The 72,089-nt window shown below is 39.1% G+C and overlaps 1 protein-coding gene across 1 annotated transcript; it reads right to left on the reverse strand.

Annotated features, from left to right (window-relative positions):
- Positions 1 to 375: 375 nt before the first annotated feature.
- On the reverse strand, positions 376 to 29,052 carry WDR36 (WD repeat domain 36). The gene is made up of 23 exons (XM_068177514.1): positions 28,849 to 29,052; positions 27,607 to 27,634; positions 24,671 to 24,771; positions 24,059 to 24,176; positions 23,028 to 23,160; positions 22,061 to 22,115; positions 21,365 to 21,497; positions 20,229 to 20,404; positions 19,609 to 19,729; positions 18,129 to 18,194; positions 17,108 to 17,191; positions 15,533 to 15,687; positions 14,338 to 14,452; positions 12,951 to 13,116; positions 12,558 to 12,666; positions 11,702 to 11,781; positions 7,945 to 8,052; positions 6,456 to 6,553; positions 5,185 to 5,327; positions 4,720 to 4,836; positions 4,409 to 4,490; positions 2,073 to 2,260; positions 376 to 713 (listed from the first exon to the last, which is right to left on the reverse strand). The coding sequence occupies exons 1-23, from the start codon at positions 28,993 to 28,995 to the stop codon at positions 564 to 566; spliced, it is 2,673 nt and encodes an 890-aa protein (XP_068033615.1). The 5' UTR covers positions 28,996 to 29,052; the 3' UTR covers positions 376 to 563.
- Positions 29,053 to 72,089: the final 43,037 nt, after the last annotated feature.

The following is a 72,089-nucleotide window of genomic DNA, read 5'->3' on the forward strand; positions in this document are numbered from 1 at the left end:
TCATTTCTTCATTGCGATTTTATGTAGCCATAGAATCAGAGAATCACTGAATGGCTTGGGTTGGAAGGAACTTTAAAGATCATCTACTTTCAACCCTCTGCCATGGGTAGGGGCACCTTCCACAAGGCCAGGCTGCTCAGGGCTTTGAATCTAAATGTCTGTCCATTGACAGCACAGACCAACACAACAAATGCTTTAGCTGCATGTAGTAATTTTTTCTCCAACTGAAGTGAACAAAAATAGGCAGTTATGCATGTTCTAAAATAGTCTGCCATATGTAGATGTATAAAATACAGCACCAGAAGAAATATTGGAATAGGATGGTGGAATCGCCATCCCTGGAAGTATTCAAAAAAATGAGCAGTCTGGCACTTAGTGATATGGCTTAGTGGACAGGGTAGTATCCAGCAGAACGCTGGATTTGATGGTCTTGGAGGTCTTTTCCAACCTTAATGATTCTATGATTCCAAGACCCAGTATGATTTTTGGAATCCAGTATTTTTGGTAATAAATTGTACTATTCCTCTGAGGGAAATCTTAGGCAGACTAAACCCTGAAGTATTTTACAGCAAAGCACTTTTCATGTATGTTAAAACACACAGACTCTGATTGAAGAGAGCCCGCAAGTGAATCCAAGTTTCTTCAAGGTGCATTGACAATTTGGCTAATTCTTCCAAGAGTTTTGGCTCCGATGAGAGAATCTTAAGATGTAACTGAAAATGAAAACAAGCAGTTAGTGAAACAAATACAGATTAAAAAATTAAGACTGTTTCCCCCATTAAATTCCAATGCTTTACTTTCAGGAAATGTCCCAAATAGGGAAAGGACTCTTTTCCTTCAAGTAACTTCCTCTATTTACTGCCTCCCTTTTGCTAGTCTTTACATGCCATTTTTCATGTATTAGATGGGATAAGGCAGCAAAGCATCTTAAATATGCTGTATTTTTACTAGATCATCTGCTGGCAAGGCTGCTGAAACTATTCTCATCACACACTCCCCTAGAGGGCAACTTTCTTCACTTTCTGACCTGCATTACAAATTCCTTTTTAGGCTAGAAAGGTTAGACAGATGTGCTATGGTCAGTCAGGATTATTATTTTAATTATCCATGTTGCACACATCAAGAATGATGCCAGCACACACTATAGAGACAGAGATGGACAAGGTCTCCTTAGGCGACAAACAGCAACATTGTTAAAACAGAAAGAAGAGAAACCCTCTGAACTTGCAGCAATTATTGCCACTTAATGGATGGAATATTTATTTTCCAGGCTACAATTTAAATCTAGGAGTCTTGATATTGAGCTTTAGTCTGAAAGACAGTAGGTTCAGTCTGGATACTAGACAAAATTCTTTACTGTGAATGTGAGGCACTGGAACAGGTTACCCAGAGAAGCTGTGGATGCCCTGGTATTACATGTGTCTGAACGTTTATAACAATGTTTTCCAAGTAAACTGTTATTAATTGCTTTCACATTAATTTATAAATCAGAGTAATTTAAGCACTTGTACATCTGAAGGGTTTAAATCTTCTGCAGAACCATTTTGTCTCTAAGAGTAACTTAGTAAAGTAATATCAACTTACACACACCCTGGAATCATTTCATTAGCTCTGTGATACTCAACAGGTAACACAAGAATAGCAGCCCACTGACATGGAAAGTGGGTCAGGCTTGCAAAGTCTTGTGATAAATCCAAGAAAATGTCTAATTTATTTCCCAACCATTGTGTATTAAATTGTTTGCTTATTTAAGAAATAGCATACCTTAGTTTAACAATTAACAACCACTAAGAAGTTAGGAATGTTAAGAAAAAAAAAGCCAATTCTAAGTAAGGAATATGAGAAAAAAACCTGTCTGGCAGGCGCCTCTTCACAACATCTTTTGTTTTGCAAGTTCTTCTTGACGGTCACCAAATGAGTTGTCAAATGATTCAATACATTCAGTTAGACATTTTAAAACCATTCTCAACCAAAATCACTTCAGATAATTTGAGTAGACAATTTATACCTTTTTACTGTATAACTGCTATTTTAAATAGGACTAACATAAATTTTATAAGAAAATTTTTTACCTTTAAAAATAGAGCCAGGTACGCCTGAGCGAGTTCAAAGTTGTACTTCTTGCTCAGCATCATCCCAATCATTCTCAGAAAGCTCAGCATCACCTCCACTGAGCCCCCACCTTCAGGGGCCAAACTCCGTAGTTCTACCTCGATATTAGATGGTCCCAAGCTTTTCAGTAAGTCAAGTGGAGCTTTATCTGTGTTAGAACATTGGGGGACATATTATCAGTAACATCTGCAAAACAGAATCTAACTGATCCTTCACAAGACAAGGCTTATTCTAAAATTCTTAAGCAGTGATTATGAATTTCAAGTTTTTACTGTTTCCTTACTTTTTTGTTTTCAAAAAAATGTCTTCCTGTCTTTAATTTACTGTCCCACCACATACTAAAAATACAGATGCACTTTATTTGTAATTGAAAAATACAAGTAACATCTTTGTATTTTTTTCAATTTTTTCCCTCTTCTGTCTTAGTTAAACAAAATTGCTAATCGACCACATAACACTTTCATTTCACATCTCTTGGCAAAAGGATGTACATACTTGAGATTTTGAGCCATTAACTGTGAATATACTCTGAAAGATGGAGAGCATTAATTTTACTAGGCATCTTTACTCTAGATGACATTAAGCAAAACTAGAAATCTTCTGATGCATCTAGCAAAATTATTACTTTTGTTAAGTGAATGCCTGGAGGGTGCTAGGGGAAAATCTTCTTCATAGCAGAAATTAATGCAATTTATAAACTTTCTTCCTCTTCATAATTGTTCCTTCTCAGGACTTCTACCATCCTACCTGATCATCAATAAGGATTCCATCTATTTGCTTTAAAAAGGAAGCAGAAAAAATATCTTTGGTTGCACAATGGAACTGATGGTTATAGTATTTTTAAAATGTATGTGATTGATATTTCTTTTGCTAAGACCAACTTCATGGTAACTAATGGTATTAGGCATTGGTTAATATTCCTCAGGTGGTATAAATCAATATTTGAATCTTAAAAAAACCACTAGCTAGTTTTGAACATAACTGATTTTAACAGTAATAAACAGATGCATTAAGTATCTTTTTTTATGACATTAAACAAACAAAGCATGGAACATGTTGTGAAGTTGATACACAAAGAACATGGAAAAGGTTGCAGCTCAATCTGTGTTCCACAGTCCTGACCTGAGGTGTGAATCCCTGTTTCCACCCCAACAGTAAACCAGGATAGTTTCCAGCAGGATTCTTTTTACTTGCACGGTTAAGTCACGTTTAGAAGAGATGGCTGTAATCTAGCCAGCAAAGAGCCATGGCAAAGAGCCATGCTCCCCACCAGCAGCTTGCCCAGCCAGGATCATGAGGCTCCCTGGATCGTGGCTGTGGCACAGACCCTGGGGCACACCTGCCTGACAGTAGAGGTGGCCTGAGGCATGTCCACATGCTCAAGTACATCAGAGTGCATTTGTTCCCTGGTGGAGCCAGCTCCACAAGGTTTTTAAACATTCACCTCTTCTGAGTGGCTCTGAGGCACTTCAACAGAACACTGTCAATCGAAATACTAAAAGTAAGGCATAAGAACACACCTTGTTTGTGACAGATAATGAAGTTCTGTACAAAAAACGTTTTAAGTGCCCTTGAGTAAGCTGGTCATTTCAAGAGAGTTTAAGCAGGGGTAGAATTCCCAACAGAACTGCTTTTTGGACAAGATACTGTCCATTTACATTTGCAAGTCAGCTATATTAGCAGTCATTTAAAAAAACCTGAGTTTCAATGATTCTGTAGCATCACAAGACAAACATGAAAAACATCTGGTGCATTCCACAGTTTAAGTGATTAAATTTCAAAATAAACTAAATGTTCAAAGAAATCACCTTATTTTTGTATCATTTATTCCTAAGCTTTAAATTACAGGGCAATGAATTAACACTATAAGTTCACTGACTGCCTGGTGATGTAGCCCTTGAAAGGAGAACTTGCTAGGCACATTATGCTTTTCGTGTTTCAGTGAATCACCAGACTATTCCTTACCAAATCGGTCTCTTCCTTCTTTTCTTTCCCTAGAAATAATGCATAGCACTTTTTCTGAGTGATATCGTCACAGTTTTCAAAAATGCTTAATGATGTTAGGAACCCAGTTTTCTTTTAGGGTTTTAGCCACAATTGGGTTCCATGCTGCAGACAAGCTGTAGTACCAATGGATCTTTGATCTGGCTGTGTATTAAGTAATTTTCTTTGCCTTTTATACTGTACTATGTATATTTTTTTCATCACTTCTGTTACAATTCTGACATTAGAAATCACATATGTATCAAAATAAAAGCAGCATCAACATTTTTAGTGAAATATTTCATTAACTTACATTCACTGGTGCTCAGGGCTTCTTCAAGATGAATGTAGAAATCAGATTTCTGCGCCAGTATTCCAAGGTTTACCACCTTTGACTAGACCACAAAAGCATAGCAGTGTGTCCACAAATATGCAAACACATTTTTACAACACAATTACATTATTTTTCTACTGAGAGAATAAGACTTTGAGAAATAAAGCAATAATACAGTGAGTTAAAACTGGTTCTTTAAAGTCTAGTGATTTAACCCAACATGAAAAAGCATTTGAGATTTCTTTTAAAATACTCAATAAAAACACAATTACATCAATTCTTGTTTTTACCTGGGTATCATTTTCCTCCTCTGGTGGAATGTATCGGGGTATAAGACCAGGAAGTGTTGGGATGAAGAAAGGTGCTGACTTTGAAACTTTCGGTGGCTCTCTTGGTTTATTTTTTTTCTGTTAATTAGATATTTGAATAAAAATCATTATCATCATAGTAAGAGCATATGGGAATATTTTGTCTTTCAAGAGTTTAGTTTTTAAAATACTGTGAAAACTCTAAAGACTAACTGAAAAGTAAATATACAAGTAAAATCTTTTACCACTAATTATGAAGTTACTATTCAGCAGAAAAACAGCCCCTCTCCCAAATCCCAGGGACTGAGAAAAGCACCACATAGACTTCTAATGCAAAATCTTGAAAAATATCTGAAAAGCAGGATCAAGTTTCCTGAATAGGTAATGCATTTTGTAGAAATAGGGCAAATATATGGATGTATGCTATTTTTTGCACAGTTTCAGTACCTTGATAATATCAAGGTTGAGGAGATTTTTCCACCTTGATTCCGGTAATAAGGAAAGGGTCACCAGCTGCTCTCCCAGTTGCTCAGGTGAGACATACTCTATCATTTCATCACATGGCTCTTCATCTCCTGACACATCCACATCTTGTAGAAACAGATATCTTTTATGAACATTCATACTCCACATCAGTTTTTTAAAAAAACAAGCCCAACACTTTTATTTTTTTGCAGTTTTTGAATAACAAACGCATAATAGTTATAGACATAGGTGCTAACATAATGAGCTAAAAATCTACAGAAACAATCTGTATTAACCTTATGAAACATTAAATAATTTTAAAATATTATAGCTAAGATGTAGAATTTAATAAACAGATTTTAATAACTGACAAGATTTGTCCACTTTAATTGAAGTTATATAAAAGCAGTTTACAAATTTATTAAAGAAAACAAAATTTTGACAGTAATCCATCTCTCCTCCTGAAAAAAATATATACACAGTAATTGTAGTTCTACATTATTAAGCTGTGAAATCCTTGCATTTAGATCCTTGCTCCATATTCACTACCTCATTACAACCTCTTCATAGGTATGACTGAAGTGGCACATAAAAATGAAGAAAATCTCAACATTAAAGCACACAACATCCCACAAGAAAAGTTATATCATCAGTCACTAGATTTTCTCTTTATCTCCTGTGTGGTCTTGACAAAACATGTCTAGTTTCCTTTCTTTTTGTAAAATATTACTTGGCTAAAACAATGAATCTAATAGACAAGCCTGAAACAACAAAGGAATGTAACCCATTAAGAGCCCTTAGCATCTAAACAGAAACTTTGCATTTGCTGAAGACACAAAGTGGATTAAAGCTTTCAGCTGGAATCAGGACAAAAACATTCAAAGTTCTGGGATGAAATCCCATCTCTCTAATTTAAGTATGTAAAGCAAGTATGTGCTTGCTAAAGCAGTCATCACCATGAGGCATGTTCTATTGGCCAACAGGTGTGCTTCTCCTCCAAATGGAGATGCAAACGTAGGCACTCCAAACTTGGGCAGACAGGATCTCCATCTAGAGGACTTCTGATGCAAAATCACTTCTATTAATTTAGCAAAAAATTCCACTTAGGCCTTTCTTTCACTGGGCACAGGCACATGCCAGGTCATCTGAACCGGATTCGCTTGCCAGCAAGAAAATCACAATGAACCTGTGGCATACAAGCAGGGGAACAAACTGCAAGGGAAAAATAAAATACACTTTCATCTGAGGATTACCTTGCATGGGGCAGGTGCTGGGGAGTGTCACCAAAGATGGTTCATAATCTGCAGGAAGGGGCCGTAATGACACAAGTGAATACAAAGAACGGTTTGACCTGAAAAAATAAGACAGGCATTTTAAAAGGCACCTCCAGATGAATAGGAACAAGTACTTCAGACATAATTTACACTGCAGTCTAATACTGCTGCAGCATGGCAATTCACCAGGCTCTATTCAGGATTAGCTCTCTTCATCTACCAGATAAGCAGGAAATGAAGTGTGACAATAGACTCACCTGAACATCTGAAATACAAATGTTATGTTCAAGCATTATTGACAAGAACATAACAATAATACGCTGCAGGACCTCAATGTTCTTCTTGAAGTGAGGGGCCCAGAACTAAACACAGAATTTGAAGTGTGACTTCACCAGTGCCCAGGAGAGGGGCAATAACTGCCCTGGTCCTGATGGGCAAAAGGAATATTTACCTGTGCTCCACAACCCTCAGTATCAAGCATTTATTTCCAATGTGTAATCTAAATCTATCTTCTTCAGTTTGAAGCCATTACCCCTTTTCCCATCACTCCATGCCTTTGTCCAAAGCCCCTCCCCAGTTCTCCTGGAGCTCCCTTAGGCACTGGAAAGGGCTCTAAGGTCTCCCGAGAGCCTTCTCCAGGCTAAACACATTATGCACAACATATTATGCAAATATAAATGATTCATCCTGCTTTCACAGGATTTTAGGGTAATAATCTTAGCAAATTTTCTTCATGTGCTTGTTTGAAACATGCACAAAAATAATTCTGGTAAATTGCTTCTTTTGTCAATATAAACTAGAGCTCAGTAAAAACATCTGCTGTTATTCACAAGGAAGCACTTTTACTTAACTACAGGAAGGCCTAACAACTGAACACTCCTCAGACAAAACTACGGTCAACGTATATAACTTGGAATAAAAAGTCAACTAAATGGAAAAAAGACCCAAGCCATTTTAATAGTGTGTTACTTCAGAACTGGACCTGAACAGTCATTTGCTTTAAAGCTGTATCAGAGGAAACTGAATGAAATCACATTTTACTTCTGTGCTCATTTATCACTAATAAAGAGAAATAAACACAACTTTCATATGCTGCTTAGAAGTCTCAGACAACAGTACAGCAGGACAAGAAAAGCAATTCAGAAAGAAGCACTATTTGAACAAAGACATTTCAAAGCAGTGGGGGAAATGGAGTTGAGAAAAACTTTACAAATGGCATAACAGGAACTCTTAAGAGTAAGAAACATTTAGGAAAGAGATCATTTAAACAATCTGAATATGTAATTTAACTGTGGAAATTTCATGACTTAGGAATTAGAGCAATACAGAACACCTGTCCTAATTAGAACCAGAGAACACAAAACACTGGAGATGATACTTCACAGGGTAATTCTCAATTTGCAATAAAGGTGATTAAAAGAACTCTGTCCCATCCTAAATTCTGAGTAGAAACAGATTACATACTCACCACAAATAAATTCCAAGATCATCCACATGTGCTGAAGCCAGAAAATCTCCTGTAGGGGACATAGTAAGGCTCACAGCTGCAGAGTCTACCAAAAAACAATCTATGAGACTATGGAGAAAAAAAAAAAACAGAAATTATCAGCAAGAAAAGCTTGTTTATCTGCACACATCTGAATTACAGCTGAATGCAAACAGGCCACTAGAAGTATGGGCACAAACCAGGGTAGTAGAAAAATCCAAATATATTATATAAACGAAGCAAGTGAACAGCACTGTGCAACAAACCCCTTGTCTCTACAAAATGCTCTAAATCAGATAAAGCTGGCACCTCCTTAGACATATGCACCCTGGAGAATATGTGATGAAGCATTCAACTCCTTATGCCTAACACAAACCTTTTACTGGCCATAAATTCTGTATTTCCATTTAGCCCTAGCTGCTCAAACTGACAATTACTGCTCTCAGCATACTTCATGTACACCTGGTTAATACTAGCACATAATGTTTCTAAAGTAAAATATGAATTGTACAATGTGAAGTTTGATTATCTGCAACAGTTTTAGCATTACCATATCTTCAGCCTGATAAACCATTATTTGATAATTTTTTTCATGATTGCAGAAAATTGAAAAAATACCATGTCAAAACAAAGTTAAAATACAACTATAATAACATTATAGTAACATGTTATTATGCAACTATTTAAACAATGAGACATTTAAGTTCTACATGATGCAGTCTCTAGCAGACTTCCACTAAAGCTCAGGTTGCCAGCATTGCTTGTCTCTTGCTGAAATACAAATTTCAGTTACTTCAAATTTTAAGTTAAAGTTTAATTTGACAACTAGTTCACCAAGAGAAACAAAAAGAACAAATGAATAGTGTGAATACTTTGTTCTTGTTTACAGCTCTACAGCCCTGTTCTGTTCACTAACCATAGAAAAAATATTGATGTAACACTGAAGTTTAAAACATAAAATTTTGTGGGTGTGTATTTTCTTAGCTACTGAGCACTCCTGCAATAGTTTGAGAGAGCATGTCAAAAATAAAAGCCTTTTTCCTCTGGAGTGTTTTACTCCCTATGCATGTTCTTAAACAGATGCTGCAAATCTCAGGTAAGAAAAAAATAATTAATCACTTTCAATATAACTTATATCAGATACATTTTGTACACAGTGTACAATGGCAAGAAAAATTTACCCTAGATACTTTCTCTTAGTTTCAAATCCATCTTTTTATGGATTTAAGGACAATCCTTACCTGTAACTGAGAAATTCTGTTCAATAAATCAACCACAAAGAGCTCCAAAACAAATTTAACAAAAATTAAGTTTTTCTACTTGCTGAACTTATATCATGATTAAAATTACAGTCTTGAGGGAAGAAGGGATCAATCTAGTACAGGAAATAAGACACATTTGTGTTTTTTACTCAAGCTAAATGAATCCTGCCTTGGAGCTGAAGGCATCTACCTTTACGCTTCCTGCCTAACTGCAAAACTGTGCCAATGGAAAGTATAATGTTGAGCTTACATTTAACAGGTCTCTTATGCTGTTTTTTCTCAAGTGCCTCATCCATGAACACTCAGCTCATACCCCTGATTCCTCAATTTGTCTATGCAAGCTGCACAGCATAAAGAAATATATGCATAATGCCTGGGCTTCTGCTTGTAACTTTCTTTACACAAAGTCATAATTTTTTCCCAGTTTTAAAAAAGCCCTATGTTAAAAACACGCACTAGGAACTCCTGCATTGCATTACATATGGACAGTTAAACACCACTCCCAAGTAGAAACAGGTGTCCAGTTAATAGATGTTAGACTATTTATGAAAGTCAGTTGGTAATTTTTGTCATGTTGGATTCTAGAAACATGTTCTCCACCTTTTTATAGGAACAATATCAAAGCTGAGGCTTCGGAACATGCAGTTCCAAACTGTGTTCCAAACAAACAGTTCCAAACACACAGAGATGTTTTCTCTGTTTATCAGCCACAGAGGTAAAACAAGCATCAAGCCTTTTATTAAAAGCTGTTCCTCCTTTTCAGTACACTCCTCTGCCTATAGTTATGGGAAAACCTTGCCTTTACGTACTGGAAGACTAATTTAACCTAATTACATTTAAAACCAGGATTTGTCATTTACCTGCCTAGATTTCAGCTTGACCCAAATTTCAGAGACAGGAGAGAAAATATTTAATTTTTTTACATGTAAAAGAAAACAACTGTCAGACTGCTTTTAAATACATTATAAATAGATTCTTATTGTAAAGTATTATGTTATTGAAGAAATGAAAAACATAAGAAACTGATATTAGTTAATGCTGCAATTTTTTGTAGGCATATTACTTTGCAAGAGAAAGAGTGTTAAAAAAGATGAAGACCAGAGTGCTAATTTCCTTCCCATCTGTACAGGATAGATGACACTTAATATCCACCCTGTCCTGTTTTAGACTAGGGGCTCTCATCACACAACAACAGGCCAATTGTTTGTTAAGATGCAATGCACTTCTGGTAGTAAAATGAGAACTTTTACAGCATACAAAATTATTTACCAAACCATGTCAACAAAAATAATCAACCAAAATGAAACCTTTCAGTTCCAGGCACAAGCACCAGAGCTGCGTATTGCACAGCACTACCTTAAATTAAAAAAAAAAAAAAAAAAAAAAATCTATCTGATGCACTGCTGAAAGAATGCACTGGCAGAACGCAAAGTTACTTCTCAGCCTTTTTTTTTCCTGGGCTCCTGAACTTCCTTGTGTGTACTTGCCTACTTCTCAGCCAAACTTTATGCTGGGAGAAGACTACTCATCATGGATCACAAGAGAGTATTTTTGGCAGTTGCAAGTACAAACAAATGAAAAGTGTAACTGATGCAAAGCTGTGCTGTGTTGTTAAAATGAAAGTAAGTGAAAACAGGCTTCTCTTTACAAAACCAACTGAAGTACTGCATCCAACTCTTGGGCCCCCAGCACAAGACACATGAAGTTAGAGCAGCTCCAGGAAAATGACTTAAGGCCTGGAACACATTTCCTGTGAGGAAAATAAGAGAGCTGTGGTGTTCTCCGCCCTGGAGAACAGAACGCTCTGGGGGAGACAACCTTATGGCCTTTCAATACTTAAAGACAGCTTAGAAGAAAGACTCAGAGAGACTTTTTAACAGAGCCTGTGGTGACAGAACAAGGGGCAGCAGCTTTGAACTGAAAGACCATAGGTTTAGATCAGATAAAATGCAGAATTTTCTTATGATGAGGGTGGTTGACGCATTGGAACAGGCTGCATAAACAAGTAGTGCATGGCCCAGCCCTGGAGGTGTTCAAGGCCAAGCTGGGGCTCTGAGTAACCTGATGAGAAAGGTTGCTTTCCACATAAAGACAGCTTGACTAGATCTTTGCTTCCAACTCCAACCACTCTTTGATCCTGTGAAAACTTCAGCATATCACAGTGCAATTCACCTTAAACAATCTCTTGCCCTTTAGATTTCAGTGCTGCTTCCAGACAAAGAACAAATTCACACTCATTCACTCATTCATGGAAACTCCAGGTGCCATCAACAGATTTGAGGACAGTGTTATTCTGTAGACCCAGAAAAAGACATGCATTTATAGCACTAGACACAATTAAAATAGGGGGCAGAGTTTTTATATAATGTGCAATTTTGACTGTCACATCTGGTGACAGATAATCAAGCCAGAAAGCTTTCTGCCATTTATCAGAAAAGGGATTATTTCTTCTGCTGTATGTTTTTAAATTGACTCACCAGCCAGAGGGAAGGTCCCAAGTCTTAATGGAACAGTCCATTGATGAAGTTATCAGCCAACGACCATCAGGACTGAAAGTCTACAATAAAATAGTCAATTTAATGATACAACCAATAGGCCAGTCCCCACAAGAGGCCCTGCCAAGATCAGACTGCTCCCTAAAACCTCGGTGAAATGGTATGGCCATAAACCAAAACTGACATTAACACTACTGGAAGTGAAGAAAGAACAAAATCAGAAGCTTTTTAAGAACAAGCTTAAGCATAAAACACAAGATGTATCTCACTGTTAGTCAAAGCACTTCAGTCCTCACTTTTATGTTCATGTTGGAAACCTATTTCTAAGCCTAAAGTTGAGTAAGTCAGGTAAATACTATTTTAGTAGCATATATAAATAAATTTGAAGCTAAAAACTATTTCAATGAACACTACAATGAACTATTACATAAGATGTAAATAAGGAATTATCAATGTGCTGCATAATCTCAGATCTGTTTTCAGTTTGCTCATCTTTTTTATAAACACATCTGAGATTTCTGCACCATTTTGCTCCTCAATGCAGTCTTCATTATTCCCAGTGCTTTGTTTTGTTTGACTCTCAAATCAGATTGTTGTTATAGTTAAAAGTTATACTTAAATCACAAAGCACATTCAAAAATAGATGGCAATTTGACCAATTTACATTTCCAAACTAATGTGGCTAAAAGTGCTGTGGAGCTGAACTACAGATTTATTGTTCACAGAGTGAACATTATACCCGATGATTTAATTAATACATGCAGAGAAAGCCACCATCTGTAAAATCTGTTAGGTATCTGTGTATGGCACTTGTTACAGGAAATGAGTTAACAATTACCATGTCATTAATCTGTCCATGGTGTCCTGAGAATGTCCTGACAATCCTCCTGGTTTCTATATCCAAAACACTAAGAGTGAAGTCATCAAAGGCAATTCCCAGAATACCACTGCCAAGAAACATCAACACACATGAGAGGGAATACTCAAGAGACAAAAAAAAAAAAAAAAAAAATCCTAACATTGCTCCAGGTATCTTTTAGCCTAAAAATAACAAGTCTTATATTCCTTCAGTCTAATAAAATGTCCTGCCATCCTCTGTCTATTAGTCAGTTGTATTTCAAAGTATTAGAAGTATAAATTCTAATATATTCTAATTAAGAATTCTGGTTGCCATTCTAGAAAAGTGTGTTCACCAAAACAATGTACACATGAATGAACTTCAGTTTCTTACCTGTCTCTGTGAAGCAGAATTCCACTTGGGGAAGAAGAAAGTTCAGTGGAATAAACCAGATCTTTCATTTTGAATTTCCAAAATTTAATTAATCCTTCACTACCAGCTGTGATTACCAGTTGGTTCAATCCATCCACTGCTACCCCTCTAATGGCCCCTTCATGTGCTGCAAATCACGAGAAAATAGAATATTATTTCAGAATTTAAACTTAGCACAGAAATCAGCTGAATGCCAAACACTATTTTGTTTATCTTTGCCTGACTACAATGAATGATCAGCAAGTATATGACAATATGAAAGACACTTGACGAGATGCTCCAGCATTTTAAGTTTTTTTTATCTCTACAGAAACCAAATTGATTTCAAGTAAACACCTAGAATATAAGTAAGAAGTGCAATTGAAGCAGAGTGTTAGATCTTATTTCTGCTTTCAGTTTGGGGAAATTTTTGTGATTGTGAGATTTGAGGGACTTTTTGAATCACTTAAGGAATGCCTCCAAGAGGACCTACCACTCCAGACAAAATTTACAACTTCAGGCACAAAGTCTGGGAGTTTTCCAAAGCTACTTCACACTGCAGTGTAAAGACAAGACATACCTCCTCTGGTTTTGGATCAATTTTATTTCTTAATCTATACCTAGGGCTACTGGCCAGTAAGCAAAATTAGAAAGTTCTTCCCATTACCAACCAATGATCTTATAAACAGACCACTTCATGTTTGCTGAGCTAGATGGCTTTTATAAATCCAGTAAGTCTTAAGGGCTCAGCAGGACTCTTTCCTTGTTTCTACAACAAAAAAATTCAGATCATGAGTGCCAAAAAAACACGTATGAGAGTATATGAAATATACATAAAATACATATGTATGAAATATATATCTATGCAACTCTAAAAAGAAATGTCAGGGCACTGTCACATTACGTCCTAAATTTGCAGCTGGAATAACATCCATAACATCATATGCAAAGAGCTGGACTTGTTCAGGACTTCAATTTTCCTTTCATTTCTAAGCAGGGGGCACAAAACAGATGGGAAAATTTATCTAGGAGATGGAACCCGATAAAACAAGAAGCCAAATACTGGAAAAGTGACTATCTCAAAAAGAGTGGAGGCCAGAGCATCTCATTTAAGTGCTAATCATTGTGGTAATTGGCAATTTTGTTTTAAATAAAACCGAGGATATGCTAACATCAGATCTGTTAAAGTTATCAAGGATCCTGTCCCTCAAGTCAGGTTTCTGACTGCAAGATAAGACAGGGCAGCATAATTAGAAAAACAGAAATTCATCCCAAATTCAACTCAGAATCTACACTAAATTTCCACGATGACAGAACACAAGGTGACTGGTGTTAAGTGCCAGTATTTAGGAAGTTTAGGAGCTCTTACCTGTTTCTTTGCCATAACGCCCTCTGTGAATGCCAGACTGCATGTTATACACATCTACCTGTCCAGTTGACATCCCAATTACAGCAAAGTTACCACACGAGGTAATGTCAACTGCCTTTCAAGGGAATTAAAAAAAAATCAATCAACAACACAAAGCACCTATAAAAACCATTCTTTAGATGTCTGTCAATGAGCACAGTTGTTAGAAGATACACATAGCATATCGAGAATACAAAACACTAAAATGTTTCTTGAGGAAACCTGCACAGAACAAACAAATTACATCTTAAGAAAGCAGAGGGAGAAGCTCTCAGAATGAACAAAGTGTCAACATGTAATAAATATGGCAATGCATGGTTGTGAAAGATAGTGAAATCCTAGCTTAGTGATTCATCAGAAGCAATAGGTAGTAACATCAGCACTGTAAATTAAATAATAAAGATTGCCAAAAATTTAGTCCTTAAGACAAACTATAAGTGTGGCAACTGCATGCCTCTTTCAATGCCTATGTAACCAATACTTGCCCAAATTAGGGTGAGGTCACACAGAGTTTAAATAGGAAGAAACAAAGAAACAGTGGTCTAGATGTCTTTGGAAAGATACAGTCCAAAGAATCCAGTAGTCAAAATAAAACTAGATATTTACAATTCAATTTATCTAACACCTAACTACTAAACATAATGTCAAAAAACCAAGACACAGGAGTTGCATGAACCCCCAGCTAATGAGGTGTGCCACAGTAATTCCTCCTTTAAAAAGCTGGTAAACCTCAGCAAACATTTGTATCCCCATCACTGTGTGTTTGACACAATGTCATTGTATCCAGCTCAAGTTGTAAAGGATTTTTGAGGTAATATCACTCTTAATACTTGGAAATACATTTCTCTGTATGGCCAAAAAAAGCCCAGAATCTTCAGCAATCTGCATTCTCAGAATAAGTTAATTAGCACAGGCATCCAGACAACTCTTACATTGCTGTGGCAGACTAAAGGTAAACACCAACCACCTCTCTGAACCAGAAAGTTAGTGCACTGGCTGTTTAGGGAAAAAAACCAGCTTTTCATAAGACCATAAGCATTACAAACCAGTTCACTGGACACAGTGCTTTTTCATTCTAAGCATTATTTCTGTAGCAACAGGAATCAAAAGAGCATACAGTGTGAAGCTGAAGAAATCTTATCCTAAGTAAACTTACTGTTGCATATATGTCAATAGGTTTGTGTTTGCTAAATTCTTCTGGCCTCAGTTTGTGAGCTCCCATGGAGGTTTTCTGGTAGTTCCAGGTTGTACAGGTTATATATCCCTGATGGCAGGCAACAATACCATCCCAGTCACTCTGATGTGCCACTTCTGCAAGGTAACATAGAGTAATTACAGTAGAAACAGTAATTCTAAAGTCAAACTTCAGCTGTCCTGATATTTTAAAGTACCTTTAGACAGAACAATTCGTATTTAGTGTTCTTGTTGCACACTCAAAAGACTAGCACTCAGAAATACCACTGGGCAAGCAGCTGTACATGTGTAGTGCAAATAAAATGTTAACAACAAAACCTCAAGCATTGTTTCATACGTTACACTTTGTGTCATTGCATATTTTAAGCTCTGCAGTTTGAAATGCACATTTCAATGTAAATGTTTTAAACTGGCTTAAATTATTTAAACTGCTCAATCTGTACACATTTCCAGCTGAGTGTCTTTAACTTTTTCTTCAGCTGTTGAAGCAGCAGAAGCTACCAGATAAAGTCAGGTTAAAGAGCTAAATCTGCTTCACATAGCAAAATACTCCTTCTGCATTTCCAGGAAAATTGTTTACCAAAAGGTCAGTATCCAAACTTTGTGTCAAACATGTTATATGGAGATCTAAATAATGAGCATGTTTGATTTTTTTTTTCTGGAAATTTAAAAAAATTCAGCACTTGAAACTAGGTATTTCTAGAACTTCAAAGATTAAAACAAGATACAAACTGGTTCACTTAACTGAACAAAAAGAAGAAAGAAACAACTCTAAAATGTACTTAAATAAGTGGAGGTTTTAAGTCTTCAAACATAGGCAGCTCTAATATTAATTTTAAATATAAATATTAAAAATATACACACATACTTGCAAGAGTATACAGACAGTCTGTATCACAGAAGTCAAATGGCTCCACAAAATTGTAAATCCAGGTCTTTCAACACAGGAAACAATAAAACATCCTCAGAAGAGAAAATAGCTACACTTTCAACAAAAGAGATTTCAAGTCTGAAGAGGAGGTCATTATTCAAAGAAGCACCATTTTGATGAAGGAAAATAATAATTCTGCCTAAAGAATTTAGATTCATTATTTGCATGGTGAATTACAAATGAATGGATTACTTGAAATTCAGCTTCAAAAAATGACTCAAATAAGTGTACTGAGCACTCAAAATCAACTGTAAGTGTAACTAAGACTTCCTTAGCTGACAAAGATCATCCTCCACCTAGCTGCTGGTTCTGCAGCCTGGAATAATATGTACATCTGTAGATTTTGGTTCTCATGCAGGAGATTTTCAAGCCAAGAGCCAAATAAGGATATTTTAACAAAAAATGCTCTTTTTGAAATATTGGAACAGTTTACCAAGTCAAATGCAATTTTTAACCGTCATTCAGTAGCTCATGAAAGGCCACAGGACAATCTAGATATAGCATGTGCTTCCAAAACAACAGTGTTTTTAGGGTTAAAAAATGAAATTAATACATAAAGATAATATATTCACATTTAGTTTGTAACCTATGTCAAAGGCCACTCACCTGAAGCAAAGGCTGTAATTGGTGGAAGTGCCATCGTGTCCAGCTTAAGGCCTTTCTTTTTTGATTTCTTTTTATTAATTGAACCTTAAAAATAGACATGAAGGGTCTCAGTCTCATTGCCAGAATTGAGAATAATGGTTCAAAAGGGACTGTTAACAAAATGCAAAGCTTCTTTTAAATTTAGAAACATTTGGCTGAAATATACACATCCCCGTTCCCCAGGTTTGTAGAGCTAGGAACACTAATAGTCTCTGTTGAAATGTGTGCAATGCTGAGCAAATCACCAGCCTTTTACATTCACAGCTGTGAATTCACTACTCAAACTACTTGTTCCAGGATCTTGTGCTGAAATTCTGAGGCAAAATTCCCCCATCACAGCTAAAAACATGGTCCTATAGAAATGACTATATAAAGCAATAAATAGCACCCAGACCTTTCAGCAACCAAAGAATCTTGAATTTCAATTTTATGCCCAAATTAATTTTTATGCATCTTTTCAAACAGGTCCAAATACATATATAACAACATGGACAGATACTTAAAACTAAGAATTATTTTAGTCTTTCTGATCCTTGCTCTCCCAAACAAAAGTGTTCCTTAACCATGGCATGATGTGCAAGATGTGTTTAAGTGAAACTCTACACTGAATCAAAGGAACTCAAGCCAAGAAATATGAATTAGCTAATAATTTAGTCAATTGAACAGAATGGAAATAGTGTAAAATGTTGCAATTACATATGCTGAAATGTCAGCTACTGTTTTACACATTTTTAATACAAAAATCATGCACAGTTTTTCCCACAGTAAAGTAACATACACTGCCTGGATCAGAAATCTCTTTTTTAAAGTATAATCAAATATGAGAGTACACTTACTGCAGGAAGGACTGAGTTTGCAGAATAACTGAGGTGATTAGCTTTTATAGAACAGATGAAGTGAAAATAAGGCCTGTCTAATGTTTACATAAATGTTTTTTGGGCCTTCTTTTCACCAGTGTTTATACTTTGACTGAAATACTTACCACGTCCTAAACTTTTATTGAACTTTTCATGTATTGTTGAAAAAGATTGCAATGTTCCATCTTGACCTAAGAAAGTATTAGCACAGAGCAGTGAAGGGCAAAAATCAATTTTACTCATAAGCTATTTGATCAAGAAAAGTAAAAGGTAAGCAATAAGCATTTTCAAAAACTGTAATGAAGTATTTATGAAAAATTCTGGCCCAAGAATAAATACAGATACACTCCAAGTAGCAGAACTAATAGAGCCTAATTTTCTAGGGCCTACACCCCATTCCAACAACTCTGCCCCAAACATTATAAGAATGACCGCTCTTCACAGACATCTTTTCCATGTTCAATTCCTCTGACCCTGTAATGTCTGTGACATTAATGAAATTTTATGAAGTTAATTTGAGGGGATGCCTCTTCTATGGAAACCAGTAGCCCATGAAAGGCAACCCTAATTCACTTCTGCTGCACAAAGTTTTACCACTGTTTCAGAAAGGAGTGTAGAATGTTAGTCTCTCTGCACTGCAGATACATCAGATCTCAAAGGTTGAGATCCTTTTCATTGTAAAGGTTGTGTTTGTGCTCTCTCCACTGCAAAAGCAAATATGAAGATTTGTTAAGCAACACTTGATTGAGACTGTGGTTTGTTTGGTGTGAGCTGAAATACAGACAATAACTCATTACATGAATGCAAGTCACTAGTTGGATGACCAGAAAGATTTTAGTACAGGTAGTGTAAATATTTCAAAAGTAGCCAATACAGACAATTAATTAGTTAGGAGTAATTAGAGACTAAGTGGCAAGTCTCTATCACCCTATCACCTAAGTGGTCTGGGGTAAAACATGGTCTGTTCTAGCACTTCACTCTACTAAGAAGTCTTTTTAAATATGTTAGTTTCTAAGGAAGAGTAGTCACTTATGCAATTTTTACACTTTTACATTAGTATCTCAATAAAAAGCAATCTTGAAAATATGTATTACAGACACACGTAAGCTGTAATATATTACAACAGTGCAAGCCACAAAGCTTGACCAAACCAGTGGAAAAAGCAGTTACTAAAAATTAGTTACTACATGCATTATGTTGCTTATTTTTTCCCTGCCACAACCAAATTTTTTGAGTTGTTACAGGTTTCATTCTGACCAGCTAATACTTGCTCAGAAGATAACAAAACCATTTTTATTAATCAAATATATAAATATGGATGATAAGAGCAGCTCCTTTGCTATTCTGCTTTCAAGTACTCTTCAGCTTGCTGATATGTTACTCTAGGGAAACATGAGTTTTCTACTAGAGTAGGAAAACTCTAGTCAAACGCTTTGTTACAGTAATAAATTACACTACTTATGTTAACTACTTACTATGTTTGATAAACACATTATACAACACTTGAAATATAATCTAGTGTATTACTAAAACAAAGACACTTAGCTCTGCACGTTTTCTTTATCACAGCAAGAAATCAGACTGAAGAAGAATGGCGATTCATACCTGCACTAAGAATTTGCTCTCCATTTTGCCCATGATATCTGATTTTTGTTGGTGGTGCGCTATGTCCCATTCGGCTTCTCAATATGCGACCTGTACCACCAGGCCCATCAAAAATCCAAACCTGTACCCCAAAATAAGCAGAAAAAAACTGGCTAATAAACACTGCCTTGTCAACAATTGTACCTCTTGTCAGCAGAACATGTTTATCTGGGAGCTGGTGCAGCCAACTTCACACACTGGCTTTCAGCCTTAACCCTAACTAAAACTTTGGAAGTTTCAATCACATCACATTACTTGTTTCCTGCTGTTCATTCTGCCCTTCCACCAAAGCCTAGTGGCATCAAAGGACATGAAGCATGAGGGACTTTATCCACAGCAACTGTTTATGATCCAAAACATTATCAAAATGGATCAAGATTTAAGAGAATAGTGGGATATAAAGTGTGGTTCTGGAAAAGTGGATCCATAGCTTTGTTCTTCAAGGGTACTACAAAGCAGTAAATGAAGCAATGACAACAAAGCAGCAAATCTTTAAACTACAGCTCACTACAGTCCAACTGACACCAGTAATTTGAGTTTTGTTGTAGTGGTTTTAGAGACCAGCAGCGATTGTAACTCACCCGTAGAGCATTATCAGCACCATTAGTTATAAGAAGTGGCTCTCCAGGGATAAATGTCATGCCAGCTATTGCTGTGGAATGGGCATCTTGCATCTGACACATCAGTTTCTTCTCTTCTAGATCCCACAAAGCAATGTGTCCAACTGGGCTACCAGCTGCCATTACTGGGTGTCCATCTGCTCAAAAAAAAAAAAAAAAAAAAGATCAGAAGGTTTGCTTATTGACATTCAGCTCATCCCTACTGTCTTGTCACATCTTAAAACTGATGCTAGAAATTACTATAACCACAAGGAAAAAGAAATCTCAAGTTGATGCTAGAAATAATGTAGATTTTAACAGAAACATTGTAGTATGTCTATCAGAAAAGAAACAAAACTCACTGATTAAAAAAATACAACTTCTTCATATCAGAGAACAATAAACTCTCTAAATACAGCAATCAGAGCTAGAGATTTTGCCTGAAAACACAATACATACTGACACAAAAAGACTCTTTTTCTACTTCTCACAAGTCTTTCCACCATTTTCTGCAGTAGCATTCCTCCTCAACATGATCTGCACTCAATCTATATTCTGTTAAGATTTGCAAGATTATTCGAATGAGAGATTAGATTCAGTATCAACAGCTCTGTGGGCAGGATCAGCATTAAAGTAACTAGCTTTAACAATTAGGACATGTTTGTTAGACAAGAAAAAGCTATGAATACAAGTTAAGATTTCCCTGTAACATCCATTCAGTATTCACCTAACTATTAACACTCTAACATTGTCTGGTAGGGGAAAGACACTGCTGAGCAGTAGGTATGGACACTAAAGCAGGACATACTGATTACAATACCTCTGACAATTGTGTACTGTGTTAGCTCTTGGCACACTGTAAACAAACTTTTCTTTTCAAGTATACTGCATGTCACTTTCTGTGCAATAAGAACACAAGAAAATGCTATAAAACAGCTAGCATAACGAAAACACATGATCTCACTTATTACTACCTTTTCTAGATTACCTTCAGCCTTTGAAAAGTGACACTCTCAGCACAAATTTGATTCTGAAATGTTTTATGACAAACTGTTTTCCTCAGTTTCATTAGTGTTAGTGCTTTCATATATATTTTTACTAAAAACACTAGGACTTACCAGTACGAAAAGATATTGCTGTGATGGGACCCCAGTCCTGTTGAAATTTCATCAGAGTTTCATCAAACTTAATATTATGTACAATGATATGACCAGATACAAGGCCGACAGCAACAACATCCACTGCTGGAGCCTGCAAGAAATGAAAAAATTCTGTTTCCAGAAGCTGGGAATCCTTTGAAAAACAGATCACTTTCAGTGTGCAGCAGCTCTGGAAGACCATCATACACCCTGGCACACTCCCCCACATATTTACAAGTTTTACCCTTGACAACGCTGACCATTTTCACAGCTGTCATCAATGCTATGGATGAGTTTTAACTCACTTTTGTATCTAAAAATCTTTTACTGATCAACAAAATCTACATTTTATCAAACTCTGAAGTAAAACAAATTTAGCAAAAAACTGCAAGTGTCACGAAGCTTCATGATATGCATGCATCTTGAAAATTCTGTGACTTCATAACATCATTCAGTGAAGACTAAGGATGTGATGAACACAAAACAGGTAAGATGCTAAATGCAACAGCACTAGGAATAGAGGAAGAGCAGATAAAAAACCTTCATTCAAGAGAGGATTACTACAATTACCTGGGAGAATGCACGCCATTTTTACTGATGTCATTTTAAACAGTATTGTGCCTGCTGTTCTTGACCAGCTACATATGAAAATAAAAGATAACAAAAAATACTAACTTGTTCAAGAGTTGTGACTGCTAAGCCCCATCCTGGAAATGAGTAAAGGAGTTTGCTGTAAAACAAGCATAAAAAACTCATAAATCAATTAACCCTTGGTGATTTTCCATGACACAATGGTTGCTATATGTGTACTCATACAGGAAAGAACATCAGCTTTCTGTTCTTATAAGTCAGATAAAAGGCAAAAAAACCCCTGTGATACTAAGAAGTAAGGTTAGAAATAAAACTTATGGCTAAATTTTATTGAAAAAGCAGTGCTGTGTATTAATACCACAACAGTGACATAACTACATGCCATGAACATATGAAACAAAAGAAATATCTGTGATATCATGGCAAGCTGAGTTAGGAGAATGAAACACTGATTTATGCAAGCTGACTTAACATGTATTTGCAGTATGAACATTAACATGCAGTGAAGCTCACTGTACCTGTAACTTTCATGATTTAGGAAAGCAGCTGCTCATGGTAGGAATGAAATACTGACATTACGGATGATGATCTACTGGGACGTGCTCAGAGGCAACTGCATGTCTATGCATCTCTTACCTGAGACTAAGGCTCAAATGCTAGTAATTACCTTCACTCTGCCTGCCAGCACTTCCTTGGACCCACAACAACCAAAAAAGTCAAGTTTGGAAGATGGGAGGCAGGAGGCCTGAACATGTTTTTACTATTATTTCAATAGCTTTCATGTGAAAGCTATATGATTCCAAGAAATTAAAAAAAAAAAAAAAAAAAAAAAAAGAAATCCTGAACAACCCCTGACATTTTGCAAGGAGATTACTCTTACAACACACAACCTGAAAGGCATCAACATTCAGGAAGCAGCAGCATTCCTTGTTCCTGGAAATATATCAACTGAAAAACTGTGCCAATACTCAGTAAAAGATTCCATACTCAACAGTATCATTTGTTGCCTATCAAACTACTTGAAGCATAGCCAAAGTAGCAAGAATCTTACTTGGATCTTATATTCCATAGCTGCAAGGTTCCTTGTTCACTCCCAAGGAGAATTTTATTCAGATAGGTGCTGGGATGCAGAAGTGCAGAAACTGCAAATGTGGCTTTATCAAAATCTATCTGAAGATATTCTTCTGCAAAAACAGCAAGAAACAGTGTTAGTGTAGCTACCCCTACAAATCTGCAGGCTTGCCATCCCTTTGCAAATGTAAAAGCAGGATAGAGGTTTAACTCTCAAATCCTGCAACTGTTTTTTCTTACATTAAAGGATTAGCTAATGTGTAACAGAAGAGGCTAAACTTCTTTACAATGGAAACATCTGTTGGCTTGAAGGTGTATTTTTTCCCTGTAAGTCTATCCAATAGAACAATACTGGCAATACCGTACCTTTATCTGATTTATATCTTTCTGTGGGATTCCTGCTCCTGCCTGAGCAAAACACCTCATCTGATCAGCATGCATTTTGTTTGTTATAGCAACTCCAAATCTCTAAAGCCTGGTTACAGACACTTTTGACAACCAGCACGCAGAGAATAGCACTGGCCACACCAATGAATGCTTTCTAAAGAAAAATGTTTGGGGCACTGAAGCATAATTTCACAAAGCACTTGACAACGGCATGAGAAGATGCTGAGACACACAAAAAGATTATTCATTAGAATTTAATCGTACCCATTCTGGTAGATATCAAGGAATTACAAAAATTAGAAATAATGCCAAAGCTGCTCTATCACAGCCTTTACGAGAAAATGGAACACTAAAATGTAATTTTCACATAATCATTCTCCCTTTTCCATCTACACGGAATCTGGAATCTTACTGGGCCTCTGCACATGGTACAGTGTCCATCCATGAAACATTACTGCAGGATTAGGACTTCAGATCACTAAGTTGCACAATCATTTAAGAATTTTCTTTTTTAAGAATAAACTACTTCTGAACATGTGCATTTAAAAAAAAACCTTCTTCTTAAATTACTGAATGTCTAACAGTGCTATCTTATCAAGCAGCAACAAAAATAAAATCTCTCACCTTCTGACTGTATATTCCAAACAATAAGAACATTATCAACATCCACAGAGATGACATGATCACCAAAAGGCTGTAGAAGGTGTATCCTTGCCTTGTGGCCTTCATAGGTATGAACCACCTATAATTTCAAAATAGAAATGCTTCTAATAAGCTGTTAAGGTAGAATATCACATTAACACAATACCTGAGGACAGCTAACAGATGTCAGCAACAAGTTCAAATAAAATTCATGCAAAGGCCACACAACTTGAAATGCAAGAGAGATAATTATATCTGATATTTAAAACTGTTTGCAAAAAATATGCTACCTAAGTATTTTTAATTATTTATTTTCAATTAATTTAGTTTACGTGAATTGATGATTTTTTAAAATCTTGAAATCGCTACTTAATTATTCGAATTAATATGCAAAACACAGTTAAGCATTATGGAATTTCCTTTTACATTCTTCCAGTTTAAGCTTTTCACTCCTCATTTTACAGCTTGTTTCCCTAAAACTGAAGATACCAAACAGCTACAAAAATAGGCATTCATAGAAAATTAACTGCCTTGATACCACAGACACTACACAACTGTTTTGTACTACTGAGTAATAAGTAAGTTAATAGAAACCTCTTTGTTCCTGGCAAAAGCATGGAGAATGTTGTCATATGAAGCAAATATCAGCATGCGATCTGCTGCTAAACAGGTGATGTCTTGTGGCAAAGTGTTACCTGTTGATCAAACAAAAGAAAAGTTAAATGAATTTCAGGTTCCTAGCAAGAGAGAAAACTTGACAGTGTATTTCTTTGGCATGGTGACCCACAAAGAAAGACCTCTGTTCGAACATCATGTTGAATTTTAGAGAAATGCACATATTTCAGAAGAATGCAAATATTACTACAAAACATTACACCAGTAACACCATAAGTAACATAAGATTGGTAGAACATAAGGTGGTTATTTTGAAAAAAACACTTAATAATAAATTAGTGAACTACCTCTATAAGTAAAGGGACACGTTAGCTTTGTGAGGGCTGAAAACACAGATGATAAATCAAAGTCTCAGCATTAGTAATGCTTATTAGGTTAAGTAATTCTGCAGGCCTGGAAGTTAGTGACCCACTCCTGCACCTATCTCTTGTTCACACTGAGAATTTAATGCTCTAAAAATACATCTCATTCCCCACCTCATGACTAGTTCAGGAGTATCTAATATCAGGCTATTTACTTTACTAGCCCAAAAGGTAAAAGAATCAAAGTTCCAGACCACACTGAGAAATTGCTGATGGGGTCCCAAATAGAAGAAAAATGAAAAAAAAAATACTATAGGGAACAATACTCTCAATCCAAGGAAATGTAAAATCATAAATTACTAAAGCACTTTATGCTTCTGCAGAGAAACACCAGGTCAAAAATCACTGTGGGAGTGCACCTATGACACAAATTAGCATGGTCACACAGCAGGCTTTCCCACAAAGGTTTTTCGTACTGTGAATTGTTAGCAGGCACAAAGAAAACTGCACCACCCTCTACTGTACTGCAGCACAACTTCATAAGGAAGAACTAAAGTATGAACATAAAAGAAGGTTGCACTCTATGAGGTTTAATTTGTTTGAACATATCTTCCCACAGCACCTCTGAAGTGACTTAGCCTTACAACCAGGTTACAGACATCTGGTACTCCACAGGCACTGTCTGCAAGGCTGCTTAGACTAAGACAGTTTTAGGCAGACCCAAATTAAAAAGAAAAGTTCAGAGCATCAACCACATAACATCAACAAACCAACAGCAACATAAAAAGAGCGGTATAGTATTCATTTGTTTCAATCACAGTTTTGTATGTAAACAATTTCTCAAAACGTTTAGATGATTACATATGTAAGCAGATGCATCCCACCATAGACCAGAATATGCAATGTTTTTATGATTTTGCAAGATGAAAACTAAGTTCATGTGTTTACAGCTTTAAAAATGCATACCTGATAAACTAAATCTAGTCCTGGTTGTGTGACATTTATTCTCAAATTAACAGATGCTCTATTAATAGAAAATACTTTATATATGACATCTCTGTAAAAATTTTGTTTTTACAAAACAGAAGTAGACAGAAGTAAAGCCCCTACTTTTCAAGACAGAGTGCATCCCTCTGAATCATGTAAGTATCAAGTGAAAGGGACCTTTAGAAATCAACTGGTTCAACATGCCACCAGCTCCTCAAAAAGTTTATCACCAGTACTAGACTAGGTTAGGTGCAGCTGTGCCCAGCTGTATCTTGAACACTTCGGAAGAATGAGTTCTCCTCAAGGTCTACACTGTACCACAGTTACCCCTTCAGGACGTTTTTCCTACTCTCTACTATGACCCTCTCAGGCTGCAATCTGTGGGAGTCGCCCCTTGCTGCTCTGTCTACCACTACCACCATCAGCACAAATCCAGCCCTACCATCCTACTGCCCTTCAGGTATCCTCTGGGCCATCCTGAATCTTGCCCTACTTAGCACTAAGCCGATCCAGTTATTTCAATGTCTCTTTTCATACTGCTTGCTGTAGGCCCCGACATTCTCCTGCTCCTCAGCATGCCTCCTGCAGGAGAAAGAGGAGCTGTGGAAGCGACAGAACCACACTAACAGGGTTCTGCAGTCTGGGCATGGCCCCACCAGCATGAGGTGCAGGGGAAGGACAGCTTTGCCTGATCTGCTGGATGGAGGCTTGATACACAGCCTGCCTTACTCACAGTTACTGTGTTTTTGGTCAACATTCAGCCTGGCCCCAGCACAGCCCCAGCTTCTCCCCAGCAGGATGCCATGAGGAGTTAGTTCCCAGCTTGCTCTGTCCCAGGTGCAGCAGGGTTCTGCACTTGTCCTCACTGGACTTGGCAAGGTTCCTGTGGGCCCAGGCTTTGTGTTTTGTGTGACAGCTCCCTGGACCAAAACTCTGCCATTCTGGGTGTTAGCTACACCTCCTAAAACAGAATCCTCTGCAAGCCTATCCTAGGGGTGCCTGCTGCCTCATCACCCAGGCTACTGGGGATGGTGTTGAAGAATGTGGGCCCTGCTGCTGACACCCAGAGTTCTCTACCACCAAAGGTCAATTGAATATCAAGCCATCAATTCATATCCTTTGTATGCACCAGTACAGTCAACTCCTAACACTCCCTGAAGGCATCCACATTTATTTTCTCCATGTAGTTATTTTCCTCCTAAAACACTCTTCTAATAATCACAAAAACAACAAAAAAGGATTCTAAAATTAATTCAATAAATTAATAATTGAGCTTTATTCACTGTGCAATCCTTATGGCCTAGAGGTGTTTTGGAAGAACAAGATGGTAAGAACAGAAGGTTCAAAAGGTATGTCTCTAAGAAAACTGAATTTCAGTTTCAACAGCATTCTTATTTCCAAACTGGTATTTTAGATTTCTGAGATTCCTTTTAATATATTTCAGTGTAAATATTAGTAAGCATAATTTATTTTCTTGTTTTTTTTACTTGAAAATGAAGTGCAGATGTTGGACATGTTTAATAACCCCCACAAAATAAGAGGAATGAACAATTTATGAGTACTTACTCACAGCAACAATACCAAGCTTCTTCACCTGCAATGAAAATGTTAAAAAGGCATTTTTAGTGATCGGTTGGAACGAATTAGGTATAAACAAATTAAAAAGTCTAGGAATTAACCTAGATCCGACAATGAATTTGATACTTCAAAAACCAGGAAGATTATTCATCCCAGTTTAGAACAGTCTACTGAAAAACACACAGACAGTAGATCAAAAGGAATGGGACAATGCATTTGCCAAAATAGTACTCACCAATAGTAAGTTGTGCTTCCTGATGTATTTTACCCTAATGCGCAGGAAACCAAGGACATGTTAAGACACCCTGAGGAGCTTGGGTACCTTTGTTTCCACATAACCTCTGCTTCTACCTTACTTTCACTACAACCACCCTTTATCTCTGTTCACAGAGATTTTGCTTTAGTTGCAAACATCTAAGCATCTCTGCCCAGTGATGATCACTACTCCACTTCAAAGGCTGTGAAGAAGACTGACAGGAGTGAACGCTAAAAGGCGCCACAGAAGCACAGGAAGATCCCTGATGTCTGCACTCTGGTGCACACTGTACTCAGCTCAATGTTTCCTTACACAGTGAAAATGCTTTGACTGAGCCCAGGGAAGCCACGGAGTCTCCCTCTTTCGAGGCATTCCAAGCCCACCTAGACACGTTCCTCTGTAACCTGCTCTAGGTGACCCTGCCTTGGCGGGGGGGGTGGTGGGGGCGTGGCGGTCTGGGTGATCTCCAGAAGTCCTTTCCAACTTTAAGGGGCTTATGATTCCACACTGCAAAAATCGAGTTCTTTCATCTTGCTGAACTCATCTATGCTTATCCGTTTTCATACAGGAGTTTTAATAGGATCTGACTGCCCTCCGCCCCTAAAATGTAAACCTCAAATGCTAAACCAGAGCGGGTGAGCATTAATTTATCTTGTAATGAAGGAAAAGCTTCAGTACCTGGGCGCTACCGACGGATGGGTTGTGCCGCATCGGCTAGCGCTGCTCACATGGCTGAACAAGCTCATTCCCGGCTCGTTCAGCCGGCAGCTTCCCTCTTTCTTTCCCTCCCTCCCCGTCATCGGCGGCTGCAGAGGAGCGGCACCGGGACGCCGCAGCCCCGCACACGCTCCCGCATCATGACGGCGAGGGCGGAAGAGGCGGATCTCCCTGCACGGCCCCGGCCTCCCCACGGCGGGTGGGAGCGGGAAGGAGGCCAGGAAAAAGGAGCAGGGACCGGGACGCCGCGTACTCACATTGTAGGTGTGGACGCTGCGCCCGACAGCGGCGGCCAGGTAGAATTCGCGGTGGCGGCCGTGATAGCGCAGGACGTGCGGGACGTGCCCGCTGAAACGGCCGAGCACCCGGAACGCGGCGAAAAGTCCCGCGCCCTCCCGCGCCATGGCTCCGCACGTGTCCGTGTCCGTGTCCGCATCCGCCCGCCCTCCCGCAGGAAGCGCCCGCCCGCCCGCTTCCGCCGCCCCGCCCCGCCCCGCCGTGCGCCGCCGAGAGCGGCCCCGCGCCCGCCCCGCGCCCGCTGGCCCCGCGCTGCTGACCGGCGGCGCCGCTCCGCACGGCGCGCGTGGGTGCGGTGCCGCCGGGGCGCGCAGGGGAGCGTCAGCCGCGAGCTCTGCCACAAACACTCCAGCAGGCGCGACTGCGCGATTTTTTTTTCCTTTTATTCTTCATTTTTGTATCCCCTTTTATTCTTCATTTCGTTATCCCCTTTACCCTCGCAAAGCACCAGGTCCGGCTGCGGATGGCCCCTCCGCAGAGGCGGCAGCGGAGCGCGAGGTGAGCCCACCTCCGATGGCACATCCCACGAGACACCCGCATCAGGAGCCTCTGAATTTCCCGAGGTGTCTGTTTTTAGTTTTTGTGGTAGTGGTAGTAATGTTTGTTTTGTATGTGGGTTTTGGGTTTTTTTTTAATAAATTATAGATATTAATAAAAAACAACCCGCAGGATGACTGCGTTTCTATGACTGCACGGCGGACAATGCAAGTGAAGTCCGGCGGAGGACGCAAAATTCAAAGCCTCGCCACCCCCAGGCCACCTATCCTAAGTTATTGTAGCTTCTCCACACCGCCACCAGCTCCTGGGATTTGCTTTTGTCGCACGGGACCGGGCTTGACGTCCCGGCGGCGCCCCCGGCGCTGTCTCCGGGGCTGCCCCACTGCGCTGTCCCAGTACCCTCCTGTGACGCGCAGAAGCCGGGGCAGTGGTGCTTCAGAACGGACCGAGTGACGCGCCACAGCTCCGGCCGCTCCCCGCATCCCCGCGCCCGCTCCAGGAGGCATTCCAGCAGTCGGCCCGCTCTCTCCGCCCGCCTGGAGTCCTGCGAGCAGACGGCCGATTCACGATCCTTAACTCCTTTTCCCTTCAGCGCCTTCCCACGCATCCCTAAAAAGAGGCTGCCCATCCACCACTCCAAAGATATAATAAAGCTCCTCATCCTTGCCCCCTTCTGCCCGCTTTCCTCTCCTCCTTTCTTTTCCCGTCCTCCCCTCCTCCTCCTCCTCCTTCTTTTCCCCCTTACCTTTCCTCCATTCCCTTATACCCCTTTCTCCCTTTCTTGCCCCCCTCTTCCCTTTTTTTCTTTTTCTTTTTTTTTTTTTTTTTTTTTGGAAAGGGGATGCCACCTAGCCGCCGGGAAGGGCGCGCTCCGGGGCGAACCTCGGACAGCTGCTTGCCCGCCGGCTCGGAGGGCGCGTCCTCGCAGGTGTGAAAATCGAGTTGTAGCTCCTGGAAGGAAACAACAACAGGGGATGCGTGTTAAAGCCTCGTCCCACGGGGTCGCCTTCGCCGGCTGCCAGCCTGCCTCGGGAACCCTGTTATCGGCATCCCTTCTGTCTCGGCGCCCCGCCCCGTCGGGGCCTCGCAGGGTGTGGGCGGCTGCGGGAGTCGGGCGGCGGCCGTGCGGGACGGCCGTGCGGGGCGGCCGCTGCTGGGCTGCGCTGGGCAGCTCCAGGCTGTGATGCCCGAGCCAGCGGCAGGGCTGCTTGCCCCGGAAAACACTGCCTGGTCTTTGAGCTAAGGGCCGGCTGTGTGTGTGAACCCTCCGCGTAGCTTCTAAACCACTTATCACCTTTGCAACCGTGACACCATCTTCAGCGTCGGTGAAGCATTATACAAGCGACTTTAAGTCCTACGGGTCTGCAAGGCGCTGGGAAGGGTCGGGTAGAGCTCTGGCAGCGGCTGCTCGGGCTCCTGCTCTCCGTCCCTGCCAGTCCCAGCTTCAGCGAAGCACATTTTAGGAAGGTCGCCGTAGGAGAGCTGGACATAACTTCAAGGTCCTGTTTCACAGGTACCGGTTTACTAAACTAGCCAACTCCCGGCTTGCTAACCGAGATTTTCAGAAAGTAGCTGCCAGTGGTCTAGGGTAAAAACGTGAAGGCAGTGCCATCCCGACAGTTTCCCTCCGATGACACCAGAGAAAGCACCAACCTCTTGTGTAAAGGTTGTGTCTGCATCCAAAACGTTTAGTAGATCCTCTTGTATCTTGCCGTGGTTACAGAGGCTGAAATTGTAGGTGGACCCCCGTGGTAAGAAGGCGATCTGAAGAAAGATGATCAAGCTACAAAGGACTGTGTGAGGAAAAAGCCAAAGGTTAATTATCCTGCATCACTACGTGACCCGACAAGGCACGAAAGACAGCTGAAGAGAGGGATGCTCGTGCTTCAGAAGCACTAGAGAAACTGGTTGGTTACCGTTGTGTTTATTCATGGTGTCTTTACACGTTGTTTTTCTCGTCCTGGGCTTCAGATCGTTGCTGGCTTCATATATGTACCTGTACGCCTACGGAAATAAAGGTTTCCAATTCCATAACCGGGGCTCATTTGGACGTCTCTTGCACCTCTTTCCAGAACTGTAAATAATTATTACTCAGTCTTGAAGTTGTGTCACTGATTCGAAAATAAAACCGGAATAACGAATAATAATCAAAGGCATCATCCAAGCCCCAAACAAAACAAAAGAAAACACAAAAGCTTTGAAACAGACAATCTTGCTTGAAACAAGTGTGAGTAGCCCTCCCCATAAACACGTCGGGTGCAACTTCAGCGGGAACTGTTGCAGTAAAACCCGATTTTCTCTTGAAGGCGACAAAAAATGCTTCGGGGCATCTGCCGAGGGTCTGCCCGGGGGTGGGCATGCATACCCTCCACACTGAGGTTGCAGGGACATCTCCAGTGCATCATTTTAACACGCTAATGCGGGAGTAACTGGAGCATAGTGGTCGTTCCTCCATCCCCGTCTACAGTTGCGGGGTTTTTTTCTCTCGAAGGTGAACGTTTTATCTAACAGACCCCTTTCCCCGGAGGAGCCCCTTGGCTTGCTTAGGCTGCAGGGAGTGCAGGCGAGGAGCAGCTACTCGGCCGTGGGGACAGCCTAGCTTACAGGGCAGTCGGCTGCCCCGGACCCTGGGGACCGGGACGCGGGGGACATCGCAGAACGGGCTGCCCCGGGCACTGGGTATCGGGATGTTCAGGACGACAAAAGATAGGCTGCCCTGGGCACAGGGTATCGGTATGAGAGGGACGTCGGGGGCCAGTCTGCTGCGGGCACTGGCGACCAGGGTGCCGGGGGTGCCAGGCCAAAGGAGGCATGGCCCCGCTCCCTCCCTCACTCCCCGGAGCCTTTCTCCGACCAGCACCGACACCTCTGCCACATTCGGCACCAGCTGTCCCCTGGCCCTGCTGAAGTGTTTCATGGAAAGTGCCCCGGGAGCCTCTGAGGAAGCCCCGGCCGGGGGCGTGCTCGTTTTCGGGGAATGCTCCCGGCGGCATGAGTCATGAGGGAAGCCCTGGAAGGCTGCTGCGGGAAAACGCGCCTCGCTGGCCTGCTGAGCTGGGGACCAGCCAGAGCAGCTTAGTCATCAGTGGGTGCCTGTCCGCTTGAGTGGTTCCCGCCCTGCTCTCCTCTTGAATCTCTCCCTTTCCTCTGTTTCCTTCTCGTCCTGCATCTCGCAGCCCTGGGCGGGAGACGAGAGGCTGCCGCAGCACCCTGGTCTCCACTGAGAACCCCCGGTCTCTGTTTCAAAGCGTGGCCGCAGTCCTGTGACTGTAGGTGTCTGGTTTTGCATGTGTGCATACATCTAATTCTAGTCATAACTGTCGTTTCAAAATCCTTGCTTTAATAGCTATTGCACTAATGGAGATGTGCCTGCAAAGCTGTGCTCGGGTAGCCCTCGAGAGCGCTTGAAAGGGTGCTTACCTGCTTTGCTCTCACAGTGTTGCCAAACAAATTCCAGTTTCCTAAAGGATGTCTTGTTCTCATATTCTAGAAGGGGTTTCTTAACTTGCTAAGTCATGTGCTTTAGTCTTTCTCCAAAGATTTTTGTTTGAAGTTGCTAATGGGAAGTTATTAAGTTGATAAAAAGATGAATCTGTTCAATAGCTTTGTGTTTCTCTGCGTAATTGGAGGTGCACCATAGCACAATGGTCACCTTAGGTGAGTTTTATTGTACACCAGAGAACCAGTATCATAACCAATGAACACATATTTGTGCCGTGAATTCAGTGTAATACTAATCTAAGGTCCAGGAACATGCTATTTTTCACTTTTCATTGTTCATTTGTCTTTGCTGAGCAGCACACAAACCCCTGTGAACAGCTAAATAAAGGTGTTCATTTACCCCTACCAAACAGGACATACTAAACTTGTGTGTAGATAAAGGGAACAATGATATTTTAATGCAAATAACAACAGGTTGAAATTATTTTCCATCACTGGTAGCATGCACATGCTTTTATTTCTGTGTCTCCAAAGATATAACAAAGTGTAAAAGACACTGCCAATATACTCAGATAAGCAAATTTTTAAAAATGTGATTTTTAAAGGGAGCAGAAATACATGTGGGTGTAAAACACAATTTGGCATTGAAAACATGTTTGTAAGTAAGTTCAAATGAAAGTCTGTTAGGAAAAAGGGAATAAGCTCCTTCTTTAACCACTTTTTTTTTTTTTTTTTTGGTATGGAAAATTCCTTTGAATAAATAGTATCTTTCAAAAACTTTGCTAATATCTCCATTTGCATGCAGCACTAACCTCCAAAACGTCAAATTATGATGAATATGTGTTCAAGTTTGTTTTCTATTTTAAATTCTTCAGAGAGAAAAGTTCAAATACTGACATATATACCAAAGAGGCAGGGGGCAAAAGAGAACTTTAGAAAAATCTGTTCATTTTTATAACTATAGCAATTCAAAACTTTTACTTGCTTCAGCAAAGGGTGCTGCAGCCTCACTTGTGACAGCAGCTTTTGACTGGAGCAATTGACCAAATCCAAGGGATTTGGAAGCAGTTTCCATTAAGAAAAATAAGTGACAAGAGGCATTTTTCTGATGGATCTTTATACTTACAATACAACTACTTTCTTCCTTAATCCCTGTTTTCTGGTTGAATTGAAGACCTCACATTTGTGGTGGTGCTTGAGCAATGGGAAGATGAGATTGAGAAACAGCAGTTGCTATTTTGCTGCAGGTCGAGATGGTATCTGTGGGTGGGACTGCTTCCAGCACTCATGAGAAGAAGAAGAAAGACAACATGAAGTCATTGACTTTAGTAGACATTTATAATCAATATTTTTATATTTATGGTATTGTATTATAATTTATTATTTTGGCTCGTCTTTGCTGAGGCAATTTTGACTCTTACATCTTCGTACATGTAGCTGGAAAGCAAACCTTTTGCTTCTTTTATTTTTCATAAACATGGGTAATATATTCTTTCCTAAAACCTCTCACCACTACAGAAATGCCATTATATCCAGGATGATTAACATATTTATACTTTGCATATTTAGGATTTGGAAATTTTTAAAATTCAGCACCCAACCAGCTAATCAAAGAATTCCCTGCCTTTTGCAGCTTGGAGATGTGAATGCTACCATCAAGAAACCTCAGCAAACATAAAAGTTATGTTAGAGATAACTTTCGTGCACAGATCATGGGGACAAAAGCTCAAAGACCTCATACTTTTTCATAAATTTTTGTTAAAATAATTTTATTTCAGAAAATGATGCAAATATCTTTCCTTTGAAGCATAATACTTTCCAACACAATGGAAATTATAAGTGGTGCCCGCAAATTTTTTCCACATTCCTATAAAATACTTGAAGCCCACTCCTCCTGGTCACAGACACACAAGACTGGCTGGCTGTCCCTTAGGAGCTTACCATCTTGGAAACAAGCAGCAGGTGAATGCTGGTGATGACCTCTGCATGCCACTTGGAAAAGGTGTGTATATCCCCACCAGGAGCACCTGAGGGTAGCTGGTAGCTGGCAATGAACAAAACAGCACTAAGAGGGTCTAGCAGCTCTTGCCTTTGGTACTCCTCAGCTTCCACCAGCGATCAAAAGACATGTTGGCAAAACACAGGAGTATGTGTTACTGGATAAAAACCTAACCATTTTCATCTAATATGGTTGTAGTGCATGATGGTATTTATTTGGGTAGCAGCTGTCTAGACCACCAGCACATCTGCAGGACTTGGGCATGTGAGTTCTGAGGTGAACACAGAATACTTTTCTCACAATCCTCCCCACACTGGTGGCTTCTACACGGGTGCATAAAAACCTCCTAAGTTTGAATATCCAGGTTGCCTAAGTCCCACAGTATCAACTGCTGACACACACTCTCTTGTAAAAGCTTCATAGCCACATTTTTCTCAGTACTATTTGTTTCTAGCATTAATTTCCTGTCTCTTTAGGAAATTGAGCACCCATCCAAAAGAGAAGTTTCAGCACCAGGAGTCAAACCAATGGCCGCCTTGCTCTGGCCATGCTCTCTGGGGGCCAAGCTCTTAGCTGAGATCCTTTCCAACCAGGCTGACCAATCATGACAGTGGGGAGCTGTTATTCTATGTGCACATCAGTTGCTAAAAGGTATAAAATGCATGTTACCTAGAGGTGTCACAGTGATTCATTGCCAGAAAGAGCTTCAAAGACTCATCACTCTTGTGGTTAACATTAGGGCCCTTGAGGAATTGTAATCCGTGAGTTAAACAGACTTGTCTCTGCTATTCTCTGTTCCCATGTCATCTTCTTTTTATCTGTCCAAGCATCTTCTACCACCACATTGCCAATGTCAGCCTCTGAGTCTTTTACCCTTCTATTCTTATCCAGTCCCAATAATTTCCCAAGTCCATTATTAAATGCTTATTTTTAAATTTTTACCCTTCTTGGGTAGAGAAGACTTTACCTGCCTTCAAACTCTTCCCTTGCTTTTTCTCACTCCTCATCTTTTGAAATCCCATGAGAAGTTATTAAAAAAAAATATTAGTTGCATCTATTCTGGTTCACAAATCCTAAAGTATCAGAATTGTAACCATGTTGTGGTTCTGGGTATTCCTGGCTCATCTGAGCTAAGGCTGTTCAGATATTTTAGTCTTGTGTGATCATAACTTATTAACACGTTTAACTTTCTTTGAATTGTGTCTTGCATTTCCTGAGTTAAGGAAAAGGTGTTACAACAGTGCTGCCACTATTTTTATCCTTTTTTTCATTAGTACTCCAATATAACTCCAGCATTCTTCTCTCTCAAAATTAATATACTTACATTGAAACTTATTGTTCTATGCTTTGAAATGTAGTATTTAAGGATAAATTGAAAGGAGCATTTGGAAGTACTTTGGTCATGTCCACTGTGTAAAATCTGAACTAAAGGAAGTCATCACTTCAAACTTTAAACAACTCTCAACACACTGCTGAAGTAGAATGAACTTTGCATTAGAATTAGATATCCACTGGCTGTTGTTGCAACTGGATATGCTTGACTGTATAAGAAACACTTTTTAAACCACTAAAGCAGGGTGAGGAAGCTCAACACAATAATTTTTTCCTTCAGATCCTTGCTTTGAAGCCACCACTTTTAGTAAGGGAGGTCAAGAATTTTCTGGCTAGAAAAAAAAAGAGGAAAAACCAGTTTCCTAAGTTTGAAATATTTTGCCAAATATATGAAGTTTGTCTCATCCAATAATTATTTCAGCAGAAATCCAATTGAACTATTGATGTGTTTTGTCAAGGGAAATACCCTGAGGCACTTACTAAACAAGGTGAATTAAAAATTCTGAGTTCTTGAGAAAGTCAATCTCCATGTTATTGAAAGAAGTGAAACTGAAAGGACATCCTTACCTTGATCAACCACAGGATCCACAACTTCTGAAGAAGTGGAACAATTTTATATATATATATATATATATATATATATATATATATGTATGTATGTATAAAAATGTTGATTGCTTAATAACATTTCATTTTTCTGATAAGCAACTGATAAATTTTAAAAATCAACAAATAGCCTGTCCTTTCTCCTCTGCTCTTCTATGCACTTAGTTGCTTACTTTGACTTTGAGCAATGGTAACTTTGTAAAATGCTTCTGAACATTTCACTTGCATGCTTTTTAACAGGAATATAAGACTAATGCTGCTATGACTTTGACATTATCAATGTAATGAAAGGGCAGTGAAAAGCAAAATAGAAATTTGTATTTTTTTTGTCACAGGTATTAGTAAAATAAGTACATTATTTAACAGTCATGTGGTTGAATGAAAGGATTAGATCTTACCAATACTGAGATATCACATTCACTAAGGAGAGCAACCTAACCTTAATATTACAAACAACTTGCTACCAAATAGTTTCTTATCTTGCCATTATCTTGTTTCTTATCTTCTAATTGAAGCACAGTGTTGACAAACTTGTGCCTTTGTGCTGTTTCAGTAAAAATTTGAAGCGAATCTAGACAATAATGGAAGGTTTAGATAAAAATGGGATTAAGCTGCTGTATTTCAAGGGTTGCAAAACAATCACAATTAAGCTTCTTCAAAATTACCAGATCCATTTCACCTTATCCAACTACAATATGTTTTATAATTTGTTAGAGGAATAGGGAAGTTAGCTGTGTTTTCTCTCTCTCTACTCTCAAAAAGAGCAATATGCCAGAAATCTTCTGTATGTAAATAATGCTGAACTGTATTTTGCCAAGAAAGTCTGCCAAGTAGAGTAAGACATAAATGTAGTGCAGCCCCAGGGACAGCAAATGGAAATTCCTGGTAACTGGAACAAAGAGGATGTCCAACTTTCACTATACTCATGATTTAAAGTATAGTCACTCAGAACTGCAATTCTCAATGCTGCTGCTCAGCTATTGCATATCCCAGCAATATTCACTCCCTACAGGAAGTCTTCTACCCAGATGTCTTCTTTAATAGCATACCAAATAATTTTAGTATCAAACAATGTCTTGGCTTGGAAGAGACCTTAAAGATCATCTGGTTTCAAACTCTCTGCCATGGACAGGGACACCTTCCACCAGACCAGGATGCTCCAAGCCCCTTCCAATCTGGCTTTGAACACTTCCAGTGATGGAGCATCCACAACTTCTCTGTGCAACCTGTGCCAGGGCCTCACCACCCTCACAGTAAAGAATTTCTAATATCTAATCTAAATCTACCTTCTTTCAGTTTGAATACATTCGCCCCATCCTGTCACTTCATGCTCTTGTAAAAAGTCCCTCTCCATCCTTCTTGTGGAGTCACTTCAGGGACTGGAAGGGACCTCAAAGCTTTCTCTTCCCCAGGCTGAACAATCCCCATTCTCTCAGCCTTTCCTCATAGCAGAGGTGCTCCATCCCTCTGATCACCTTGGTGCCTCCTCTGGACTCTCTCCAACAGCTCCATGTCCTTCCTGTGCTGGGACCCCAGAGCTGGAGGCAGCCCTGCAGGTGGGGTCTCACCAGAGTGGAGCAGAGGGGCAGAATCCCCTCTCTTCCCTGCTTCCCACAGGGCTCTGGATGCAGCCAGGAGACACTTGGCTCTCTGGGCTGGGAGTGCCCATGGCTGGCTCATGTCCAGCTCTCACCCACAGCACCCCCAAGTCCTTCTGGGCAGGGCTGCTCTCAATCTGTTCATCCCCAGCCTGGGTTTGCACCAGGGATTGCCCCGACCCAGGTGCAGCAGAAGCACTTGGCCTTGTTAAACCTCAGGAGATTCCCATGGGCCACTGCTTGAGTTTCTTCTGATGGCATCCTGTCCTTCAGGAGTGTCAGCTGCACTCTCACCTTGGTGTCAGCTGCAGATTTGCTGTATGCACTCAATCCTTTAATCTGTGTCATTAATGAAGTTATTAAATAGCACCATTCCCAAAAGGGACCCCTAAAGGAGCCATCTCATGGTCTTGGATTTGCATCATTGTAAATGACCAATGGTCTGAAGACAAGAGAAGGGGAAGGCTACAGGCCAGGGAAGCTACAGCCCATGGCATCCCCTTACACATCACCACTTTGATCAACCCTAGCTGTGAGCCAGGAAAAGTTGTAGGAATATCTGCACTGAAAGCACTGGCGTTGACTCTTTGGTACTGCATTTGTGGCTTTCTTCTTGCCATCCCAACAGCAGAGACAGGCAGGCTGCCTGTCCTGCACACAGAGAGGACAGCAGCCTGTCCCACTCACTCTAGAGCCCAGACTAGCAATGCAAGGAGCTGCTGCCTCCCTTCCATAAGTGGCAACTCTTTTTAGCATCACTCCTGGTGGGAATGGGGCCTGGGAATGGAGATTTTGCATCTTGCCAGAACTGCCCTCCATCCTGCTGGTAATTTTTGCACTAGCTGACCTGATGTGTACTTCAAGATAAAACTATCCCAAAAGCTACTTGGGTACCCCATTGGATAAGGCAACCTGTAGAATGAGTGAGGCTAAGAAAGCTGGAATTCAGGTAAAATGTGCATATCCATTTCACCTTATTCACATATTATACTATGACTGTTGGGAGTTACATGACCTTCCAAGACCTGGGCACACACCACATCCCTGTATAGTCCCTGCCTGCAGGCCCTGAGCTATATCCTGTGCCCCAGCCTAACTACAGGCACACACCTGCTCTCTTAGCCCTGCTGCCACTCCTGCCTGCTCTCTCCAGAAGTCTGCTTCCAGATAACCCAAATGCTTCCCAGTTCTCTGTCTTTAACTTTCCTCTTGCATGCTCAAGCCTAGCATATCCACTAGTATCCACCCAGCCAGTCTGGGTGAAGGACAGAAAGTAGGGAATGCTGTGTCTTTTGCACCCATTCCCAGCAGGAGGCACCAGTCCAGACCTGCTGCTGGTGTTGGTTGGTTGCAGTCATATCTTGACTGGAAGGAAACATTTCCCACTAGTTCTGTATGATGAGGAAATGTAGTACATAGAAGAGGCATCAACACAGAGTGTGAACCCAAGACAAGTTTATTTTAGCAAAGGGTTGAGCTCAGGGAATGAAGAACTCAGGTCTGTGACTAGTCTTGATAGCTGCAAGGTGGACATGTTTGACTTTCAAAGTGAAGCAAAGGGGGGTGGAGAGGAAAATGAGACTTTGGATTTAGATCTGTGCTTAAGCAGTGCTAGGGAGGATGTTCTCCAACACAGAGAGGCAGAAACCTTATCCCCGGGGACCCACATGAAGCACAGGCAGGAGCCACGTGCCAGCGTGGTGCTGACTGGCTGCACACAGCCTGACAGGTGGCAACATAACAAAAACATACCAGTGAATAAACCTCTAATGTCATAGCAAGACACTCAAAAATTTAGCAAAAGAGGGGGAGGTCATAGGGAGAAGAAATTAAAATCATGGGGAATGTGTTCTTCCCCCAGCAGGTGAGATGAGGGATGCCTTATTTGGAATTGTCCTTGGACAGCAAGGTTATGACCTGCAGGGGATTAAAAGCTAAATATTTGTTCAGCTGTAGCTGCTCTGTATCCACTGAAAGGCAGTGGGAACTTAGATGAAACTTGGAACCAGTCCCTGCTGCAAATGTAAGTGGGGTCTAGTAGGTTAAACTAAACTGGGATTTCGTAGCCTAGATGACCAGGTTCACACGAGGCTGTGACTGGAAAATGCCTTCACACTCACATAAGTGTGTCTCCCTTTAATATCTCTTGATGAAAATTCTGAGCACCTGGAGGTAACTCACTTTGGCATTTTGGTGTTATGACTGTGTGTTGCAAACTAATGTCTTAACCATGCTTTTGAGGACTGCTGCATAAAGAATTTAAAAGCCCTCTGGCACTGATGTTTATGTAAAACCAGATACTACAGTGGCTTATGTATTGAGAGGTTGCTAATTCATTTCCTAGTTTTTGGGTCTTGATTCACTGAGTGTTATGGAGTGTGAAAGAAATAAAAGCTGTTGCTTTCAGCATTGTTTTAATGGAAGAGACACACACTGATTTTCTAACTCTGGCAAGAAGACAGAGAAGCAGCAGGGCCATGATTTGTGAAACAGAGACCCTGCTGCCTGAGACTCCACAGTAAGCAAGTTCTTCACATATGGTGTGCCAGTTTTCAGTATATGCCACACAAGCATTCACACAAAAATAGCTTGATCATTGATTTACTGAGAGCAGGTCTTTTGCTTTTTCAGTTCAAAATACTATTTTCCTTAGTTTTGTTTTATTTTGTGTTTTTGTTAAAAAAGCTGGTAAAAATGAAAAATAAAAAAGGAAAAATAAATTTTAAAAAAACTGTAAAAGAAATATCATAGAAACTTAAATTCATGATGATCCCGTTCTATTCTATATGCACACATATAGCTCCAAATAGAGAGCTACTGACAAACTGGCAAAAATATTTGCAACTATGGTCTTTGGAAAGATTAATGCAAAGTTTAGCATCATGTTGTATAGGGTGAAATAACTGAAATTCATAAATGGAAATACAGCACATAAATTTAATAATATTACTTAAAAGCAAGAGAAATTAGAAATGTTAACAAATATTGTTCAGAAAGCAACATATTTTGCTGAGAAGAATAGACTGTAGGGTATAAACATAAGTACACAATGATATATATATATAATTTTGAGAAAAACTCCTAAAAACTAGGAGATATAAGGGAGTTTAGATGTAACAACATTTTCAGAGAAATACTTGTTTTAAAAGGTTAAAATTTATTTGAAAAACAAACCATCATTATCTGTATTTTCTAATTTCTCAGTTTACAAGTTTTTATCATTGTAATGGAGCTAGACAGTATATAGAATCATCATAGAATCATAGAATGGCCTGGGTTAGAAGGAACCTTAAAGATCATTTAGCTACCCCACTGCTGTGGGCAGGGGCACATTTCACTAAATCAGGTTGCTCAGAGCTCCATCTAATTCCTCTTTAGAAGAAAATATCTAGATGTTCTTTGTCAATAAATGTTTAAAGCAGATTTTTTGCATATTGAAATTCAGTACTTGTCATTTGTATAATAACACTTACCTGAATGGTAAGAGTTGTTTCTCTTAGGAGAAGAAACACAGGTGGAACAAATTAATTACTCCTTTTGTGCAGTTCTAGTTAGTTCCAAGGAATATATGTGCAATATCTTTTTCCCGAGGCTATGAAAAGTTGGTGTGGAATGAAGGAAGGAAATGCCTGTGCCAGAGCTCTTATCTCATGATAGAAGTCAGAGTATAAGCCTAGTTTTCATTTATTTCACAGCTTCCTTTTTTTCTCTTGAATCTCAGAGAAAGGTGCTCATGCAGGTCTCCTTCTGATTTTGCAATAAAAACCAGCTCTGTGGTAGAAATTACTACATATTATTTGAAATTTCATAGAATTATAGAATCATTTTGGTTGGAAAAGACCCTTAAGAGCATTGAATCCAACCATAACCATGTCTAGTCCACCACTACACCATGTCCCTAAGTGTCACATCTACCCATCTTTTAAATACTTCCAGGGATGGTGATTGTACCACATTGCTGGGCAGCCTGTTCTAATGCCTGATGACCCTTTCCATGAAGAAGTTTTCCCTCATCTCCAATTTAAACCTCTGCTTGTGTAACTCGTGATTATTTCCTCTTATCCTGTCATTTGTTACCTGGGAAAAAAGTCTGCCCCCCATCTGGATACAGGTTTGTCACCGTCAGGCTTATCTCTGTTGAGCTTGTTTTTCTCCCTTTTCCCTTAAAATCTAATTTAAAGCTGTTGCAATAAACCTGTGTAACTGCAACAGTCCTTTTCCCGCTTTGAGACAGGTGCACCCATCTGCTGCCTGCAGGTCTGGTGTCATGTAGCCCAACCCATGGTCAAAACCCCTACCAGTCATGGATCCAGGTATTATCTGCTGGGTCTTTGTGTTTCTTTCCTCATCATTTCCTCTAACTGGAAAGATGGAGAGGAATAGTGCTTGCACTCCTGATCCCTTAACTACTTGTCCTAAAGCCCTGAAACCTCTCTTGATTGCCCTTGGACTCCTTACTGTAACCTTGTCACTGCCTGCACAGAATATCAGTAGTGGATAATAATCTAAGGGCTAGACCTGTTTACAATGGTTAAAAATCTTCAATGTTCTATTGAAAGGACTCCCTAAGAGATTATAGCTTTCTGACAGACCAAATGGTTTTGGTTTTGGTTTTGGCAAATGCTTTGTTAAATCTGATAGAACTTGACAAAACCACTTTAAGTGTATGTAGTTTATGTTTAGACATTGAAACACTAACTATGGTATATGAAAAAGTAGATAAATACTCTATTTTTTCTGTAAAACTGACCACAAATTGGATAGGATGAAAAACTATTTTCCAGGATATTTTTCTTTACTTAGATTTTAGAAGTAAATGCAGTTAACAGAAAGTAAAATTTCTCAACCTTCCTATGGCTTTTAATTTTGAAGAAAAAAGTACTGGCCTAAATGCAGCTATTTGGGGTAGAAAGCACACAGAGAAAACTTTCATTCTCCCATTCTTATATTGGGACAGAAATACAAGTATATCATGCCAGACACTAGAAATAAACAGTAAGTTAAAAATTAAGTCTGGACATTGCCTTTTACGACTTTCCACATATGGTTGCTTTTATGAGAAAGGAGATTATGAGTATCACAACTCTTGCATTTGAAGACAGCTCACTTATGAGTTTGGTAATTCCATGACACAATGCTGCTTCAAGCAGTTTTTCAAAGTAATTGAGATAAGAAGTTGAAACCTCCTGCATCTGATGGTTGTATTCTGCATCCTATTTGTTGGGTTAACAGTTTATTTCAATTTCTGAAGAAGGCTTGTATTTTCTTTCTTGTAAGGATCAAATCTAATGGAGAGTTAATCTACTTCAGTGAAGGTAACTTAATTACATTTTTACAGATAACCCCAGATAAGAATTTCAGGACGTTTTTACTTTGTAGTTGCACAGGAGAATGAAAACATTCACAGTACCATACATAAAGAAATCACATGGTATTTTACAGCCCAGCCACTGAATCACTCAATAAATGTGTTCAACTCCACTTGCTAACACCACACAACAGTCTAGATAAGGCATTGCAAAAGAAAGAATTCAATTCCTAAAGTGTCATTTGTTAGGAACAGAAACAAAGCCAGCCCCTAATGAGTCCAGGTTCCGGTACTCAGATTATAGATATTATAAAACTTATTGTGGAGAAATTGGAAAAATCCTTACAAAACAAGCCATTTGAACTCCATTATTTTCTTAGGAGTGGGAGCCAAATGGCTTCTAAAATAACTGATGTTACAAAATAGCTCGCATTGCCTGCCCTAAAGACAAAGGTACCCACTAATTTCTTCAAAAAGTTGCTTTCAACATAAGGAACATACACAACTAATTGAAAAGGTTCTGTGTTTCATTATTTTCATTTTTATCTTTAATTCTATGTGAATTTGCCATACCTTTTCAATTTTGAAAGATCATATCCCATACATGGGCTAAAGTTATGGATACTTAGTACAGTCTCTCCTAAGCAAGGATTGAGTGACATGGCTGGCAAATGTCCTGTTCCAATCCTAATAATAGGTATTCTATTTTAGAAAGAGACAGAATAAAGCTAATTTCCAGTGGAAATCAACAGAAGTAGTAGCATAAAGAAGCCTGTATGAGCTGTTCCCACTCCCTCATAATGGATTTCTTTTTTTCTGGGCAAATATGTTAATTTTTAGCCATGTTTGACTAATCATCTGAACACTACATTATGATATGCACCATATAGATGGATATGTACTCCGTGAAGAGGGAATGGTTCAAATAAATGCAGCTTTACCACAGGGTGGCTTGGAAGATAGAACCAGAGGAAAGGACACCATGTTGGAGGTCCTTGATTGACTACCCTACCTAGAAGTAGTGTTGGATGAAACCTTCCATAAACAGCTGGAAGAAGCTTCAAATTTGCAGGTCCTGGTCCTCATGGGAGACTTGAACCATCATAACATCTTCTGGAAGACATTGCATGTGCCATGTCTAATGTATACATAAGCAACACTGCAAATCATTGTTCCAGGAGAGATAGCTCTCCATTATATAACCAAAGGCAAATTTCTGTACCTCAGTTTTAACCAGAAACAGAAATGTCATACAAGCACAGTCTCAGATATTCTATTCTATTCTATTCTATTCTATTCTATTCTATTCTATTCTATTCTCCCAATATTTGATGTAGTACTGGATGAGGACAAAACAGTCTACCCCACAAGCCTCTGAGGCCATTATTGATGACATGTTAGGAAAAGATGAGCAACAAAATGAAAATAACAAACTTAATAGCACAGATCTTCCAATAAACATAATCTTATGCACCTCCCCAAGGTACACTATTTCTGACAGAGGGCCTGTCAGCCTGTACTTGATCACACCATGCTATGAGAATAACATGACTGTTCTAGAAAAATTTCTGAAGTGCTTCTATTCAAACAATGTTTACTCATTTCTGCGCTTTACCATAGCTTAAGGTTGTTGATCAATATCTTTCCTACCTGGTGGAAAGAGAACACAACACTCTCCTTTTTGCATTTGTTTTCTTTACTCTTGAGAGACGTTATCTTTCTTCAGAGTACTTGTACTTGAACTGAACAACAAAAATTTGTTCAAACTACTTTTAAATGTCAGAATTCTTATAATTCATAGTCAACATTTCTTTTTCAAGAGAAACTAGACTCAACTTTGCAGCTGAGAGATTATGAGTCTTGTTGAAAATGACATGGTAAGTTACAAATTGCAGTATGAGGTTTGCTTTTCCTTTTTCCTTTTCTTAAGTTGGTGAAGCATGCTCAGTTTTAATAGCATTTTTTGGTTTAATCCTAGTAACAGAAAGTTAAACTGTGGCTAGATGTTTAATTTACAGGATTTTAAAAATAGGAGTATTTAATCACTTTCCTTCCCCCCAGTGCCAAGGATGCTAGAGGAGGGCTGTTACAATTCCCTAGAAAAAAAAGAAATAAATTTTGGGGATTTCACAAATTTCATAAACATTTTTCTCTTTGCTTTAGAAAGGATCCACATCTTGCCCATCTGAATCTTGGTTTGTTTTCTGTTTTGTTTTGTTTTACTCTGAAGCATGTCCAAAGAAGGGCAGACGAACTGGAGAAGGGGCTGGAGCACAAGTCTGATGAGGAACAGCTGAGAGAGCTGGAGCTGGAGGTGTTTATCCTGTAGAAAAGGAGACTCAGGGGGACCTTATTTCCCTTGACAACTCCCTGAGAGGACTCATAACCAGGTGGGGTGGGGATTAGCCTCTTCTCCCAGGGAATAAGAAATAGGACAAGAGGAAATGGCTTCAAGTTGCACCAGGGGAGGCTTAGATTGGATATTAGGAAAAATTTATTCTCTGAAGGAGTTGTCAAGCACTGAAAGAGGCTGCCCCAGAAAGCGCTGGAATCACTATCCATGGAATTGTTCAAAAAGCTTGTAGACGTGGTACTCAGGGACACAGTTTAGTAGTGAACTTGAAACTGTTAGGTAAATGACTGGACTCAGTGATCCTAGAGGTCTTTTCCAAATTAATTGTTCTCTGATTTTCAAAACAAGTGTTTGATTTGGTATTTTCATCTTCAAACTGAAAACAATTCCATCATTAAAATGGAAGTTTAAGAAGAATTGGCAAGATATGTTTATAAGTGTCCTCAAACAGTCTGAGCAGAAAGATGTTTAGCATAGCAAGACCCAAAGAGTAGAAGTGAGTGAAGTAGAATATCCAAGAGAAATTCTGAGTCAAGATGATGTTCTAGGATGCTGACACTCCTTTTCCAAGTTATGATTATACACTTTTAAATTATCGTATATAACATGGTCAGGGGATGGATTGAATTTATATAGCCATATCTGAATTTCTTAATCCCAATGAGTGTCTTGCTTCTCACTTGACCCTTTTGTGTGCCTTTGTACCTGTTGCTGCTTTGGGAGTTCATTTGGTGTAGCAGGGAAATCCCCCATTCCAGGAAGTGGCTTCTTGGGTTTTGCACCCTTCTGAGTACAGGGCCTGCAAGGTTTTGTGCTTCCTGGTGGAAAAGTCCTGGGATTCCTGGACATTTGGGAGGGAGCTAAACTATGGTCTTGTCAAAAGACTCACTACCAGCGTCCACATTTGATGAGAGGCAGCAAGGAGGCCAAGACTAAAAATCTCTGGTTTTGCCCAGCATAGGACTGAAACAGACCTAGGAGAATAGAAAATCAAGATCGAGGCCCATAATGCTGCAATTACTCTATTATCCTGTCTCAACTAATTAATACTTTGGAAAAGAGTACTAGAAGCTGGTCATGTAGGAAATGGATGCTGCCTAGGCTTACTAACACAGTTTCTGACGTCAGTGGTTCAAGGATTTCCTCAGCTGGAAGCAGCTTTCCATCAGTGACATTCAGTGGCCCTCAGTGGACATACCCAGCATGAGCTGGACTAAGCCCTGCCTGATTTCATTAAAATATTTTGTTTCCATGGTTCCTACGGCGATTTGTGCCACAGCTTGATGATGAGTTCTCTATGAAAATGCTTCCATTGTCTGTTTTAAATCTGATATTTAAGAGTTTCACATGCCTTTTGCCCAAAGAAACAGTGTCAATTCATTCCCTAGTCACTCCTTTTCCTGTCCATTGGAAATTTTACAATTTCCCTAATTATGTCTTGCTGGTAAAAGAGTTGCTAAGTCTCCTGTCACAGAGACTCCACCCTTTTTCCTTTTCTGATTTGTTTTTTTTAGTCATATGAGAGAACCAGAACTGGACTTATTTTTCATTATTAAATATGTGAATCCACAAATTTGCAGAATCATCTTTGTTTTCATCTCTTTTCCAATTTGTGTAACTGTAGGAATAATATTGCAGCCACAACACCAAAGAGGAGCTTTAGATTAAAACCACATGTTCTGTTGAAAGACATTATCCATAAATATTGCATTCTTAATGGGTTACGGTATTTTATTTGCCTTTTTTGGATGCTTCTGCATATGGAATTAATGGCTCTAACATCTATGACCTGAACAATTATACCTAACTTAGAAAACACAAGTAGGGCAATTTCTTCACATATAAATCCACATTATGTTCATTCACACATTCTTCACACTATGTTTCATTTGTTACTATTGAATGCCATTTCAGCATTCTGTCACTCCATACTGTGCAAATTTTAGAATAAGACTAACTGCCAGAAGTTGCTCTGAAAAATGTCTATTATTTTATATAAGGTTTGCAAAAGTTATCATCTCACTGTCTAACTCTCTTCTAGGTCACATACAAGAGGGTCAATATTAATTTTTGAGAGAACTTGCTGACAATGTCCTTTCATGGTGAAACATCACAACTTATTCTTACCATTTATTTCTCAACATTTAGCTGGTTGTTAGTAAACTTTATGCTGCCACGACAATTTAGTTTCTTTGAGAGATTTTCACAGGAGATCTCGTAAAAAGCTTTTTGTAATTCCAACTGTGATGTATGACTGACTCACCTTACACATGCAATTGCTTCAAAATAAACCAGTAATGCTGGTGATGCACAGTTTCCTACAAAACCAGAGTTGATTCTTCCTGCGTCTGTCTCTGCTATCTGCAGATTCTCTCTTTTATTGCTGTAGTCATACATTTACCCAGCACTGCAATCAGACTTAGTGGTAGTTAGATTTCTGCTTCACTCCTGGATACCCACCAAGAATCTGGGGCTGCACTTGACACCATCCAGTCCTTCTCTGCCAGGGCATTTTTGACCAGAAGTTCCACACTGCTGCTGCCATCTCAGCTATTTCATGTTTTGTTCTTTTCAAGCTCAGCCTGAAGGGTTTTTGCTGTTCAACTTCTCATTCAAAGCAGTTTTCTGAGAAAACCAAAATTTTATTCTCAGCCAACTCTTTTGACTTTTCTTGTGCCAAAAATTGAGCCATGCAATACTTTACAGCTATAAATATTTTACTAGAGTATTCCTTTAGTGATTTTTTTGTTTGTTAACTCCACAGCTTCCTTGGCATGGTGTCAGCTTCCAGAAGAAATGAATATTCATTATTTTGCTTTATGTTTTTAGGTAGTTCTTCTGTTTTTCTGCCCTATAGTGGTTTTATGTCTAATTTCTTAAAAATTCATTGGTGTCTCTATATTTCATTTCTGCTTGACTCTTGTATTAAAAAATGCCTTGTCTTACAACTGGATAACCATAATTCTGCTGTGGAACCCAGTTACTTTTTGTGTGTGTGTGCATGTGTTGTCTTTACAGTCCTCATTCATCTGCCATAAATATTTAGTAAATAGTAAATAACACATCCACAATGGTTGCAAATTATTTATATTTTGACCTATTCTTCCCAAGCCCCCTCTAACAAGTTTCATTATTTTTATGTTGATCAGTGCACCTACACCCATCCATTTAAATAAAATATTAATTCATCAGGAGTTTTCTTCCTCTTCTGTAAGAATATTGCTCTTGAGCACCTTCTGTCAAGTTCTACAGGTGTCTGAGGCTTATGGATTGAGCCAGGTTGCTTGGATTTTCTACAGCTAATCTAACACTGGTTTTCTTCTTGCCAGTTCTCTGACAAATTCATTCAAGAGGTAATAATTTACAATGTCTAAAATTTCAGTCCCCACATCACAATCCAATTTGATATTTTCATTGTTAATCAGGTAGCATGGGAACAAGTGGAGTATCTATCCCATTGCTAGAGTATTTTCTCAAAAATATGAAATTCCATGAGAAGTAAATAATTCCTAATGTGGCCTGATATAATTTGTCAGACTCACTGCTTTGTCTACAATCTAATCTGTTAGCTATCTTTTCAGTGAACCAGTGTGTAAGTTTTCGAAGATGTTACAAGAAAAACTAGGATCTCAGAAAATCTGAGTAAGAAGTGGAGTCATCATGAAACCATTAAGATAGGTCTCAGGCTGCTCAGAGCTGGCAGACTGTGCAAATTCTTGGAGCAGTTACTCTTCATCATATTAAGAAACACACTAGAGAGAGGTATTTCGTATTGATAATAGCAAATCCCAGTGGACTAAAATCCTATGCCTGAACAGGAAAGGACTAACATGAGGACTGTAGTACTGCCCACTCAACTATGACAGAAAGAGGAAGATATTAAGAAAGAGCAGAGAGGCTGCTGATGAAAATGAAAAAAAAAAAAAAAGCAAAAAGATGAAAAAACTGTGTAAAGTAGAAGGTGGGAAAGCATAAAAACTGGGGTGGTCATCAGGAAAGAAACAGGCTGAGGAGGGAATGAGAGATAAGGGGGAAAACAGAATCAAGTCGTCTATGCCTGGGAAGGCACTGGTGATGTAGAGCTGACCTCCCTGATGGCAAAAAGACAATTTCCAGTTGATGGCCTGGATCTGTCATTGTTTTACCCCAGCAATCAACAGGCCCTAGGCAACCTTCCCTAAGCCTCACCTGGCAGGGGAGAGGGAATCACAAGAGTAAAAGTGAGAAAACTCATGGCTTGCAATAAAGAGAGCTGGTAAAAGAAAAAGCTGCACAAACAAGGAAAGCAAAAAAATAAATTAATTCCCATGTTTGGGCAGTTGTTCAGGCATCTCCAGGAGACCAGGTGCCCATCACATGTAATAGTGACTTGGGAGAACAAAGCCTATCACTCCAAAACATCAACCCCCTTCCTCCTTCTTCCCCCTTTACATACTGAGAATGATTCCATATAATCTGGAATATCCTTTTGGTCATTTGGGGTCAACTTTCCTGGCAGCATCCCCTCCCAACTCCTTGAGCACACCCAGACTCCTTGTTGGTGGAATGAGTGGACTGAGAGACAGAAAAGGCCTTGTCTGTCCTCAAGCCCTGCTCAGCAGCAATGAAAATATCTCTGTGTTTTCAGCACAAATCCAAAGCATAGTTCCATACAAGCTAATATAGGAAAAACAAGCCACTATCCCATTCAAAACAAGCATAGATGAACACATCTATGAATTTTGAACTTGAGGAAAAAACAATGGGAGCTGCTAAGAAAAAAATGGGAGCTCCTAAGAAGCCTACTACCTCTAATTTTATGCAATTTGTTCAGAGCTCTGCTTTCCAGCAGAAGCTCCTGACTGATGGCAATCACCTTGGTCTTGCAAGTGTACTGCATATCAGTCAATCTATCTCAAGTGATGCATACATATTTTGAGTGCACAGGATGTGCTCAGGATTCAGTCTTTCTTTTAGGTCTCACAGGTGTCTGTGATAATTAATAGAGTACAATTATGAAAACATATTTTTTTTGCCTTGAACCAAAGATAAAATCACCAGTGCAGGTAAAATTCCAGGTCAAAGAAATACGGCAGAAGTGCCAGCACATTCTGAGTTGTTTCAGAAGAAACAATAGACACACATTTTACTCAGAATATGCATGAATAGAAAAAATATATTAATAGATTGAGAAAACTTTTGCTACTTGTCCAACTGATGAGTCACTAGTAATCTGTAAACTCTAACTCTGATAACATAGCTGTATGATGCATACTGATTTCTCCTAGATCATGAGTCAGTGAGGGAAACAGATAGACCACAAAGTCACATCAGCAGAGAAAAATTCAACAAGCACAAGAAACAAACACATCTGTGCCTCTCTGAAAATGCCAGCAAATGTCATCAATACACACTAAACTCACACCAGGAAACCCCTGGACATGGGGGTTTAAAGGCTGCTGCCATGTCCATGGTGCAGATCTGCTGCACCTTACAGTGGCACAGTGGTCAAGCAGGAGCCCTGGTAGAGCTGGAGTGTGTGTTGCAGGACAGTGGGCAGCACTGGCCTCACACCTCTCCAAAGCAGAGCCCAAAATCTTGTGTGAGGACAACTCCAGTTTCATTTTCCACCTCATGTTAGGGGTTCCTGGTGACGGTTTCAAGCAGTGGTGTTGCAGATTACTGCATGCTAAATTTAATGTTTGGGGTTTTTTTAAAAAAGAGATTTTTAAACAATGAATTCTTGACAAGTGTCTACAGCTATTGAGTAATTTCAAAATGGGACAAACTCTTTGTGCAACACTATTGGTCTCTCCTTTTGATCTTCTAGAATAATTATTATTAGGACACATATATGATTAGAGCTATTCTTTAGGAAGACAGTGAGAAGAAACATGGTTTGAGCATTCATTCCTCAATGCTTTAAAGGTAATCTCTCCATGATTTTATGAACAGTATAGTCCTGTAACAACATCAAACCTGTACCCACAGTGACAATTTTTGGTAGTTTATCTTCTTTATGACTTGGTGGCCCAGAACACTTAAGTTTTCTTTGGTGCGTGACCAAGTTAATTTTTACATAGTGAACAAGCCTTCTCCTTTCTTGATTGTTCTTTCATAGAAAATTTATATACAAAGAAGATTTGATGGTTTCTTTTTCCTCTTAAATGTGCTGCTATTACATATCCTGTCTAGCAGTACCCCTGTAAGTCTATCTGAGAAGTCTATTACAGACTTCTATAAAGAAGTCTGTAAAAAAATTCATTATTCATGCTAGGGGAAGCTGTAGAGATCTGGGACAGGGGAAAAATGTTGTCTAATTAAATTGGTAAAGAAAGCATTAGACTGCAAGTATATTTCTGTAAGGGAAAATAATTGGTATAAAGTTGATAGTCACAAGGTGAGTGCTAAGACTTGGCAGGGGCTTGGAATGAGATGAGCTTTATTAAGGTCCCTTCCAATCCAAACCATTCTATGCTCCTATGATTTTATAATATATTGTTGATATCTCTAGCTGTGGGACAGAAAGCGTTAAGGATGCTGTCATTAGAGTGTGTGAGTGGGATTTTTAGCCATGTTAGCATAAGGCCGTGGCTGGTTATCCACAGAAAGCCATCAGAAACAAATGAGGATCTGGCTGGGACTAAAAGGTGCTGGGAGAAGAAAGCAGGTCAGTGAGTTGTCAGTGCACAGATAGGAGAGGAGTTTGTGCTTACAGGTGAGATACAGTTCAAAATGAGAAGAGAACATCAGATGAACTTCTGTAGGGAAGGAAGGATTTTGTCATCCAAGAAAAATTGCATGCCACCATGGACAAGTTCATATTCTTCATTTGATAACATACAGCACTTACTAAGGTATCTTTGTATGTCATTGATTTTACTGTGGACATGCTGCCTGGAAATGAAAATTGAAGTTAACATGAAAAGGTATTTGCATCATTTGCAGCAAAAAGGGTTCTTGCAATCTCCTGTAAATGTCATTTCTGCGTAATGGATTTTGAATGTCTTGACTCATATTTGGCCAGTATATGGTGTCTCTAATATTCAGGAAGCTTCTCTTTTTCTTGACAGTCAGGTAAATGCTCAATAATTTAGTTATTCCAATTTGATGATATATTCTTGCCAATTAAATATCTTCAATGCAGTTTTTACTGGTAGTTCTACCTTTCAGAATAATGCAGGTAACTTTCTTTCTTGGACTGCCTGCCTTTGAATTCTGCCCAGTTTAACTATTTTTCACATCTTTTACATGTGCATTTTACATTTTCACAGGGTCAAAATCTTCTCAGTAGTGCCCATTGACAGGACAGGATACACTGGGCAAAAATTAAAACATGGTATTTCATCTGGACACACAGACCCTACTTCTTTTCTGTCAGGGTTGCCCAGAAAGATTGTGGCGTCTGCATTCACAGAGGTATTAAAAATCCTACAGGACATGATCACTGGCAACCTGCTCTAGGTGGCCCTGCTGGACTAGGGGTTGGTATCAAGAAGTAACTTTCAGCTGAAACAATTTTGTGAATCCATGAGATTCCATTTGAAACCCTGCAACCATGCTATAATATACTGATAACACTTATCACCACATCCTTAGTATCTCACAAGAGTGAACAGCTTATAGAGACAAATGTTGGGAAAGCTGTGTCTGTGGCTTTTACCCATATCTTTAGGTAGTTTCCTTTGAGTTTTTTACTCCATAGCTGGGAGATCTGGAAGAGATAACTGATAGTTCAAGTCCCACTGGTATCGAAGCTACTTGGTCATCATTAGATGTGTGGTAATCTTTGTTCAGGTTATCTACCAGAGGCTTTGCTTTTGGAGCTTTGGGCATATTTACGTCCTTACCCCTTACTTTTACTTAATGTCTCATAAATTTCAACTGTTATTTATTTATCAACTCTGATAGTTTTTGTGCCTGGTTTCTTCAGAGAAAGGCATATCCTGTTGCTACTTAGGAATGTGAAAATGGATATGTTTCCTCCCCTGTTCTTATTTTTTTTTTAATTTTTTAGAATTTACCACCCTGCAGGAGCTGACTCACTGCTGGATATCTTTTTGTGAACAAGAGTTCACAGAGAGTGTATATTTTAGGGTTTCCTCCTCTGCTTAAACTGACCTTTTCTTAACCAGTTTTTGAAAGTCTAGTTCTTGCCAATCCTATGTCTTACTCTGGATACGACACTTTATTTTATGACTTGTGTTTTGGGGGTGGTATTTTGGTGGGGGAGGGCAGAGGTGATTATGTGGATTGAGTTTTTATTTGTTTATTTTTATTAATAATGACAAATGAATAGCATGTTTTTGCATTAATTCTATTTACTCTTCCACTTACCCTAAGATGCAATTTTTTTGGTGCTAGCTCATGAGTATAATAAAGTTTCTCAGCATGGGGGTACCTGAACACTGGGGCATGAGGCCCAGACACTGCAAAACTGCTATCCCTGTGGATTTCTAAAACCTGGCTAAATCTTGAACAGCCTGGTGTAATTTGCAAGTTAGCTGGACTACATGGCATGCAGAGGTGTCTTTAATCTTTCTCTGAGTCTGTGCTTTCAAACTGTTCTCTGTATCATGAGCATCACTCCAACAGGGGAATCCAGGATCTGCCTATTAAATTAAAAACACCCTAGCAAATATTGTGGAAATTAAAAAATAATAATAAAAATTGGCAGATATTTCCTATAATGATTGTTACTTGTAAATAGACAATAAACTTTTCTTAAACACTTTTATTTTTCTGTGTTTGATTTACTCAGCAAATCCCAGAATATTTAATAAAACTATTAGTTTTGACTCACTAGCTCATCTCAGTAGAAAAGTAATTGTACAGTATCCAGTAGCATATCAATCACTCTTTGTTTAGATCAGATTTTTTCTGGTCTTCATATCAGATAAGTTTCCTAGTAGCTGTCTTTGGCTCAGGTTTTTGAGTTTAAATCTCATTAAATGGGCATTAACAGCTATAAAAACTAAGTCTGCAAAAAAAGTTGTTTTACAATAAGAAACAAATACAAGCTGTCTGTAAGATGTAAACCTAATGCTTTGGATCAATTTGTAAACTCTGCAAACGTTAAACAGTATTCACATGTTGATAATTCTAGCACAAATATTTTAACAAATGCTCCTTTAAAGACATTTCTGGAGGCTTGCAATATTTAAAGGCATGGCTAAAGATAGAACTCAATTTCTCTTTGCAGCAGAAATCAGGACTGACACTGGAACATAAGGCGTCGTCTAGCACAGCTGATACATAAAATGGGACGCAGATAGAATTTAAATGCTGAGTCAAGATTTTGAAATACAAAACACCTGGCACTTTTACCCTGGAGATACTTCAGCTCTGTTAGAGCCTCGCCTTTAGAGAAAACTCTCCACAAGTTCCGGGAGTGGCAACTCTGTGCAGATCTCCCTGCGGTCCCAGGCTTGGACACACTTGACAGCTGCAGGCTGAACTCATGCCTAACCCTCATCCTGATGCAGAGAAGATGTTCCCTAATTAGGGTACACATCTCACACTTGGCACACACTAAGAGTCTCAGCTCCTTGTAGGTCATAGATGGGATGGCAGTTTTTTAAAGCCAGAAGCATGATAATGGGAGATTCTTTCCTCTAACCTTTTCATATAAATTGCCTACTAAGATTGGTCTGGGTAACAAGTACCTCTCATTCTCTTCAGAATGAAATTGGTGTAAGGTAGAGCCATGGTTCTTCATTGCTGACTTTTGGGAGATGGATGAAAGTTTCTCTTTTTACACAAATGTATGGCTTCACTAGGAGGCACAAGAAGCAACCTCTATCAAGTTTTCAAATGGTTGAATGAATATTTTTCTGGTGAAGGAGTTTTGCTTTCCACTGGAAGAGGGGAAAATAGACCCACATTTTTGGGCCCCGCAGCCACTGCTTCAAAACCCAAACCTTTGTTTTTAACAACATGACAAAAGAAATATCACCTGCTCACATGTGGGTTGCAGGTAGTGAGCAACCACTTAAATGAGTGGGCATCTAATTAAATGAGGTGTTCCCTTTCAGTTCTCTCTCAGAAGTCTTGGAAATGTGACTCTCTTTTCCACTGGATAGAAATGCCAGGTCCCATCCTGCTGTGCTCAGCACCATGGCGTGTCTAGCCCATGGCATGAAGAAAGAACGGGACAGGAAAGAGTTGTGGCAATGCTTCTTGCCATTCCTCTCCAGTTTTATTGAAGCATATGAAGACAGAGAGCCTGGCAATCATGTCTATGAAGGGCACTACTTTTTCTTCTGGCACATGATGACAGAAAGATATGTTACTGCAATCCTGGGAAGGGCATGTTCCCTCTGAGGAGTGAAGTGAGACTGTTAATCAATGACAGTTTTAATGAATGCCCAAAGTATTTCTTCACTTCCCAATGTAAAATAAGTTTCTACTGGATTAGCAAGACTGAGAAGAAAATAATAAATTGCTTGATATAGCAATTTTACAACACTGTACCTTAACATACGCCAAGAAGCAACATGAACCAGCAAGAAGATTAAAACAATATTTACTATACTTTGTGAGTTCTTTTGAGAGGAATTAGAAATGCACTCACTCAGTGCATGTCTGCAAGACATATGAGAGCACATTTCACTCAAGCATCATTGACTGGACAGTTCCTTTTTTATTCCATGTGTAGATCTGACCATGTGGATGGGACACAGTTCATTGGAAGCTCATGTATATGCTTTGTTTAATATCCACACATCAATTCTAAACTACACTTACTCCTAAAGAGTAACCTTCATTAGACAACATCCCCAGATGCCATAGATATCTATCCAACTGAAGCCCTTACTTGCTAATTTTTAAATTCTGAAAATCAGACCAACATACCTATCTGCCTGTGACCAGGTGAAAAGCCTTTCTCAAAGCATAATGTGTAGCTTCTCTTACTTCTTTTCCTCCTTCTTCCCTCAAAGAAAAAAAGAAAGAAAAGACAAGTGTTTTTATCTGTATGAGATCTCTGTTGCTAACACTCTGTTTGAGAAGCAAGGACATAACAGATGAAGATTAAGAAAACAGACTTTGTTAGATTCCAGTTAAAGTCCTGACTGCCTTAATTTTTTGTTTGACTCATGAAATGTATTAAAAAGAAACAACGAGGATATGTTTGAAATGAAAATGGAAAGAGAAAAATTGCTTTGAGAAACAAGTGACATTCATCCTTCATGTATTCATACCACTAATTTAAAGGCAGAGACACTCAATATCTAAATACTGAAGGAATTCTCAGGTGAAATTTAGATGGAATGCTCACAATCGCCTATGGGTGATTTTGCCAGGTATTATTATTTTGTCAGGGAAAAGCTCCAAACTGCTGACACCTGTAATAAATAACTGCATACAGATACTTAAATTTTAGTAATAATATTTTCTAAAGTGTTCTAACAGTCTCCGGAGCAATGTGCAATTCAAAGTTATGTTCCAAGCATCAGGGGGTATAAGAGTGAGGATCAAGATACTCTCATGTGAGATGTGCCTGTGATTATTCAGTTATTCCCTTCGCTAACTACCAAATTTGCACCAACAGACTCCAAGGCTTGTCATTTAGGATAACAGTAACATAGATTGTTAGGAAGGTAATGCCTTCCTTATGTGATCCTGTCTGTCTCAAATGCCCACTGTTGCCCTAAACTCTAGAGAAAGAAAAGCTTTTTACTCTGTGTTTGTGCATAAGCAACAGTTAAGGTTAGCCCTCTGCTTGACCAGGGCCAGGGAGTACTCCCTTAATACTAATCAAGATTTAAAGCAACATGGAACTTAAAAAATCAGAAGCAGACACTTTTAAACATAATTTTGGAAAACTTTTCTTTTGAATATGTCAAAATCAGATAGAAATTATTTTTCTTTCTCTTTACAATTTCACTTATTAATGTTGTAACATTTGTGAACTATTTTACAAATGCTGAAAATAATTGATTTGTTATTGCATTTTTATCTGCTACAGCCCATATGGGAAGCTAAAATTATTGAGGATAGGTTTGGGTAAAGAGCATAAAAAAGAGCAATTCATGAGACTCTGAGTGTTTTTAATGTCACCATTAATTTCCTGGTAAACTGCAAAATGCACGAAAACCAAATCTGAGCCATCTTATTCTCTTCCTGAGGTCTTTAGTTTGCTCATATAAGCATAAAGGACTTATTTATTAGCATATACAACCTGTATAAGGTTATGATTATGCTTCCAGACATCAGCATCAGTGCCCCATTGGTCTTAACAACAAAGAAATAAGCTATGATAAAAGAAACTCCACATTTTAAAGAGCTCAGACAGAGCATTTCTGTCAGATTATCAATTAAAAAAAAGTAAAAATGCTTCAAAAATGCTAAGAAGGGACAAGATGTGTTACGCCAGTGATTAAGGACACATTGCACACTAATGGGATGGTCTGAGGAATGGAGAAATCAATGTGAGTATGGAAATAAGGAAGGAGCTCTACCAGAAATACATTGTGGTTGTTTTTCATCCCTATTAAGGGACATGAGAAGATGAAACCAGTCAAGCCTTTAACAAAATTTCTCATTTTCCTTTCAAGGTCAATATAAATTTTGGTCTGTTACAATCAATGGACATTACAATATTTTTCCTAATTATTTCAGAATCATAGAGTATGTGAGGCTGTCAGGGAGCTTTGGAGATCATTTAGTCTGAATTCTCTGCTTAAAGTGAGTGCAGGTACAGCATGCAGGGCTCTCTTCACTAGGTTTCTAATATCTCCAGGAATGGAGATGCCATAATCTCTCTAGATAACCAGTATTTGATCATCCTAACAGTAAAAAAGCTTTCTTTTAGGATCTTATGTACTTCTAAGCATTCTCACTGAAGTAAGATTTTCAACAAATGAAGCAGTCTATTCTGATATTGATTGTTTTATCTTGAACATGGGAAAAAAACCCCTCTTACACAGATGTGTTACTATGAAATGCTCAAATCACTTATTAAGTATCTCTTCATTTAAAGAAATACTTGTACTTTTGGAATGGAACATGAACTTTTGATTCCTTCACCTGATCCTTTTTATTCCTCTCCTTGTTCCTGAGGTACAATTTATTTTTACTGATGATTATACAGCAGTTTTCAATGTTTAGTTTCCTAGTAAGGAGGCAGGACTAGAGTGTTTTGATATATTTGCTTTTAAATCTAGCTGTATAAAAATGTAAAAGATTTTACATTATAGCTCTCATATATGTTACCTTTATGTGATATACTTCATACTCTGTGGTGTTATATTTTTTTGTAGAAAACTTGAGGGTATGATGGCTAGTTTTAGTCTTGTCTAACTAATTTTATCCAAGATCTCAAGTTTCGGCAAAGAACTTGAACTTTTGGCATAGTTTTCTTTAAATTTGTATTTTTCATGACATCTGCAGTAAAGCAAAGCAAAAACTCCCTTAACTCCTTGTGAATCTAAAGTCTACACAGATAAAAATTAAGAAAACAGGTCATCAGGTCCAAGTTATCCCATAAATAACTTTTAAAAAATAATCTGGATTGTAAAATGCCAATTCTTTTAAACTGTAGTTTTCTAATCTAATACTCCTGGATGAGTGTATTTATGCAAGCAGAACTGAGCTCTCTCTACCTCTTCTGAATAAAGCTATACTTTTCCTCCCAGTTACATGACACAAAAATAGAAACACTATAATAACATATATATTTTTAGTTTTAGCAAGTCAGCTTTGCATAAAAAAAAAAAACAACCTAACAATGCTATGAGTTTCTGGGTGACCTTTCAGTATAATTTAAAAAAGTTACCCTAAGGTCAAACACATTTGGTTTTTCAAAATTAACTCATGTTTCACAGAGTATATTGTTCCTTACGATTCCTCAGCTTTTTTCATACTTGTGATAGAAGCCAGAATTAGAAGAGTACCACCAATTAAGAGGAAGGTGTCAGAATATGCTATTGAAATACACTACCAGCAGAAATTTCCAATTTCAGTCAGAGAAAGTTTGATTTTATTTAGACTTGAACTAAAAAATATAAACTAAACAAATAAATCAACTAAACAAAACATGTCAAAAGTCCCATCAAATCGAATAAACAAACTAATCAACTCCAAACCAATAAAAAATCAACATAAAAAAAAGCGCCAAATAATACCCAAGCTCCAAACATTCCAAGCTTATATAAATTTGAGTTAGACAATTATCTCTGATGAAAGAAGGTTTTGATCCTTGTTTCAATGTATAAAGAGCTACACTTATCATTTCAGGATACTGGATTCCGAAAAGGAATTTGTCATGTAAATTCCTTTCTTCCTCTTGCCACTAGAGCCTTTATTAAATGCTGGAGCCATGTGAAAGTGGACCTACATGCTTCATGGGCAATGCAAAAATCTATGTTTCTGTCCTGATTTACAGGTAGATAAAAGATTATGAGTAATTATCCAAACAGTCATACCCTTAAAGCCTGTGGTGCAATGAGGAGAATGATTAATGAAGTACATTGAAGTGAGTCTGAAATCCCATTTGCAGCTTGATTTGTTGAGGAGAAAAGAAGAGGTGAGCAATTTCTTATGCTTTCTGTAAAAGTTGCGCTAGTACATGCTTTTTTTCCAATACTTCCCCTCTCCCTTCCCTCCCAAATGTTTGGACTTCTGATATTCTCCATATTATCTGACCCCAGGGTCCTCTCCTCTCCTCTCCTCTCCTCTCCTCTCCTCTCCTCTCCTCTCCTCTCCTCTCCTCTCCTCTCCTCTCCTCTCCTCTCCTCTCCTCTCCTCTCCTCTCCTCTCCTCTCCTCTCCTCTCCTCTCCTCTCCTCTCCTCTCCTCTCCTCTCCTCTCCTCTCCTCTCCTCTCCTCTCCTCTCCTCTCCTCTCCTCTCCTCTCCTCTCCTCTCCTCTCCTCTCCTCTCCTCTCCTCTCCTCTCCTCTCCTCTCCTCTCCTCTCCTCTCCTCTCCTCTCCTCTCGGTTTTTGAAGGGAAACCTTTTCTGCCACTTGATGTAATGCAAACATTTAGTTCAAACATCTTACCTCCAGTCCAAGTTGGACTTCAGATACCTAAGTAGTGTTGCTGTTCAGAAAACCTACATTTATCTGCCAATTAACTTGAAAGCACACAAGCTTCACAGGCACTCCAAATATTGCTATAAAGGCATCTAAAACCTGATTTAAATGTTGGATCAGGAACATCTTGGTCTCAGTCAGGAGAAAAGTACCTAACCCTCATCCACATTCATGAAAAATGTAATCCTGCATAAGTTTCCATGCAGGGCTTGGTCCTACAGTTTCCACCTCAGCAAACACTAAATCCAACTCCATGCAAGGTGCAGAAACCAAGCATATTACACAAAACAGAGGAGAAATTACAGGGAAACAACTATTCAGTTCTTATCAGCTGCAGTTTAAATCTACCTTCCTTATTGTTGTAGCATGTACTGCAGCCAGCAGATCAGCAAACCTGGGTGGGCTGTAGATTGACAGTCCTGCCACACTCATTCCTCTTGGCCCAAAAGGACAGAAGGTCCCTGGCTTTGAGAGGCTCTGGAAGTGTGAAAGCTGCTTTAGCCTTGCAAAATCCCATAAGCAGAGGGAATGAAAATCTGACCGACATCTAAAAAAGTATTTCTCAGCTATGGAAGTAAAGGACGAGGAAAACAAAACATAGAACAAATCACCTGCAGAAGGGGAGCATCTTGACAAAAAAGGGCAGCTCCTCAGCACCTGGTTCTTCTGAAGCATTTTTATTCTCCCTTCCTGGGACAAGTGAGGCATTTGACTAACCTTGAAATCGCACAGCTTCTGTCCCATCAGACGGTCACTCTCCAGAAACACAGACTTGAGGGAAAATGGTCCTGCTTTCCCTGACAACAAACACAACTCCAAAACTTGCACAATGACTTTGTAAAATGTCCAAACATATGAATATGGAATCTGGTGTGATTCTCCAGAGACGGTTTTGAAGAGACAGGTTTTGGTGGGCCACTAGTTTGATTTTGAGTAAAATGAAGCTTGGAGGCACTAGAGGACTTGCTGCTCCCTTTAAAAAATAAATGTTGGTAAATCTACCTTGAAACTCCAGCCAAAGATTTATCATCACAGCAACATTAGTAATTATTATCAGATGTGTGAAGAAATGTTTTCTAAACTTTCTCTTTTTCTAATGTAAACCAAATGTTATTCTCCCTACCAGTGGGATAAATAATGTGATATTTTTCTTTTGTAACAGGACTGTCAGCTCTGTACTTCATTGAATTTATTTATTTCTACTGAAAAAGTTTTTTACATTTTCTTAACAAAATCCTTTGAAACTATAGCTGCAGAAATTGCACAAAACATCATAAACCACAAGTATTTCTTCTCTAGTGTAGCTGAGAGATACACTACAACAAAAAAAATAAGGAAAATAAGTTCTTTAGCACAACTTCTTACATACGTTTTCCAAGCCAAAATCACTTTGGAAGCCTGCTTTTAAACATGGGTCTTGTAGCAGCCTAGAAAATAGCCAACATTTCTTATGCATTGATATGTCTAATTTATCATTTTCTCTCCAGACCTTGCCCAACTCTGTAAATAATGTGCCCCTCCTCTTAACTGCTACCACTTTAATAAGTTTAACCTGTCTAATGCCCTTTTGTTAAAAATTTTCAGTTCCAGATATTAACTGCAAGTTTTTGTAGGAGAAGATTTTAAAAACACTGGGAGCAAAGGGACAATTATTCACACCCTTAGTAGAATGAGCATTAACTTCTTTGTTTATGTTGGTTCCTCACACAGCTCAGAGGCTATGGGCATGCTGTTTATGATTCAGCCAAATCCTTGAGCTGAGGAATTCTTTTTAAGGTACTGCCCACAACTAATTACTAAAGATTTCTCTATTTGAAATTATTTTAGTGTCACATGAACTTTCCAGCCATAACCCAGAGGATGCTACTGAGATGACTTCTACTCAGAGAGCAGCTTTCTTCTGCTCTCTGAAGTGCTTGAGGTCTGCTGCTTGCAGCTTTGTGGCTGGCTGTGTCAAAGACTGACCTGAGGGAACTACCCAGACTGGCTGTGGGTAAAGAGTGCTATGCTGCAACCCAAAGCTAAGCAGATGTGTGGAATCCAAGGCATGTGTTGTCTCATATTTGAATATTCCACAGTGGAACACTGAAATCATCCACTTAAAGTGTCAAGGAAAATTGTGTTGTGCTCTCGGGCTCCCACAGAACCAGTTTGAACTGACGCTCCTGTCTCTCAGTGTTAGCCCCACTACAAAAGAATTACCTTGTCAGGTAACGTGTGCCAACCTCTGTTCTCTCTCCATCTACATCAAGGGGGAACCTTCCAGCACTTAGAAATTGCATCACCTGTTGCCTGAAGCCCTCTTTTTTGGGAACTATCTGAGCATTCCTTTTCCTTAGCTGAAAAATGAGATGCAGACATGCATATATTTATGTGATACAACAGGCACGTGAAAGAGATAATAAACTTCTGCATGTGCATTGCCTAAGAAGTCTTCTGATAAGACTGTTGATCAACAGCCTCCTTTTCCATATGGGAAAACTTGCAGCTGGGAAAAAGGTCTGCATGTAGAAAACCCAAAATACAGAAGCATAATAAGTTTCTCAATGTTGCTTCCAGATCTGAAGCAACTCTAAAGTATTCTGTCAGCTCAGCTGATTTTCTCTTAATCTGACCTTTAGAGGAAGTTTAAAATTAAACAGTTGCTGAATTTCTGAATTTCTTGGATTAAAAAACGTTGGCATTGACTGGTTTTTGCTTGCATACTTTCTCTATGAAATTTAATTATTTGGTAATTCAATGCTAGTATGAAACAAGCTATGTATTGACTCAATTATAATCATCACCAGAATCTGAAAAACGTAGTGTGTCACTCCTGTTTTAGTAGGAGGTCACAGCAGCTGGTGCTAGCAGTAACTCTGACTAAGTTCAGACTTGTTTATTTTTTCAATTTGCAATGAAACATGACATTACAGCAGCATGGCTGTTTCTCTCAGCTTCTTATCTCAGATGAGATCTCAGAAGTGAAAGTGTTTAGGCAAATATTTATACATATATACAGAATATTGTCTGTGGCCCTAATTTTAAACATGGATTTTCCCTTTTTTGCCACACTTCGTTTGCACTACACGATTTATATTTTTGTCTTAATAATTACCAAAAGGGCAATGAAGCATTGAACAGGAAAATGGCTTTTATGATCTTGTTAAGAGAACTGCATAATGAGGTGATTTCCTCAGAACAGACCTATGACACATTCATATTTATCTTCAGTGAATCATGTTGTAGGCAAAAATCTTTGTCCACAGAACTAGATAGGAGATCTCTAGTATACACATGAATAATAAAAGAAAGGTCAACATGTTGGTGCTATGACAACAAGGCGGGATGATGACCTTTGTGGGAGAGGTCCAGGCAGACAGCTTGCTGGAATAGCAGCTGTCCAGCTTAGAACTATTTAACACTGTAGGACATCACTTAACACAAAACAGTTTTCGGCAGATAAGAAAGGGACATTGGTGAAGATGAGGAGATACTGGATATGGGAGATGAATAAGATTAGGAAAATGTCTTTGTTCACATGCCTCTGTTCACAATAATCTACTGTGAAAACTGTAAGTTGAAATAAAAAAAAAAAAAGTTAAGTGAACAAACAATCAGGCAATTACATTCAAATTACCTCATATCATGAATGAGGGAGAGAGAGGAAATGACCACTTGCCTTGGAGAAGCCATTTCTCGTCACCAAAGCATGAAATCTCTGATCTCTCAGTCCTGATTCTAAGGGGAAACTGGCAAGTTACATTTGGAAAAGGAATGTATTTCCTCAAGCTTCTGCTGGACTTGTTTGGCAAGGTTTTGGTAACCTTGGATGGGGAGGACATTGGGGTGGTTTCTGTGAGAAGCTGCCATTAGGCCATCACAGCCAGTGCCAGACAGCTCCATGGTGGACTGGCTGCTGACCAGGGCTGAGCCCATCAGTAGTAGTGGCAGCAGCTTTGGGGTATTTTATCAAAAAAAGGTTAAATTACAGCTGTACAACAGCAGCTGTGAGAGCCGAGTAAGAGTAGGTGAAAGAAACAGCCCTGAGGCCCCATGGTCAGCGCAGGAGGGGAGGAGGTGCTCCAGTGCCAGGGCAGCCCATGGTGAGGCAGCTGTGGCCCTTGCAGCCCATGGGGGTCCATGGTGCAGCAGGAATCCCCCTGCAGCCTTGAAGCAAGTTGTGACCCCATGGAGAAGAGGCCAGATAGAACTGGCTCCTGGCAGCCCTTGGAGAGGAGCCCATACAGGGTCAGGTTTACTGGCAGTGCCTGGGACCCTATGGGGGACTCAAGCTGGAGCAGTTTGTTCCTGAGGAACTGCACCCTATGGAGAGGACCTGCAGTGGAGGAGGATTATTTCATGTGGTTGGGAACCTATGCTGGAGCAAGAGAAGAGCAAGAAGAAGGAGCAGCTCAGACATTTAAGAACTAATAGCAACCCACAATTTCCCAAAATTCTTTGCCACTCACAGGAGGAGCTAAAGAATCTGGGAATGAAGTTCAGCTCAGAAAGAACAGAGGGGTGGGGCAAAGAAGTTTTTTAATATTTGTTCTTATTTCTCGTTATCACAGTCTCTTTAATTAGCAATATATTAATTTATTTAAGTCTGTTTTGCCTTGACAAGGAAGAGGTCTCCTAGTCCCTATCTTGATTAATGATGTTTCTGCCACTTCTCCCTCCTCCTCACAATCCTTTTGAGAAGTAGGAGTGAGAGAGCAATTTGGTGACCACCTGGTGGCCAGTCAGGGTCAACCCACAGAACGCTATATTCATAACTTTACCAGGTGATCATTGAGTAAGATGATGCTGGGGAGGAAGGGGGTAGGTATTTGTCACTTTGCAATTTTTGGTTTTCTTATTCCCTAGTGTAGACATCCAACATACAGCTGTCCACTTAATATAATCCTTGTTTTATCCCCATTTGCTGAACCCCATACTATTAATTTGTGAATAATTCCTAATCCTAATGTGTTTACTTGGAATGGTTATCTGCCAACACCTAAACAGCTTGGCCATGCACTGAAGACCCACTCAACTGCTCTTCAGCACCACTGGCTTTATTTTGTGGTTGGTTATGGAAGGTCTGAGACCTCCTCTAGCTGCAGCGAGGTCTGGCTTCCACATCATCTGCTAAAACAGGTCCTAAGCACAGAAGATAGCTCAGTTCCTGTGGCAGTAGCCATAAAATGCTTGGTGCTAGTCATGTACCTATATTTTCAGCCCGCCTTTTGCAATGGTTTCAGAAGATCACAGACTGAATGCTGTTCTCCTTGTAACATATTTTTATCTGTATGTTTGTAACATATGTCTGTTTACAGACAGCCCTCGGGAGTGAGGTCAACAGGTACATTCCTGTGGCTTTTCGTCTTCCTGTTTGACATGGTATGGGCAGGGAAAGCCTCTTACAGATTTCAAAATGTTTAGACTTGTGGGCTAGGTTAGATGACAAATTGTTAACATTTAAACAAAGAAATTAGTTTCCCTGTGATAGAATTCCCACCTATCAAAAGCCCAAAATTGAAGTTTTATCATTTATTCCTTTCCTTGAAATATATCAGCCTATAAACGTGCCAGAAAATAAAGTTTGTAAGTCTCTAAATATGTATTTATACACTTATTTTATTAGTTATTAATTAATTTAGTGGGGTTTATATTCTGTATTTTTATAGATATTGTATGAGGCTTGTGTGTAGGACTGCGAGGAGTTTTCCCTATGAGGAGGAAGGTCCTGCAGACCACATGTGATGATCATATCCCCCATTCCCCATCCTGTTGCGCCACTCTGGGGAGGAGGTGGAGAATTCAGCAGCAAAGTTAAGCCCAGGAAAGAGAGAGAAGTGAAGGAAGGGTATTTTAAGGATGCAGCTGTTATTTCTCATTATCCTACTTTGATTTGATAGGTAAAAAATTAAATTAATTTCCCCAACTCGAGTCTGTTTCGCCCATGACAGCAACTGCTGTGTGGTCTCTTTCCCTCCCATTATCTTGCCCCATGAGCCTTTCATTACATTTTCTACCAGCTGTCCTTTTGAGGAACAGAAAAATAGAGTGGGTGGGTGGGCATCTGGCATCCAGCCAGGGTCAACTAACTACAGTGTCTTTATTAATTTATTCAATATATACTTTTGTGGGAAGTATTTTGCCACAAAATGTTTAATAAAGTTTAATTCAGTTTTTCATTATAAAAACTTTAAAGCACATACTCTAACAAAATCAGGAAAAATTCAAAAATTAGTGAAAAAGAGCCATTCTAATTTAAAGGAAATATACCCAAAGTACAATTTTTGTTTGCTTTTGTAGCAATTATTTAAAAGGATGCCAGAAGTAGCTCTGCTAATTCATCAGCAAAACAGATTCAGAGTATACAAGAAAAAGCCTTTTGTCTTGAACTTGTCTTTCCATCTGGTGAGAACATAGAGATCTAAACTTAGGTAGAGAATTTCAGTCTGGGATGAGATCTTTGAGACCCAGATGATACACAGCTTCATGTTTTCACAGAAGAGTCTTTTAAAGGTAATTTTAAGTAATTGATTTACGTAATATTGAATTAGCACCAGCATTTTTTCATAATTAAAAATCTGAATAACCACCAAGAATACACTGGAATACTGGAATTCCTCTTTTTTTTTTTTTTTTTTTTTTTTGAACAATTACATGAATTGCTTGCAAAAAATATTTTCTCAAAGACATCACAAGCTGGACAAGTGCATGACTGTGTTTATATTGTTCTGTTTCAGGACAGGTTATACTTTTACTTCATTTGGAAAATTCCTGGTTTCAAACTTGCCTTTGGAGAACTCCAGCATACACTTTGCTGGTTTGCTTCCAGTATTTTTGCCCTTGAAAAGAGTTATTTGCAGTATTTATTAAAATTACTTCTTTTGTCAAATTTCATATTGACAGAAATGTTACCTGAACAAAGATAACTCTTTCCCTGATTTAGTATTACTAAAAATAAAAACTAGAATATAAAATTCTCCATAGATCTTGCCATCTCAAGTGTTTATCTTTTTTTTTTGAGCAACTTTATTCAAATTTTATCCCTAGTGTGTCATAAATTATAAATTAACTCTTTAAAGACATGATAGTCTTCTAAACAAGCAACAAGTCTTAAGGGAATAATTAAGATGCAAAAATTTCTTAGGTCTTAAATCCTTTTATATTGAAAATTTTTCTATAAGGAATAGACTATCTATGCATTTGAAAAGGCATACAGGAATGTATTTTATATAGTCAATAATTTCTCATAAGTACATAATTTTGCATGAAGTTTTTGTGCCTTCCCTTCAGTTCTTCCAAATCACAGGAAGTAATGTGAACAAATAGAGAAAATTAGCAATAGTTGAAATGTTAGAGTGAAATGAAAAAGAGCTGCTGAAGCTCTAGCTCAATATCCATGATGTGGCAATTCAAAACAGTTCTGAACACTTTCTCAAAATAACCTAACATTTGTGTTACGAATGCCAAAACAAAACTTCATATGGTCAGTGTGACACACCATGAGATTGGGAAGTGTGCTTGTGGTCAGTTCCTCACCAATAAATCTGAAAGTATTTTATGGGCAAAAGCTGATGATTATTATTAATAAATGGCAAGGTTCTCTGCCAAAAGAGTAGAATTTTAAGTGTATTTCTTACCAAATATCCCTTATTTATCTTGATTATACTTCTATTAAGCTTTTTTTAATGCATAGCATATGCCACTTGGAATTAAACTTAACATTTTTTCAAATTCGACAAAAAAGGTCTAGGAGTCAACCAGTGGGGAACAATAAAGATAATCAGATGTCTAGGAAGAAAAAACCTTATGCAGACTGATCAAAGGAGCAAAAAAAAGCCCTCACAAGGAAAGGCTGTCCCACTTTTCAGAGAAGAAGGCAAGACATGAGAACTGCCTTCTGTGAAAGACGGCTGAAACACTATGAACTCTGCCTTCTCATTGTCTGGAGGCAGCAGGGAGGCCCCAAGAGGGACCTCAGGGCTGGACTCCAGGAAACCCTTGTAGGAGCCACCAGGAGCAGGATGTTAGAAAACACTGCCTGGAACACCTTCACCACCACGCTGAGAAACACACCTTGAGGGACAGATCTTTGTGATCCTGTCCTGGGGCCAAGGGAACAGCTTGGCGATCTTCTGTGATTCAGTGCCACACTAATGTTTGGCAGTAGTCTGAGAAAGGAATCACAGTGTAAAACTTGTCTTGAAATAATTGTAGTGGCAGCTGGGGTGTTCTGCAGTTATGCAGGTGCTGCCCTCAGAAAAGCTGCAGCTACATCAGTACAGTCTGTTCTTCACAGGCTGATGCTAAACGGTGTGACCACTACTGTAGCAATATAAACACATCCTCTAACTGAGCATGGAGGCTGCACTGCTTTAACCACACAAACCATTGAATGAAACTCACTTCCCCAAATTACAGACCTTACAGACAAGTATCTGTGATTTCTTTCCTATACCCAGAAACGCCCTTGATGTTTGCAGCTGGTTGAAGTCCACATTTAAATGTATGATTCACCCCCAACATTGAAGACACTTTTCTTGCTTCTAAGTCATACATTACCACTGATATTTTGCACTCCTAACTCATGGCTTAAGCCCCCTTGCAAGCAGCTCCTGCATCTTACCTGATGCCTACTGGTTGTACTTAGTCATGTAACACTCAAGAAGTCTCTTTTTGCTCAGAAGCAAGAATAGCAAGGTTTATACACACTTTAGTGACCTATTTGTGCCTCTCTCTCTTCCATGTGTAGTATATGTGTATGTATATGTAGTTTGCTTTACAGTAATTTACTTCTGTTGTACCGTTTATCTGAGTTATTAGTCAGTGTCTTTGGAGGTCTAGCATATTAAAAGAAAAAAATACCCCAAGTCAATTCAGAGAAATGAAACACAAATAGTACTGATCTGTGATGAAAAGAGAAGAAACTGATTGAGGAATAGAAGAATTTCACCTATGGGTTGCATCCTTTTTGTGCTTTTACATTCATTATATCACTTACACAGGAAACATACCAGGCTTAATTTGACCTCATCAACCTTTAATTAAGAAGAAGGTAGCAAAATATCCCTGAAGAAACTCCCCAAATTGTAACTCTCCTGCACTTCACAGAAAGGTGCAAGGTTTATTTAGAAGGTTTTTATGACAGATTGCTGATCCAATAGATGCAGCAATTTTAGATAAATCTTACATAATAAGATTAATTAACTAGTTTTTTTTAAATAACTCCTTGAAACAATGTTGTGCAAGTTACCTAAATAGAACATTAATAGAAATACTGAATAACCTTTTGAACTACTTTATCTGAACTTTACTTTAACTGTTCTAATATGGGAGATAGATAATTGTTATCATTGTTCATAACAGCAGGAGTGCAGAGCTATGAATTTTTGAAATTATTTTGTATGGTTTATAATTGGTGTCTGACTCATAAATCCATTCATACCATAAACAAGTTTTATGATATCTTTCTTGAATAACTAGTAAGTTTAACATGAAATTCTGCTTTAAGGAAACAGGGTTGCTCACTAGAGGTCTTGGATGGAAAGGATTTATCAAAGCCGAAGGCAGACGTGCTTTGGAGCTACCACAATTGTTTCATGTAAATACAATATGGGAGCAGGAAAGGAGGAGAAGAGAGACGGAGAAGAATAGCTGTACAATGGCTCACATAAACCTTTGGCCAAAGGCTGCAGAAGATTTAGAGAAATAGATGTATTTTATATTTTCTAAAGCTAACAGCCTGATGCAAAAATTTGTATCACATGAGTAAGAAAAAAATTACAATCTGTTTAAGTTTGGGCTCACACTTCACTTGGCTCGCACATGAAAAGAGTACCTGGGAAAGTGATTAATACAGCCTGTGTGAAAAGCCATAAGAAGAACAGATATATGAACTCTCCCAATATATTTATTAATGATCTGGATGCTGGAGTTGGATGCACCATTACCAAGTTTTCTGATGTTACTAAACTAGGAGGTGATGTTCACTGTCTTGAGGGACAAGGTGCCTTGCAGAGGAATCTAGATTGGAGGAAGAATTGGACAATTTTCATCAGTGTGAAACTTAATGAGCTGTTGCCAGATCAGAAGGACAAACCTCGTCCTGGAGTGCATCAAATACAGCACAGCCAAACAGTCAACAGAGGTGATTGTGCTGCTGTATTTAGTGAGAGCAGTTCTGGGCCTCACACTTCAGAAGGGATGTGAAGGCACTGGGATGCACTCAGAGGAGGGCAATGGAACTGGTGGAAGGGCTTTCCTGTGAGGGACTGCTGAGGAGTTGGGGTTTGTCCATTTTGGAGAAAAGGAGGCTGAGGAGTGACCTCACTGCTCTCTGCAGCTTCCTGGGGAGGGGAAGAGGAGAGGGAGGTGCTGATCTCTTCTCCCTGGGATCCAGACATGGGAAGGGCTCACAGCCATGCCAGGGGACGTTCAGAATTTGTTTGTTGAAAGGAACAGGCTTCCAAGAGAAGTGATCAATGCCCCAGGCTTGTCACTGTTTAACAGGCATTTGGACAATGTTCTTAATAATTTACTGAAACACACACTGAATCTGAACTTAATTTAAGGTCCAAAGGCACGATATATCAAAGGCCCTTTTGCACTTGAATAGTAAAGGTAGTATTAAATTCACACCTGTATCACAGGGCACTAATTAATTACCCTGATTCTGGGAAGGAAATGTGTCCAGCTGCAACATATACTTCCTGGATCATGTGATTTCTGGCTGTTTTAAGAGCTATCATCTATTATAAATGTCTATTTTTCTTGTTTCATTTTTGAGATTTCTGGGTGGTGTCTGTCACAACCTTTTAGCAGGCCCCTTCAGTACACTCATAGGTCTCACAATCACACTGACATTGTTAAATATGAAGCGATGATGTGCAAGATGCATTCAACCTCCTGGTGTTTTGTTTTTGCTAACACACTGATGGGTTCCCTGTATTTGCCCTGGTACCACAGCTGGATTTATGTTCTCTTAGTTACTATTATTACCTTCAGGGTTTAACTGGCATGGCAGTATTCCTGTCTTGAAAAGGGATGTATAGGATTAATTGGATGGATTGGATTAA

The sequence above is a fragment of the Anomalospiza imberbis genome, chromosome Z (assembly GCF_031753505.1).
Source record: "Anomalospiza imberbis isolate Cuckoo-Finch-1a 21T00152 chromosome Z, ASM3175350v1, whole genome shotgun sequence".
Lineage (NCBI taxonomy): Eukaryota > Metazoa > Chordata > Aves > Passeriformes > Viduidae > Anomalospiza > Anomalospiza imberbis.

Bases quoted from the DNA above. Each gene is read 5' to 3' on its own strand.
- WDR36 (XM_068177514.1), bottom strand. From the start codon at position 28,995: ATGGCGCGGGAGGGCGCGGGACTTTTCGCCGCGTTCCGGGTGCTCGGC. The intron at 11,782-12,557 runs GTAATTGTTAAC...ATTTTATTGTAG, and splicing joins ATGGACAGATTAATGACATG to ACTTTCAGTCCTGATGGTCG. The intron at 4,491-4,719 runs GTAAAAACAAGA...TTTGTGGTCTAG, and splicing joins AGGAGGAAAATGATACCCAG to TCAAAGGTGGTAAACCTTGG.